The sequence below is a fragment of the Aegilops tauschii genome, chromosome 1 (genome assembly GCF_002575655.3).
Source record: "Aegilops tauschii subsp. strangulata cultivar AL8/78 chromosome 1, Aet v6.0, whole genome shotgun sequence".
In the NCBI taxonomy this organism is placed as follows: domain Eukaryota; kingdom Viridiplantae; phylum Streptophyta; class Magnoliopsida; order Poales; family Poaceae; genus Aegilops; species Aegilops tauschii.
Genome location: NC_053035.3, coordinates 286237366 through 286309454, shown reverse-complemented (window position 1 = coordinate 286309454; position 72089 = coordinate 286237366). Strand labels below are relative to the sequence as shown.

The 72089-nt window shown below is 45.0% G+C and overlaps 3 protein-coding genes across 3 annotated transcripts; 1 reads left to right on the top strand and 2 right to left on the bottom strand.

Annotated features, from left to right (window-relative positions):
• The first annotated feature begins 42067 nt into the window (after nt 1-42067).
• On the top strand, nt 42068-44222 carry LOC120976582 (uncharacterized). Its single transcript, XM_040403715.3, has 3 exons — nt 42068-42514; nt 43862-43948; nt 44038-44222. The coding sequence occupies exons 1-3, from the start codon at nt 42131-42133 to the stop codon at nt 44119-44121; spliced, it is 555 nt and encodes a 184-aa protein (XP_040259649.1). The 5' UTR covers nt 42068-42130; the 3' UTR covers nt 44122-44222.
• Nucleotides 44223-44283: 61 nt separating this feature from the next.
• On the bottom strand, nt 44284-46729 carry LOC109781147 (uncharacterized protein At2g38710). Its single transcript, XM_020339752.3, has 5 exons — nt 46489-46729; nt 45765-45884; nt 45513-45627; nt 45324-45417; nt 44284-44753 (listed from the first exon to the last, which is right to left on the bottom strand). Exons 1-5 carry the CDS (start codon nt 46590-46592, stop codon nt 44542-44544), a joined length of 645 nt encoding a protein of 214 aa, XP_020195341.1. The 5' UTR covers nt 46593-46729; the 3' UTR covers nt 44284-44541.
• A 1056-nt stretch (nt 46730-47785) lies between these two features.
• On the bottom strand, nt 47786-51111 carry LOC109781145 (uncharacterized). Its single transcript, XM_020339751.4, has 5 exons — nt 50627-51111; nt 49781-50046; nt 49547-49664; nt 49002-49210; nt 47786-48565 (listed from the first exon to the last, which is right to left on the bottom strand). The coding sequence occupies exons 1-5, from the start codon at nt 50966-50968 to the stop codon at nt 48112-48114; spliced, it is 1389 nt and encodes a 462-aa protein (XP_020195340.1). The 5' UTR covers nt 50969-51111; the 3' UTR covers nt 47786-48111.
• Nucleotides 51112-72089: the final 20978 nt, after the last annotated feature.

The window sequence follows — 72089 nt, the reverse complement described above, 5'->3', positions numbered from 1 at the left end:
AAATGTTAGATGAATTAATTAGATAGAAATATATGTTAGATATTAATGTCAAATGTTAGATGAATTAGATGAATTAGCTAGATATTAATGTTAGATGAGTTAGTTTTTTATACTTTTAGTGTTATAGATGAATTAGATATATTAATGTTAGATGAATTAGATATATTAAATTTGGGTATATGAGATTTGACCATCTAATTAAAAGTTTACTATGTAGAACTAGCTACTTTATTTTTAGTAAAAAACTAATAGAACTAGTTTATTTTTAGTAAGTGCTTAGTTGAATTAATAGAACTAGTTGAATTAATAGAACTAGTTGAATTAATAGAACTAGTTGAATTAGTTGAATTAATAGAACTAGTAAGTGTTTATCAATTAATGTTTCACCTATGAACATAGGAAATGTCGTCTGACGACGAAAACGATTTCATTATCTGTGAATACTGCGAAGACGAGTGCGGCCTGTGCGACAGAAATTTCCTAGTTGATGATAGGCGCTTCAGCATCAAGCTGGATGAGACCTTCGAAGTGAATACAGTAAGTCACAACGACAAGTCTTTTTTCGTAATTAAGCATGACTTATGCTTCGTTTGCTTCAACTTATAATTTTAATTTTTCACTATTCTACTAGCGTATCCCCTGCCATGCAAGAATTTTTGTCTTGGTGTAACACCCCCAGTGTCATGCTACAGTAATCCCCTATTAATGGTTCCAGGTCACCATGCTTACTGAGCTAATTATTACTAGATGTAAAATCAAAGTCAAATTCAAATTCAAATTCAAATTATGAGTGAGATTCAAAATTTCTCAAACATGAAAACTAAAATGTTCTTCAGGTGCCTCATAATCCATAACTAACATTGGTAGTGAACCAACATTTTTGCAAATGTCTAAGTGCCCTAAACCACTTTAAAACAGTGGCTAAAACTATAGTTTAAATGCCATTTTAAGTTATGAAAATTGCAAACTATTTCAAAAGTCTCACAATCTTTTTGAGGCAGTGCACAATAATTCTTTGAAATTGTTTTGGCCAGTGGCATAATTTTGCAAAGTCATTAGTGGCTAACAGAAAATGCAAAAGCTGCTAAAAACAAAAGAAAAAGGAAAGGAGAAGTAGAGGGGAGAGAGAGAGGCCCTCTGCCTCACTCGGGCTTCGGCCCACCCGAGCCAGCTAGCCCAGCTAGGCCGGCCCAGCCCCCCTCCCCTGTCATCTCCCACCTTCCACTGTTCGACCGATCGGGCGCCGCGGGCGCCACCCGACCACCTCGCCGGCCTCACCTAGGGGATAAGGTCTCGCGCCTTCCCGCCTCCTCGATCCCCACCTCCACTCCCCCTGGCGTCCTCATCCGTTTCTCCCCCTCTCCCCGCTCGCTCCGTCGCCTCGCCTCCTTCTCAGATCCACCGCCTGAACGCATCTGCCGCCGTGCGCCGTCGTCCTCGCGGTCCCCGTCATCTCCAAGCCGAGCCATCACGCCGTAGCGCTCCGCCGCGAAGAGCCGCATCGTCTGGTGCCCCTCGTTAGAACCGGAGAGCTCCACAACGAGCGGAGCCAGCCGTCCCCTTCCGCCAGTGCCGCCGGCGAACTTCGTCATCTCCAGCGACTGCTGCTGCTACTACTAAGCTGACACCGGGCCACCTTGTGCCTCCCCGGTGAGCTCCTCTTCCTTCCCCACTCCCTGCTGGCCCTAGCGCGTATCCTAACTACCTTTTCCACGCGCTCCCGAACACAGCGCCGTGGGGCTCGTCGTCGGCGAGTCTCCGGTGACCTTATGGTAACGGGCGAGTGCTCGTTAGATTCGCTGCACTGCGTAGCACCCGCCTAGCTCTTTCTTCCATTCGTTCGCGCGCCGAAATGGTCTCCCCGTAGAGCTCCCGAACCAGTTCGTCGCCGGCGAGGTCGTGCCGCTCGTTCCCAGTCGTTTCAGCCACTTCGACCACCGCCAGTCGACGTGCCGTCGACTCACCATTCCAATCCACCCAACCGCGACCAAAACGGTGGTCTGTGCGCGGTTTCCGACCGGTGCCCGTACTCGCGCCGCCGCGAGTCGCCGGCCACCGCTGACCTGGACTGACTACTGGGGCCCGCCGTGCCACTGACCAGTGGGTCCAGATGACCTGTTGACCGGGTCAACTGCTGACTGGGCTGGCCCCGTGTCACTGACATGTGGGTCCCGTCCATTTAACGTTTTTAAATAAATACAAGCCAGCTAATTATTAAATTAATTAATCAAAACACTAATCACTCGCTAACAGAAGGGCCCCAACCAGTTAATTAACCCAGCTAGATTAGTTTAAAACCCTATTAGACTAACAGAGGCTGACATGTGGGTCCCATTGGACCCACAGGTCAGGTTTAACCCTGGTCACCGAGTCTGTTGACTGCTGACATCATCCCCACACAATGCTGACGTCAGAATGAATTTCTGTTAATTTAAATAATTCCAGAAAATACTTTAATCTTTAGAAATTCATAGTAAATAAACCGTAACTCGGATGAAAATGTTTTCTACATGAAAGTTGCTCAGAAAAATCCAACGAATCTGGATACGCGGTCCGTTCATCTGTCACATGCTCCTAGCATGCTGAACATGGAACCTTCCCCTCTCTTTTCATCTATCCACAAAATACCAGACGTCGAAAAAACCCCTCCGGATGTTTCCTTCTCCGTCTGCAATGTCTAGCATTGCGTTAGTTCATACCCGGCACATCATATTGCCATGTTATGCTTTGTGATGCTATGTTTGCTTTATATTTATTGTTTCTTCCCCCTCTTCTCTCCGGTAGACCCCGAGACCGATGCCGCCCCTGCGATCGACTACGTCGACGACGACCCCTCCTTGCTAGAGCAACCAGGCAAGCCCCCCCTTTGATCATCCCGATATCGCCCATTCCATTCTCTCATGCTTGCATTAGATTTTGCTACTGTTATTGTGTGCTCCTATTCTGATGCATAGCCTACTTTTGTAACCTGCTCATTGTACCTTACCTGCTTATCCTAAACTGCTTAGTATAGGTTGGTTAGTGAACCATCAGTGACCCCCACCTTGTCCCGGTTGCCCCGCTTTATGTTCGAAGACCCGATCAATGGGATCGAAGACCAGAGCCCGACACCTCACATCACATCACGCCCCTTTCGTTGCTCGAGTGCCAAGGGTGAGACCTCATCAGCACTTCTGATGTTAACCTTGTAGTGTAGCTATTCGGTCGTGGTCATCGAGGGTGATTCCGCCTTAACCACTTCCGATACGACTCTGTCGTGCAACCCCTAAAGTGTGAACCTCGAGGGTGGATCATCTTATGTTCTCCTTGATGATTACATCGCGTGGAATCCGTTGAGGGTGAGTCCTCAGGTTTTCCCCTTGGTGTTAGACACACAGTTACTATGGTTACCATGACTTTACACTGAACCATGTTACTAAAGATGGGTCGGCCCTGAGGGGTACCCGTGCGAGCTTAATTGCGAGTGATGTGGAGTCGGGTTGACCTGGAGGGTGCCCGCGAGATAATTATGAGGCGTGGTCGGGCATTCCTAGCCCTTGCCGCAAGCCCTCGAGACGCGGCAATGGGGTCACATCTTTCGTGAGTCTCTGCTTGTTACCGCACGTTCCTAATCCACTACGATTTGGATATTTGATCCGAGGGGCCTCTGGCCTGATAGCACTAACCATGACGTGGGCATAGTATGGGCGTTCTGCGTCGTATGCATCAGCCAAAGCTTAATAGACGTCAGCGACTAAGCGGCGCGCGCCGGGTTGGACTGGTAAGCACCTGCCTTTTTGAAGGAGGTTGCTAGGTCTGCTCATCGGCCGCCCACGCAACGTGCAAGAGTTTCCGGGGCGATGGCCCATGAACCCTGGGGGCATAGGTTTAGTCCGGCGTGCTTGACCTCTCTATTAAGCCTAGGTCAGGTTGCGGCGTATTGTTTGGCCGAGGCCGGGCATGACCCAGGAAAGTGTGTCCGGCCGTAGTTAATCGAGCGTGGTGGGTAAGTTGGTGCACCCCTGCAGGGAAGAAAACATCTATCGATAGCCTGTCCTACGGTAATGGACACTTGGAGTTGTATCCCGATCGATACAACTAGAACTGGATACTTGAGATGAGACATGGATATGAGAAATGGAGTACAGCTCTGGGATTGCTTTCTCGCAGGGAGTCGAGAAAGGATCTCTGGCCGAGGTTGATAACACTTCTACTACTTTACTTTATGCTACTCTACTCCCTCCTATTCTGCAAGATGGTGGTTTCCAGAAGATGCTAGTCTTCGATAGGCTAGGCTTTCCCCTTCTCTTCTATCATGTTGCAGTTCAGTCCACAGATACAACCCATTTTCATTGATACCGTTGCATATGTAGTGTAGATCCTTGCTTGCGAGTACTTTGGATGAGTACTCACGGTTGCTTTGCTCCCCCTTTTCCCCCTTTCTTCTTCTTTCCTGTTGATGAAACTAGATGTCGGAGCCCAGGAGCCAGATGCCACCGTCGATGCCTACTACCACGTGGAGACCGCCGACGCCTAGGAGTAGTTAGGAGGATCCCAGGCAGGAGGCCTTGCCTTTTCGATCGATGTTGCTTTTGTGCTAGCCTTCTTAAGGCAAACTTGTCTAACTCATGTCTGTACTCAGATATTGTTGCTTCCGCTGACTCTTGTGTATTCGAGCTTATGTATGCGAGCCCTCGAGGCCTCTGGCTTGTAATATAAAGCTTGTATTTTTTTAATTTGTGTCTAGAGTTGTGTTGTGATATTTTCCCATGAGTCCTTGATCTTGATCGTACACATTTGCGTGTATGATTAGTGTACGATTGAATCAAGGGCGTCACACTTGGATAAGATAGGTTTTAGTCCTAACAAAACTATGGAGGTAAAGAGAGTTTACTTGAAGACCGAGCATGGTTATACCTTCGACGTAAAATTATACAATGCAGACACCTGCACCTATTTTGAATGCAAAACTTGGCAAGCACTATGCAAGGCTTATGCATTTGAGCCTGATATGTTTATCACCTTTGATATTCGTCCGGAAGATGATATTCAAGGTAATAGAGACATTTGGGTCGATGTGCAGACGCCTCCAGTTCTACCATTATGTGAGTTTCTCAACCATATTTATGTCTTCGATATTGTTTATTCAAAAATAGTTGACAACTAATTTCTATTGACAGCTTATTTCCATTCAAGCAAACATGTCCAGCGCTTGGTAGACAGGACCGTCCACTGTCCCGGGGCTGAACTAAACTACGAGGAGATAAGTCATTATGTTTCATGGCTTGAGGATCTTAATGCTGTCAAGAGAAATTATTTTCCTGAATTTGAAAACCTTAGTACTCAAAACGTGCGACCAATAGTGATTGTATTGAACTACGGTCACATCTATCAAGGAAAGATGGTAAGATTTTTACTATTTGTCCTCAGTGCATCTTTTGCATACATTATTTTTCAAGCTAAACTTCATTGCTAATTAAGTATGTTACTATACAATGTTCTTCAACTGGGACTCCCGATGACAGTTGTGCCTCAGTGAATCGGTACTAAAGGTCGCATGTCAATGGTTAGCTTACGGCCAAGACATCCTACATTGCACATGAGTGCATTCAGGATTTCTACAACCGAGGAATGCTTAATAGTGAAAGCCTGGAGCAAAATTGTGAACGATCGCAGAGAAGTACTTGGGGGCAGCAATCAGAAGCGCAGCCCATGATTAGGAGACAGGTTCATCTGCATGCTCCAGTATGATGAATCGGAGAGCTATACATCTTCTATGCTATTTTACCTGAGAGAGAGCAGGAGGAGTGATTAGCTAGTTCATGCTCTTAGTACTTGTCCTCTCATGTCCGTGTTCTTCGTCCAGAACTTAATCTCAAAGTTATTTGCTTTTGTGGTCTTATGAACGCTTATAATCTCATGACCATGTTGAACTCGATGATATCTTTGCTTCTGGTACAAGTGAATGTTTCTTCTTTAAGCTAGTGTTGGTGGTGATTAGATAGCGGTAATGACTATGATGATTAAATAGTGGTAATGACGACTATGATGATTATTAGATAGCTAGTACTGTTGTTGGTTATGATATGATGCAAGAGTTTTTATATTAGGCTGGTCATAGTGGGGAGTAACTTAGACTAGTAACATGCATATGTTACTAGTCTATGTTACTACCTCTATAGTGCATAGTATCATAGATTAGTATCATGGGTGGTCTTATTTATTGCCATGCATGACACATAGTAGAATCACATTTATTATGTTACGGTATCTACCTATGTTACTATAATCATCTCTCTCTTCTTTAATTACCTGCCACATAAGCATGTTTGCGAGTCCCAAGTGCATGATACTACTTATGTTACCCCCACTATGGCCAGCCTTAATATGATGATGATGATGATGAGTTATTATATCATTTATGAAAGAAACCGCAGATTATAATGAGTTGTTAAATCACTAGGTGAAACTACCGCGGATTAGTTTGTAGTGGATATAGATCGTCCTAAGTGATCAAGTAATATGGATATCGCATATACTTGATCACTTCACCTAGTGATTTAATAGCTCATTATAATGTAAAAACAATCTCTAAATTAAATTGAAAACACAAAATTAAAGGAAAAATAAAAAATAAAACCAAAACCCCCCAAACCTTTAGTATACCGGTTGGTGTTACCAACCGGTACTATAGGTCTCCCCGCCCCCCGCCCTGGCTCGTGCCACATGGTGGCGCTTTAGTGGCGGTTCGTGCTGAACTGGTACTAAAGGGGGGACCTATAGTCCCCACCATTTAGTGCCGGTTACAGAACCGACACTAAAGGCCCTTATGAACCGGTGCTAAAGCCCCGTTCTGTACTAGTGAACAGTGCCTCCACTTTACGAAGAGAAATAAGGCATAGTAGTGGTAGTTGTGAACGAGCATTGGGCATTGCTAGGGATGCTTGGGGCACTATGGAAATCATCTTCCAAGAGTTAGAATTGTGGGTATTGGCAGGAGGCTCGGGAGTGTCTACGTTTTGTGAGTAATCGACTTAGAGAGTGAGAGTGGAGTGGGCGTGGTGCATCGATGTGTGGTGCCGACCCCTTGTAATCTCTTGTACATATATTTCAACCTTATGTAAAGCTAAGGTCTGCCATTGGCGTACTCTCAAAAAAAAGTTGTGCACGGGCACTATGGTGCCCATTAAAAAAACATTTTCTACAACCCTTCAAAAATAAGTTTTTTTATAAACACACACATGTATGCAATGTATGTGCAAAATTTCACAACATTTTACTTTCACATGTGGACTACGAAGAAAATACAAATAAGTATCAGTTTTGCTAAAGCACATCTAGATGTGTCATAAGTTCACCTTGATCATTACATCGCGTGGAATCCGTCGAGGGTGAGTCCTCAGGTTTTCCCCTTGGTGTTAGACACACAGTTACTATGGTTACCATGACTTTACACTGAACCATGTTACTAAAGACGGGTCGGCCCTGAGGGGTACCCATGCGAGCTTAATTGCGAGTGATGTGGAGTCGGGTTGACTTGGAGGGTGCCCGCGAGATAATTACGAGGCGTGGCCGGGCATTCCTAGCCCTTGCCGCAAGCCCTCGAGACGCGGCAATGGGGTCACATCTTTCGTGAGTCTCTGCTTGTTACCGCGCGTTCCTAATCCACTACGATTTGGATATTTGATCCGAGGGGCCTCTGGCCTGATAGCACTAACCATCACGTGGGCATAGTATGGGCGTTCTGCGTCGTATGCATCAACCAAAGCTTAATAGACGTCAGCGACAAAGCGGCGCGCGCCGGGTTGGACTGGTAAGCACCTGCCTTTTTGAAGGAGGTAGCTAGGTCTGCTCATCGGCCGCCCACACAACGTGCAGGAGTTTCCGGGGCGATGGCCCATGACCCCTGGGGGCATAGGTTTAGTCCGGCGTGCTTGACCTCTCTATTAAGCCTAGGTCAGGTTGCGGCGTATTGTTTGGCCGAGGCCGGGCATGACCCAGGAAAGTGTGTCCGGCCGGAGTTAATCGAGCGTGGTGGGTAAGTTGGTGCACCCCTGCAGGGAAGAAAACATCTATCGATAGCCTGTCCTATGGTAACGGACACTTGGAGTTGTATCCCGATCGATACAACTAGAACTGGATCCTTGAGATGAGACATGGATATGAGAAATGGATAGTATGGCTCTGGGATTGCTTTCTCGCAGGGAGTCGAGAAAGGATCTCTGGCCGAGTTTGATAACACTTCTACTACTTTACTTTATGCTACTCTACTACCTCCTATTGCTGCAAGATGGTGGTTTCCAGAAGATGCTAGTCTTCGATAGGCTAGGCTTTCCCCTTCTCTTCTGTCATTCTACAGTTCAGTCCATAGATACATCCCATTTTCATTGATACCGATGCATATGTAGTGTAGATCCTTGCTTGCGAGTACTTTGGATGAGTACTCACGGTTGCTTTGCTCCCCCTTTTCCCCCTTTCTTCTTCTTTCCGGTTGATGAAACCAGATGTCGGAGCCCCAGAGCCAGATGCCACCGTCAATGCGTACTACCACGTGGAGACCGCCGACGCCTAGGAGTAGTTAGGAGGCTCCCAGGCAGGTGGCCTTGCCTTTTCGATCGATGTTGCTTTTGTGCTAGCCTTCTTAAGGAAAACTTGTGTAACTCATGTCTGTACTCAGATATTGTTGCTTCCGCTGACTCTTGTGTATTCGAGCCCTCGAGGCCCCTGGCTTGTAATATAAAGCTTGTATTTTTTTAATTTGTGTCTAGAGTTGTGTTGTGATATCTTCCCGTGAGTCCTTGATCTTCATCGTACACATTTGCGTGTATGATTAGTGTACGATTGAATCGAGGGCGTCACAAGTTGGTATCAGAGCCGACTGCCTGTAGGTAGCCCCCTTTCCAACTCCTTGGCCGAAGTTGAGTCTAGTCACTGAAAAACTTTTACTAACATTGGCTGTCTGTCTTACGGGCCACGTCGCCATTGGGTGGTATTAGGATCTTTTATTCCTCGTCTATACTCTGGGACTCTGATCTCTTGTCTATTTAGGTTAAACATTTTACTAACTCTGACATTAGGTTCTCGTACCCACTTTCTCCCGGAGAGCCCCAACATTACCGATGATCGCTTGCTTCGCCAGATGATTCTACGGATACTCCTCGATGTTTCCCGAGACTCCGTGCCCACTGCTTTGCAGTTCCTGACCACCGATAAGTCCCCATGGATAACATCGTTGCCATTTGTACCTTCATCCCCAGTTGCTCTTCTTGTTAGAAGTTACCCCTAGTACTCTCCATTGTTCCGAGAATCCTTTGTGCCTTCTGCTTTGCAGCTTCTTTTCGCACTGCGGATAATTCACTTAACCGGGGTTCGTTCGTCCCCAATTATTCATATGCTTTCCAAAATACCTGAAAATGCTATCTGATCTTTCAAAATCCTTTGCAGCCTATTGCTCTTGATTCTCCTTGCCTGCTTGCATTAGGATTAATTCCATATGTCTAGCAATATTCTTTAAAATTCTTTGTGATTGTCATTCTGTTCCTATGGATTCAACGTGTGTGCGAATACTCGCTATCATCAATTAATCCTTGGAAATTTTCTTTCCGGCTCAGACATCCTTCCAGATATGAGCTGGTTCTTGCCCAATCCATATTTGATCAGGTGCACCTCTAAGTCTATTCAACTTACTCATCTTTTGATCAGAGCCTCTGCTTCTGATCTTCTGATTCAAAAATTGTAATCCCTTTGTATTTAAGCTTTGAAGTTATCCAGATATATCTATAATCCGATGCCTTTGCATTCTTTCTTCCTCTGGTTGAGTACCTATAATCACATCAGATCCTTTGTGGACCGCCAAATCCTTTGTTGGATTATTATCCGACAGTGTCTTTCACATTCTAAATTCTCGTGAGTTTTCCCCTGACACATAATGCCTATGGCAAACAATATCCTCTCTTTTTGTGAAGCATGCTCTACTTTCAAGCTGGTGTTAAGTAGTACTGAAGTTCGTGGTATATGTTCCTAAGATGCCCCGATGGGTTGAACCTATGCCTTTTCTAATCTGTGTGAACCCAGAGACTTCTGCAGGTCATACTCTACTGGTGTTATGCCAAATAAAATTTCAACACTAAAACTTCATCGAAAGTGATAAGTGAATGAAAGGTTTTCATTGGAGAAGTGGGAGTCGACCTTGAACTTTGTGTTCATGCCCATGGACCTAATGTGGAACTTATCATGGAAGCTTCTTGTGATATAATAATCCCCTTATTATAAGTTCATATGGTATCTATGTTTGGTCCTTTGCAACCGTGGTTCTGACCATGATCGTTCCCCTTTAATTCCATTTCTCGGACAAGTTAAAGCGCTTGTCTTCTGCGGATCAATGCATCTCCGCAACCTCTATTTTGATCTTCCTTTGAGTATTACCCTCCGGTACCTCGAGAATATCAAAGAACTGTGTTGCTTCCTATGAGTCTTCATCTAGTATTGCTTCTCACTGATTTCAGATTCCCCCCGAGATCTGAGTTATTAATCACTCAAGGACACCGATAAGTGAATCAGTTGAATCGATTCCACACTCCGATTCTATAACTCTAAGTAATTTTCATTGCTTACGAGTTTAATAGTCCTTCTAGTCATTCCTAGCCTGGTCGCCTATGTCATTATCGTGCTAAATTTTAACTGTGCTACCTGGTCCTTCTTCCCGGAACAGAATTATCGACGATGAGCTAAGCTTATGTCGATCTTCCTCGTCATACCATTTCTCCTTGAACAGCAAGCTTCCTTTCGAGTTTGTGTCGTACCCGTGGTTCCAATAACTTTTTGCTTCATCATTCCTTTGACTTGATGTCATCGCCGATCGTTTACATCTTCCTGAAATCTCTCGACAATTGTGTCGTGCTCGTCAACATTCTGAGCTCTTCCAACATATCCATCAAATTCATGATGAGAAATACCATCCTTGACCTTCGATGATTTGAGTTATCATCGACAACCCGCTTGTCTTCTTTCCAACACATATTTGATCATGTCTTGGTTATACCTTGGACTCCTTGCTATTCCTGCAATTGTTCCTCGAGTATTTCATGTGATCTTCAACTCCAACCCCTACTTGTAACACCATGTTAATGCTACCTCAAAGCATGACCGAGGTATTCCGAATATCAACAAGAACATGGGAAGCACATTGTCGAATGTTTCTTGATCTATTATTCAAACCCCGTTGTATGGGTAATATCATGATTGTTCCCTCGCCCCCTTTATCTAAATGCTTTTAAACTTGTTGTCTTATCATGTTTATCCTGCTTTGCTTCCCCTTGGGAAGGATATACTCCCAATTCTTGTGTGTAAACACATTTTCCTTTCCAATGTTCTGATTAATCTAATGATCACCTTTTCTTTTCCATTGTTTTGTTTAACCTTTCTTGTGATTTATGAAATCTAAGTAGTAATAGTTCCCTGCTTATGAAAACACCTCGGTGTACAATTTGTCAGTAAGACATTGTTATTATTGTTGTTGACATTCCGGTAACCACCGATGGATGAGAACGTTGCCTATTGGTCCGCCTCGTTCAATGAGCAGGAAAATAGTTCTCTCCGTCCCTCGCCCTTGGTACGAATGTTGTTGACAACATAACTGACAGTCTATCATCTGACATGTCTTGCTATCGGCTCCCTTTCCACTTTTAACCCACATGGTGGGCTCATAACCCACAGTTCCACAGGATCGGAACCTGACTCTCATGTATATCCTTTATTCCGAAGTATCATTTGCTCTTGGCTTTGTGTGTTGTCACGAGCCACCGTCCGAGAGATGATCTATTCCCATGCTCTGAACCCCCTTCTCACACTCTGTTCAGGTATCGATCATTTGTCCATTCGCTTGAAACTTCCTATTGTACCTTCATATTTTGCTCTCGATGTTTTCTTAAGTTTCAACTCGAGAGATACTTCTACCACATTCCCAGAATTGTTCACCAGATAATTAATCCTATAAGGGTCAGTTCTCCCGAAGTTACTCTTTACTTCACCACTTAAATCTCGGGGCGAGATTTCTTGTAGTGGAGGAGACTTGTAACACCCCCAGTGTCATGCTACAGTAATCCCCTATTAATGGTTCCAGGTCACCATGCTTACTGAGCTAATTATCACTTGATGTAAAATCAAAGTCAAATTCAAATTCAAATTATGAGTGAGATTTAAAATTTCTCAAACATGAAAACTAAAATGTTCTTCAGGTGCCTCATAATCCATAACTAACATTGGTAGTGAACCAACATTTTTGCAAATGTCTAAGTGCCCTAAACCACTTTAAAACAGTGGCTAAAAGTATAGTTTAAATGCCATTTAAGTTATGAAAATTGCAAACTATTTCAAAAGTCTCACAATCTTTTTGAGGCAGTGCACAATAATTCTTTGAAATTGTTTTGGCCAGTGGCATAATTTTGCAAAGTCATTAGTGGCTAAAAGAAAATGCAAAAGCTGCTAAAAAACAAAAGAAAAAGAAAAGGAGAAGTAGAGGGGAGAGAGAGAGGCCCTCTGCCTCACTCGGACTTCGGCCCAACCGAGCCAGCTAGCCCAGCTAGGCCGGCCCAGCCCCCCTCCCCTGTCATCTCCCACCTTCCACTGTTTGACCGGCCGGGCGCCGCGGGCGCCACCCGACCACCTCGCCGGCTTCACCGAGGGAATAAGGTCTCGCGCCTCCCCGCCTCCTCGATCCCCGCCTCCACTCACCCCCACTCCCCCTGGCGTCCTCATCCGTTTCTCGCCCTCTCCCCGCTCGCTCCGTTGCCTCGCCTCCTTCTCAGATCCACCGCCCGAACGCATCTGCCGCTGCGCGCCGTCGTCCTCGCGGTCCCCGTCGTCTCCAAGCCGAGCCATCATGCCGTAGCGCTCCGCCGCGAAGAGCCGCATCGTCTGGTGCCCCTCGTTGGAGACAGAGAGCTCCACAACAAGCGGAGCCAGCCGTCTCCTTCCGCCACTGTCGCTGGCGAACTTCGTCATCTCTGGCGACTGTTGCTGCTACTAAGCTGACGCCGGGCCACCTTGTGCCTCCCCGGTGAGCTCCTCTTCCTTCCTCACTCCCTGTTGGCCCTAGCGCGTATCCTAAATACCTTTTCCACACGCTCCTGAACACAGCGCCGCGGGGCTCATCGGCGGCGAGTCTTCGGTGACCTTATAGTCACGGGCGAGTGCCCATTAGATTCGCCGCACTGCGTAGCACCCGCCTAGCTCTTTCTTCCGTTCGTTCGCGTGCCGAAATGGTCTCCCTGTAGAGCTCCCGAACCAGCTCGTCGCCGGCGAGGTCATGCTGCTCGTTCCCGGTCGTTTCAGCCACTCCGACCTCCTCCAGTCGACGCGTCGTCGACTCACCGTTCCAATCCACCCAACCGCGACCAAAACGGTGGTCTGTGCGCGGTTTCCGACCGGTGCCCGTACTCGCGCCGCCGCGAACACGCTCGCCGGCGTGATTCCGGCGAGTCGCCGGCCACCGCTGACCTGGACTGACTACTGGGCCCCCCCGTGCCACTGACTAGTGGGTCCAGTTGACCTGTTGACCGGGTCAACTACTGACTGGGCTGGCCCCATGTCACTGACATGTGGGTCCCGTCCATTTAACGTTTTTAAATAAATACAAGCCGGTTAATTAGTTAAATTAATTAATCAAATCACTAATCACTCGCTGAGAGAAGGGCCCCACCCAGTTAATTAACCCAGCTAGATTAGTTTAAAACCATGTTAGACTAACAGAGGCTGACATGTGGGTCCCACTGGACCCATAGGTCAGGTTTGACCCTGGTCGGCGCGTCTGTTTACTGTTGACGTCATCCCCACGCAATGCTGACGTCATAATGAATTTCTGTTAATTTAAATAATTCCAGAAAATACTTTAATCTTTAGAAATTCGTAGTAAATAAACCGTAACTCGGATGAAAATGTTTTCTACATGAAAGTTGCTCAGAAAAATCCAACGAATCCGGATACGCGGTCCGTTCATCTGTCACATGCCCCTAGCATGCTGAACATGGAACCGTCCCCTCTCTTTTCATCTGTCCGGAAAACGCTAGACGTCGGAAAAACCCCTCCGGATGTTTCCTTCTCCGTCTGCAACGTCTAGCATTGCGTTAGTTCATACCCGACACATCATATTGCCATGTTATGCTTTGTGATGCTATGTTTGCTTTATATTTATTGTTTCTTCCCCCTCTTCTCTCCGGTAGACCCCGAGACCGATGCCGCCCCTGTGATCGACTACGTCGACGACGACCCCTCCTTGCCAGAGCAACCAGGCAAGCCCCCCCTTTGATCATCCCGATATCACCCATTCCATTCTCTCATGCTTGCATTTGATTTTGCTACTGTTATTGTTTGCTCCTATTCTGATGCATAGCCTGCTTTTGTAACCTGCTCATTGTACCTTACCTGCTTATCCTAAACTGCTTAGTATAGGTTGGTTAGTGATCCATCAGTGACCCCCACCTTGTCCTGGTTGCCCCGCTTTATGTTCGAAGACCCGATCAACGGGATCGAAGACCAGAGCCCGACACCTCACATCACATCACGCCCCTTTTGTTGCTCGACTCTGCAGAGTTACCGTCGAGTGCCGAGGGTGAGACCTCATCAGCACTTCTGATGTTAACCCTATAGTGTAGCTATTCGGTCGTGGTCATCAAGGGTGATTCCACCTTAACCACTTCCGATACGACTCTATCATGCAACCCCTCAAGTGTCAACCTCGAGGGTGGATCCTCTTATGTTCACCTTGATGATTACATCGAGTGGAATCCGTCGAGGGTGAGTCCTCAGGTTTTCCCCTTGGTGTTAGACACACAGTTACTATGGTTACCATGACTTTACACTGAACCATGTTACTAAAGACGGGTCGACCCTGAGGGGTACCCGCGCGAGCTTAATTGCGAGTGATTTGGAGTCGGGTTGACCTGCAGAGTGCCCGTGAGATAATTACGAGGCGTGACCGGGCATTCCTAGCCCTTGCCGCAAGCCCTCAAGACGGGGCAACGGGGTCACATCTTTCGTGAGTCTCTGCTTGTTACCGCGCGTTCCTAATCCACTACGATTTGGATATTTGATCCGAGGGGCCTCTGGCCTGATAGCACTAACCATCACGTGGGCATAGTATGGGCGTTCTGCGTCGTATGCATCAGCCGAAGCTTAATAGACGTCAGCGACTGAGCGGCGCGCGCCGGGTTGGACTGGTAAGCACCTGCCTTTTTGAAGGAGGTAGCTAGGTCTGCTCACCGGCCGCCCACGCAACGTGCAGGAGTTTCCGGAGCGATGGCCCATGACCCTTGGGGGCATAGGTTTAGTCCGGCATGCTTGACCTCTCTATTAAGCCTAGGTCGGGTTGCGGCGTATTGTGTGGCCGAGGCCGGGCATGACCCAGGAAAGTGTGTCCATCCAGAGTTAATCGTGCGTAGTGGGTAAGTTGGTGCACCCCTGCAGGGAAGAAAACATCTATCGATAGCCTGTCCAACGGTAACGGACACTTGGAGTTGTATCCCAATCAATACAACTAGAACTGGATACTTGAGATGAGAAATGGATATGAGAAATGGATAGTATGACTCTAGCATTGCTTTCTCACAGGGAGTCGAGAAAGGATCTCTGGCCGAGGTTGATAACACTTCTACTACTTTACTTTATGCTACTCTACTCCCTCATGTTGCTGCAAGATGGTGGTTTCCAGAAGATGCTAGTCTTCGATAGGCTAGGCTTTCCCCTTCTCTTCTGTCATTCTGCAGTTCAGTCCACAGATACAACCCATTTTCATTGATACCAATGCATATGTATTGTAGATCCTTGCTTGCGAGTACTTTGGATGAGTACTCACGGTTGCTTTGCTCCCCCTTTTCCCCCTTTCTTCTTCTTTCCGGTTGATGAAACCAGATGTCGGAGCCCAGGGGCCGTATGCCACCGTCGATGCCTACTACCACGTGGAGACCGCCGACGTCTAGGAGTAGTTAGGAGGCTCCCAGGCAGTAGGCCTTGCCTTTTCGATCGATGTTGCTTTTGTGCTAGCCTTCTTAAGGCAAACTTGTCTAACTCATGTCTGTACTCAGATATTGTTGCTTCCGCTGACTCTTGTGTATTCGAGCTTATGTATGCGAGCCCTCGAGGCCCCTGGCTTGTAATATAAAGCTTGTATTTTTTTAATTTGTGTCTAGAGTTGTGTTGTGATATCTTCCCCTGAGTCCTTGATCTTGATCGTACACATTTGCGTGTATGATTAGTGTACGATTGAATCGAGGGCGTCACACTTGGATAAGATAGGTTTTAGTCCTAACAAAACTATGGAGGTATAGAGAGTTAACTTGAAGACCGAGCATGGTTATACCTTCGACGTCAAATTATACAATGCAGACACCTGTGATACGTCTCCAACGTATCTATAATTTATGAAGTATTCATGCCATTATATTATCTGTTTTGGATGTTTATGGGCTTTATTAAACACTTTTATATTATTTTTGGGACTAACCTATTAACCCAGAGCCCAGTGCCAGTTTCTGTTTTTTTTCCTTGTTTCAGTGTTTCGCAGAAAAGGAATATCAAACGGAGTCCAAACGGAATGAAACCTTCGAGAAAGTTATTTTTGGATCGGAAGCAATCCAGAAGACTTGGAGTATACGTAAGGGAAGCAACGAGGAAGGCACGAGGCGGGGGGCGCGCCCCCCACCCTCGTGGCTCCCCTGACCGACTTCTTTCGCCTATATATATCCATATACCCAAACATCGAGGAACAGAATAGATCGGGAGTTCCGCTGCCGCAAGCCTCTGTAGCCACCAAAAACCAATCGAGACCCTGTTCGGGCACCCTGCCGGAGGGGGGGGAACCGTCACCGGTGGCCATCTTCATCATCCCGGCGCTCTCCATGATGAGGAGGGAGTAGTTCACCCTCGGGGCTGAGGGTATGTACCAGTAGCTATGCGTTTGATCTCTCTCTCTCGTGTTCTTGAGGTGATACGATCTTGATGTATCACGAGCTTTGCTATTGTAGTTGGATCTTATGATGTTTCTCCCCCTCTACTCTCTTGTAATGGATTGAGTTTTCCCTTTGAAGTAATCTTATCGGATTGAGTCTTTAAGGATTTGAGAACACTTGATGTATGTCTTGCCGTGCTTATCTGTGGTGACAATGGGATATCACGTGATCCACTTGATGTATGTTTTGGTGATCAACTTGCGGGTTCCGCCCATGAACCTATGCATAGGGGTTAGCACACGTTTTCGTCTTGACTCTCCGGTAGAAACTTTGGGGCACTCTTTGAAGTACTTTGTGTTGGTTGAATAGATGAATCTGAGATTGTGTGATGCATATCGTATAATCATACCCACGGATACTTGAGGTGACATTGGAGTATCTAGGTGACATTAGGGTTTTGGTTGATATCTGTCTTAAGGTGTTATTCTAGTATGAACTCTTGAGTAGATCGATCCGAAAGAATAACTTTGAGGTGGTTTCGTACCCTACCATAATCTCTTCGTTTGTTCTCCGCTATTAGTGACTTTGGAGTGAATCTTTGTTGCATGTTGAGGGATAGTTATATGATCCAATTATGTTAGTATTGTTGAGAGAACTTGCACTAGTGAAAGTATGAACCCTAGGCCTTGTTTCCTAGCATTGCAATACCGTTTGTGCTCACTTTTATCATAAGTTACCTTGCTGTTTTTATATTCTCAGATTACAAAAACCTTTATCTACCATCCATATTGCACTTGTATCACCATCTCTTCGCCGAACTAGTGCACCTATACAATTTACCATTGTATTGGGTGTGTTGGGGACACAAGGGACTCTTTGTTATTTGGTTGCAGGGTTGTTTGAGAGAGACCATCTTCATCCTACGCCTCCCACGGATTGATAAACCTTAGGTCATCCACTTGAGGAAAATTTGCTACTGTCCTACAAACCTCTGCACTTGGAGGCCCAACAACGTCTACAAGAAGAAGGTTGTGTAGTAGACATCAAGCTCTTTTCTGGCGCCGTTGCTGGGGAGGTTAGTGCTTGAAGGTACATCTTTAGATCTTGCAATCGAATCTTTTAGTTTCTTGTTTTATCACTAGTTTAGTTTATAAAATAAAACTACAAAAAAATGGAATTGAGTTTGCCTCATACGCTTCATCTTTTTAATATCTTTCGTGAGTATGATGGAAAGGAAAATTGTGCCAAAGTGTTAGAAGAAGAATGCATTAAAATGTTTGGCACTAAATCTTTGAATGATGAGCATGATTGCAATGTTGTCAGTATGAACTCCTTGAATATCCATGGTACTAATGATGGTTGCACTAGTCCTGATGAAAATATCTCTTATAAGCATGTCGATTTTGTGGAGTGCATAGAGTTTGCAAGTACATACCAAACAGGGAAAATAGATTTTGCAAGAGGCATAAGTATTTGGAAACTAAATGGTTGCAAGAAAGGCTAGATGTTTGTGCTGAAAATTTAAAATTTCTTCGCCATACTTGTGAACTTTGCAATGAACATGGTCATTTAAATATCAAATGCAAATTGTTTCATGATCGAATCGTGTCCAAAAATTGTGATGACTTGATTTCCCTTGCACGTCATAATGAACTTAATTTGCTTTTGGGTTATGAAGAAATGAAACGTCAAACTAAGCATATTCCAGAATATAACCTTGAGAAATTCCTCGATATTGATCTAGAAGAAATTTATATGTATTGTGCGGTGAATTGCATTGAAAATCCTTATATTGCCAATTACATAAAGAAGAGGAAACAAATAAAAGATGAAGAGAATACTAACGAAAGTGAAGAGACTTCCCAATATTCTCCTATTATTTCTTATGATGAATCAGGTAACGAGGAGGAGCCTTCTATCCAACCAATCTCATCAATAAGGAGCTCAAAAAAGAGGGTTAAACCCACATATGATGTGAAGAAGAAAAAGAAAAGACGAAGAAGTAAAGGTAGAAAGGTATCTCTCCCAGATGATGTTGCTCCTATTTCTAATTGTGATGATGATAATTGCTATACTATTGGTGCTATCCATACTATTAATGATGAGAGTGATTATGCTTATGATATGAAAAGGCCCAAGCTTGGGGATGCTATGTTTGATGAAGATGACATGTTTGAGAATATATTTGCTGCAATTAATGTTTGTCCCAAGCTTGGGGATGCTATGTTTAATGAAGATGATATTTCTAGCCCCCCAAGTTTTGATATGCAAGTTTGTTATGATGATAGCATGCCTCCTACTTATGATGACTATATTGATGAAAGTGGGTTTGGAAGAGTGTCAACTTTAGAAAGTAATGATCCCACTATTTTGGAGGGTGTTGAATCTTATTGTGATAATCATGAAAGTGGATTTGGAGAGGTCATGACTTTATTTAGTGATGAATCCACTATTTCGGAAGAGGTTTTAATTGATTATGATGAGAACAAAGTTGCTACTTATGATGATTATTGTGATGATACTTATGCTATAAAAAGTAGTGATGATTATATTTATAAAACTTGTCATGATTATGATTACCCTTTTTCTGAACATTACTCTTTTAATGTGGAAATAATTTATAGTATTCGAGTTTCTTATGATACTCCCACTATTCCGAATGAGAAGAATTTTGCTTATGTGGAGAGTAGTAAATTTTCTATGCTTGTAGATCATGAAAAGAATACTTTATGTGCTTATTATATGGTTGAATTAATTCATGATGCTACTGAAAATTATTATGAGAGAGGATCATATGCTTCTACATATTGCAATAATATCAAGTTTCCTCTCTATGTGCTTAAAATCTTGAAGTTATGCTTGTTTTACCTTCCTATGCAAGTTGATTCTTGTTCCCATAAGTTGTTTGCTCAAAAAATCCCTATGCATAGGAAGTGGGTTAGACTTAAATGTGCTAGTCATATTCTTCATGATGCTCTCTTTATGTTTAAATTCTTATCCTTTATGCGAGCATCATTAAAATCATCATGCCTAGCTAGGGGCGTTAAACGTTAGCGCTTGTTGGGAGGCAACCCAATTTTTATTTTTGTTCTTTATTTTTGGTTCTGTTTAGTAATAAATATCTGATCTAGCCTCTGGTTAGATGTGGTTTTATGTTTTAATTAGTGTTTGTGCCAAGTAAGACCTATAGGATCTTCTTGGATGATAGTTATTTGATATTGCTGAAAATTCCAGAAACTTTCTGTTCACGAAAACAATTGTTTAAAATCACCAGAACGTGATAAAATACCGATTCCAATTGCAGAAGATCAATAATCAAATTATCTAGGTCGTCCTATTTTGGTAGAATTGTTTGAGTTCCAGAAGTTTGCGTTTGATACAGATTACTACAGACTGTTCTGTTTTTGACAGATTCTGTTTTCTATGTGTTGTTTGCTTATTTTGATGAATCTATGAGTAGTATCGGAGGGTATGAACCATAGACAAGTTGTAATACAGTAGATATTACACCAATATGAATTTATAATGAGTTCACAACAGTACCTAAGTGGTGATTTATTTTCTTATACTAACGGAGCTTACGAGTTTCCTGTTAAGTTTTGTGTTGTGAAGTTTTCAAGTTTTGGGTGAAGATTCGATGGACTATGGAATAAGGAGTGGCAAGAGCCTAAGCTTGGGGATGCCCAAGGCACCCCAAGGTAATATTCAAGGACAAACAAGAGCCTAAGCTTGGGGATTCCCCGGATGGCATCCCCTCTTTCGTCTTTGTTCATCGGTAACTTTACTTGGAGCTATATTTTTATTCACCACATGATATGTGTTTTGCTTGGAGCGTCATTTTATTTTATTTTGTTTTGCTTTCTGTTTGAATAAAGTATCAAGATATGAAATTCTTAAATGAGAGAGAGTCTTCACATAGCTACATAATTATTTAACTACTCATTGATCTTCACTTATATCTTTTTGGAGTAGTTTGTCATTTACTCATGTGCTTCACTTATATCCTATGAGTAAATGGTTGAATGATTTGAATGTCATAAATCTGAAATTATATATGTTTCATATGCTTATCCCATGGGGAGTAATGACTTCACATATAAGAAGTAGATGTGGTAAATTTATTGAAGGTTAGCAAGCATTGTATTGGTCACTCAAACAATTCATGAAAGAATATTGACGGAAGAGAGATTTCACATATAAATATACTATCTTGGACATCTTCTATGATTGTGAGCCCCATTAATCATTTTCGAACCTGAGCAAATTAGTTGAAGTTGGACAAGGAAGACAACATAATGAGTTATGTTTGGGTATATTTGTATAGAAGTTATATTGTTATGGATCCTCTAACATGTGGTGCTTGCTATTTAGAATCCTTTGCTAACCAAAATATCTATACTAAGTGGGAATACTGCTTGTGCATCCAAATTCCTTGAACCGAGTTTCTTCCATGAGTGTCCACCATATCTACCTATATGCGGTATTTACCTGCCGTTCCAAGTAAATTTGCATGTGCCAAACTCTAAACCTTCAAATAATAATCTGTTTTGTATGCCCGAATCGCTCATGTAGCGACTAGGGGCTGTCAGTATCTTCCATGCTAGGTGGGTTATTCTCACGATGAGTGGACTCCGCTCATCATTCACGAGAAAATGGCTGGTAACTGGGATGCCCAGTCCTATGATCAAAAGACCAAAAACAAATTCGCAAATAATTTAAACAAAACTCCCCCAGGAATGTTGATAGTTGGATGGCACCCGTTGTTTCAGACAAGCCGTGGAGTGTGAATGTTGGTGGAGGGGGAGTAAAAACTTTACCTTTCTGCGTGGGAACCGCCTATAATGTATCTAGTATGAAAGATATTGGGAACTCTTGGTCGTTATGTTGACAATGAAAGCATACCTCTCAAAATTATTTTCATCTCTGTTTTAGCTTCGAGCTCTAGCACCTCTGCAAATCCCTGCTTCCCTCTGCGAAGGGCCTATCTTTTACTTTTATGCAAGAGTCAGTAGTATTCCTTCTCATTCCAACCTACTCTTTAGTTTGCAAGCATCATGTGATGGAAAGATCTGAGCATATATGGCCATTCAAATATATTTGAGCATGAATTATTATTGTTGACATTACCCTTGAGGTAAAAGGTTGGGAGGCGAAACATTAAGCCTCTCTCTTTCTCTGTGTTCGATGAATACTATTTGTTCTAAAAATATGCTTTGAGGGGTAGCAATCATGGAAGACTAAATGATAGTTGAGTATGTGAAGTTTGCTGAATCAAAGCTCTGGCATAGACTCTTCCTGAAAATAAGATGAATTGTAATTGTTTGATGACTAATAACACGGTTTGTCAGTTTTCAAGAAAGTTTATGATCTATACTTTAACATGTGAATAGTTTGTTACTTGATCATGAAAAGTTCTATGAGTTGAGCTACTGTTATGACATATGATGATGCTAGAAAAGGTGATTGAAAAATTATCATTGATCAAACTTGTGCACCTGCTAGCATTCACACTTCATAAATTCTTTCTTTTATCATTTACCTACGCGAGGATGAGCAGGAATTAAGCTTGGGGATGCTGATACGTCTCCAACGTATCTATAATTTATGAAGTATTCATGCCATTATATTATCTGTTTTGGACGTTTATGAGCTTTATTAAACACTTTTATATTATTTTTGGGACTAACGTATTAACCCAGAGCCTAGTGCCAGTTTTTGTTTTTTTTCCTTGTTTCAGTGTTTCGCAGAAAAGGAATATCAAACCGAGTCCAAACGGAATGAAACCTTCGGGAAAGTTATTTTTGGAACGGAAGCAATCCAGAAGACTTGGAGTATACGTAAGGGAAGCAACAAGGAAGGCACGAGGCAGGGGGGGCCCTCGTGGGCCCCTCATGGCTCCCCTGACCGACTTCTTTCGCCTATATATATCCATATACCCTAAAAACATCGAGGAACAGAATAGATCGGGAGTTCCGCCGCCGCAAGCCTCTGTAGCCACCAAAAACCAATCGGGACCCTATTTCGGCACCCTGCCAGAGGGGGGAACTGTTGGGGAACATAGCAGAAATTCAAAATTTTCTACGCATCACCAAGATCAATCTATGGAGTAATCTAGCAACGAGGGGAAGGGGAGTGCATCTACATACCATTGTAGATCGCGATGCGGAAGCGTTGTAAGAACGCGGATGAAGGAGTCGTACTCGTAGCGATTCAGATCGCGGTTGATTCCGATCTAAGCGCCGAACCACGACGCCTCCGCGTTCAACACACGTGCAGCCCGGTGACGTCTCCCACGCCTTGATCCAGCAAGGAGAGAGGGAGAGGTTGGGGAAGACTCCATCCAGCAGCAGCACGACGGCGTGGTGGTGGTGGAGGAGCGTGGCAATCCTGCAGGGCTTCGCCAAGCACCGTAGGAGAGGAGAAGGGAGAGGGGAAGGGCTACGCCAAGAGAGAGGTGTTCTCACGTGTCTGGCAGCCCCAAATACCTCCAGTATATATAGAGGAAGGGGAGGGGCTGTGCCCCATCTAGGTTTCCCTCTCCAGGGGTGGCGGCAGCCCCCAAACCCATCTAGGGTGCGGCCAAGGGGAGGAGAGGGGGGGCGCCACTAGGGTGGGCCTTAAGGCCCATCTGGACCTAGGGTTTGCCCCCTCCCACTCTCCCATACGCCTTGGGCCTTGGTGGGGGGCGCACCAGCCCACCTGGGGCTGGTCCCCTCCCACACTTGGCCCACGCAGCCTTCTGGGGCTGGTGGCCCCCTTGGTGGATCCCCGGGACCCTCCCGGTGGTCCCGGTACATTACCGATAACACCCGAAACCTTTCCGGTAACCAAAACAGGACTTCCCATATATAAATCTTTACCTCCGGACCATTCCGGAACTCCTCGTGACATCCGGGATCTCATCCGGGACTCCGAACAACATTCGGTAACCACGTACATACTTTCCCTATAACCCTAGCGTCATCGAACCTTAAGTGTGTAGACCCTACGGGTTCGGGAACCATGCAGACATGACCGAGACGTTCTCCGGTCAATAACCAACAGCGGGATCTGGATACCCATGTTGGCTCCCACATGTTCCACGATGATCTCATCGGATGAACCACGATGTCGGGGATTCAATCAATCTCGTATACAATTCCCTTTGTCTATCGGTATGTTACTTGCCCGAGATTCGATCGTCGGTATCCCTATACCTTGTTCAATCTCGTTACTGGCAAGTCTCTTTACTCGTTCCGTAACTCACATCATCCCGTGATCAACTCCTTGGTCACATTGTGCACATTATGATGATGTCCTACCGAGTGGGCCCAGAGATACCTCTCCGTTTACACGGAGTGACAAATCCCAGTCTCGATTCGTGCCAACCCAACAGACACTTTCGGAGATACATGTAATGCACCTTTATAGCCACCCAGTTACGTTGTGACGTTTGGTACACCCAAAGCATTCCTACGGTATCCGGGAGTTGCACAATCTCATGGTCTAAGGAACTGATACTTGACATTAGAAAAGCTCTAAGCAAACGAACTACACGATCTTGTGCTAGGCTTAGGATTGGTTCTCGTCCATCACATCATTCTCCTAATGATGTGATCCCGTTATCAACGACATCCAATGTCCATGGTCAGGAAACCGTAACCATCCATTGATCAACGAGCTAGTCAACTAGAGGCTTACTAGGGACACGGTGTTGTCTATGTATCCACACATGTATCTGAGTTTCCTATCAATACAATTCTAGCATGGATAATAAACGATTATCGTGAACAAGGAAATATAATAATAACCAGTTTATTATTGCCTCTAGGGAATATTTCCAACAGTCTCCCACTTGCACTAGAGTCAATAATCTAGTCCACATCACCATGTGATTAACACTCACAGGTCACATCACCATGTGACCAACATCCAAAGAGTTTACTAGAGTCAACAATCTAGTTCACATCTCTATGTGATTAACACTCAATGAGTTCTGGTTTGATCATGTTATGCTTGTGAGAGAGGTTATTTAGTCAACGGGTCTGAACCTTTCAGATCCGTGTGTGCTTTACAAATATCTATGTCATCTTGTGGATGCTACCACGCGCTACTTGGAGCCATTTCAAATAACTGCTCTACTATACGAATCCGGTTTACTACTCAGAGTCATCCGGATTAGTGTCAAAGTTCGCATCGATGTAACCCTTTACGACGAACTCCTTTTCACCTCCATAATCGAGAAAATTCCTTAGTCCACTAGATACTAAGGATAAGTTTGACCGCTGTCATGTGATCCATTCCCGGATCACTATTGTACCCCTTGACCAACTCATGGCAACGCACACTACATGTGCGGTACACAGCATAGCATACTATAGAGCCTACGTCTAAAGCATAGGGGACGACCTTCGTCCTTTCTCTCTCTTCTGCTGTGGTCAGGTCTTGAGTCTTACTCAATACTCACACCTTGTAACACAGCCAAGAACTCCTTCTTTGCTGATCTATTTTGAACTCTTTCAAAATCATGTTAAGATGTGCGTTCTTTGAAAGTATCATCGGGCGTCTTGATCTATCTCTATAGATCTTGATGCCCAATATGTAAGCAGCTTTATCCAGGTCTTCCTTTGAAAAACTCCTTTCAAACAACCCTTTATGCTTTCCAGAAATTTTACATCATTTCGGATCAACAATATGTCATTCACATATACTTATCAGAAATGTTGTAGCGCTCCCACTCACTTTATTGTAAATAAAAGTTTCTAACAAACTTTGTATAAACCCAAAAACTTTGATCACTCCATCAAAACGTATATTCTGACTCCGAGATGCTTGCTCTAATCCATGGAAGGATCGCTGGAGCTAGCATACCTTTTAGCATCCTTAGGATCGACAAAACCTTTCTGATTGTATCACATACAACCTTTCCTTACGAAAACTGGTAAGGAAACTTGTTTTGACATCCATCTGCTAGATTTCATAAATGCAGCTAATGCTAACATGATTCTGACGGACTTAAGCATCGCTACGGATGAGAAAATCTCATCGTAGTCAACTCCTTGAACTTGTTGAAATACTCTTTGCCACAAGTCGAGCTTCATAGACGGTAACATTACCGTCCACGTCTGTCTTCTTCTCAAAGATCCATTTATCTCGAATTTCATGGCTTCTAACCATTTGTCGGAATATGGGCCCACCATCGCTTCTCCATAGCTCGTAGGTTCAGTATTGTCCAACAACATGATATCTCAGACAGGATCACGTACCACTCTGAAGTAGCACGCATCCTCGTCGTCCTACGAGGTTTGGTGGTGACTTGATCCGAAGTTTCATGATCACTATCATAAGCTTCCACTTCAATTGGTATAGGTGCCACAGGAACAACTTCCTGTGCCCTGCTACACACTAGTTGAAGTGACGGTTCAATAACCTTATCAAGTCTCCACCATCCTCCCACTCAATTCTTTCGAGAGAAACTTTTCCTCGAGAAAGGACTCGTTTCTAGAAGCAATTACTTTTGCTTCCAGATCTGAAATATGAGGTATACCCAACTGTTTTGGGTATTCTTATGAAGATGTATTTATCCGCTTTGGGTTCAAGCTTATCAGCCTGAAACTTTTTCACATAAGCTTCGCAGCCCCAAACTTTTAAGAAACGACAACTTAGGTTTCTCTAAACGGTGTCGTCTCAACGGAATTGCGTGGTGCCCCTTTAAAGTGAATGCGGTTGTCTCTAATGCCTAACCCATAAACGATAGTGGTAATTCGATAAGAAACATCATGGTATGCACCATATCCAATAGGGTGCAGCTATGATGTCCGGACACACCATCACACTATGGTGTTCCAGGCGGTATTAATTGTGAAACACTTTCCACAATGTCTTAATTGTGTGCCAAACTCGTAACTAAGATATCTTTATGATCATAGACATTTTATCCTCTTGTCACGACGATCTTCAACTTCACTCTGAAATTACTTGAACCTTTCAATAATTCAGACTTGTGTTTCATCAAGTAAATACACTCAACATCTACTCAAATCATCTGTGAAGTAAGAACATAACGATATCCACTGCATGCCTCAGCACTCATTGGACTGCACACATCAAATGTATTACTTCCAACAAGTTGCTCTCTTGTTCATCTTACTGAAAACGAGGCCTTTCAGTCATCTTGCCCATGTGGTATGATTTGCATGTCTCAAGTGATTCAAAATCAAGTGAGTCCAAACGATCCATCTGCATGGAGTTTCTTCATGCATATATACCAACAGACATGGTTCGCATGTCTCAATCTTTTCAAAAACGACTGAGTCCAAAGATCCATCTACATGGAGCTTCTTCATGCGTTCTATACCAATATGACTCAAATGGCAGTGCCACAAGTATGTGGTACTATCATTACTATTTTATATCTTTTGGCATGAACATGTGTATCACTGCGATCGAGATTCATTTTAGGTGCAAGACCATTGAAGGTATTATTCAAATAAACAGAGTAACCATTATTCTCCTTAAATGAATAACCGTATTGCGATAAACATAATCCAATCATGCTCAACACAAACACCAAATCTCGATGGTAGAGGGAGCATGCGATGCTTGATCACATCAACCTTGGAAACACTTCCAACACATATCGTCATCTCACCTTTAGCTAGTCTCCGTCTATTCCGCAGCTTTTATTTCGAGTTACTAACACTTAGCAACCGAATCGGTATCTAATACCCTGGTGCTGCTAGGAGTACTAGTAAAGTACACATTCATATAATGTATATCCAATATACTTCTGTCAACCTTGCCTGCCTTCTCATCTACCAAGTATCTAGGGTAGTTCTGCTTCAGTGACCGTTCCCCTCATTACAGGAGCACTTATCTCGGGTTTGGGTTTAACTTTGGGATTCTTCGCTAGAGCAGCAAATGATTTGCTGTTTCATGAAGTATCCCTTCTTGCCCTTGCCCTTCTAGAAACTAGTGGTTTTACTAACCATCAACAATTGATGCTCCTTCTTGATTTTTACTTTCACGGTGTCAAACATCGCGAGTTGCTCAAGGATCATCATATCTATCCCTGATATGTTATAGTTCATCACGAAGCTCTAATAGCTTGGTGGCACTGACTATGGAGAACCATCACTATCTCATCTGGGAGACTAACTCCCACTCGATTCAAGCGATTGTGGTACTCAGACAATCTGAGCACATGCTCAACGATTGAGCTTTTCTCCCTCAGTTTGCAGGCTTAAGAAACTTGTCAGAGGTCTCATACCTCTTGACGTGGGCACTAGTCCGAAATCCCAATTCCAGTCTTCGGAAAATCTCATATGTTCTGCGACGTTTCAAAAACCGTCTTTGGTGCCACAATTCTAAACCGTTAGCATTACGCACTGAACTATCACGTAGTCATCAAGACGTGTATGTCAGATGTTTCGCAACATCTACAGACGACGCTGAGGTTCAGCACACCGAGCGGTGCATTAAGGACATAAGCCTTCTGTGCAGCAATGAGGACAATCCTCAGTTTACGGACCCAGTCCGCATAATTGCTACTACCAACTTTCAACTAAATTTTCTCTAGGAACATATCTTAAACAGTAGAACTAAAGCGCAAGCTATGACATAATTTGCAAAGACCTTTTGACTATGTTCATGATAATTGAGTTCATCTGATTAATGAACTCCCACTCAGATAGACATCCCTCTAGTCATCTAAGTGATACATGATCCGAGTCAAACTAGGTCGTGTCCGATCATCACGTGAGACGGACTAGTCATCATCGGTGAACATCTCCATGTTGATCATATCTACTATACGACTCATGTTCGACCTTTCGGTCTCTTGTGTTCCGAGGCCATGTGTGTACATGCTAGGCTCGTCAAGTCAACCTAAGTGTTTCGCATGTGTTCCGAGGCCATGTCTGTACATGCTAGGCTCGTCAACACCCGTTGTATTCGAACGTTAGAATCTATCACACCCGATCATCACGTGGTGCTTCGAAACAACGAACCTTCGCAACGGTGCACAGTTAGGGGGAACACTTTCTTGAAATTATTATAAGGGATCATCTTACTTACTACCGTCGTTCTAAGCAAATAAGATGCATAACATGATAAACATCACATGCAATCAAATAGTGACATGATATGGCCCATATCATTTTGCTCCTTTGATCTCCATCTTCGGGGCACCATGATCATCTTTGTCACCGGCATGACACCATGATCTCCATCATCATGATCTCCATCATTGTGTCTTCATGAAGTTGTCACGCCAACGATTACTTCTACTTCTATGGCTAACGCGCTTAGCAATAAAGTAAAGTAATTTACATGGCGTTATTCAATGACACGCAGGTCATACAAAAAATAAAGACAACTCCTATGGCTCCTGCCGGTTGTCATACTCATCGACATGCAAGTCGTGATTCCTATTACAAGAATATGATCAATCTCATACATCACATATATCATTCATCACATCTTCTGGCCATATCACATCACATAGCACATGCTGCAAAAACAAGTTAGACGTCCTCTAATTGTTGTTGCAAGTTTTTACGTGGCTTGTATAGGTTTCTAGCAAGAACGTTTCTTACCTACGTAAAACCACAACGTGATATGCCAATTTCTATTTACCCTTCATAAGGACCCTTTTCATTGAATCCGTTCCGACTAAAGTGGGAGAGACAGACATCCGCTAGCCACCTTATGCAACTAGTGCATGTCAGTCGGTGGAACCTGTCTCACGTACGCGTACATGTAAGGTCGGTCCGGGCCGCTTCATCCCACAATGCCACCGAAACAAGATAAGACTAGTAGCGGCAAGAAAAATTGGCAACATCTACGCCCACAACTGCTTTGTGTTCTACTCGTGCATAGAAACTACGCATAAACCTGGCTCTGATACCACTGTTGGGGAACGTAGCAGAAATTCAAAATTTTTTACGCATCACCAAGATCAATCTATGGAGTAATCTAGCAACGAGGGGAAGGGGAGTGCATCTACATACCATTGTAGATCGCGATGCAGAAGCATTGCAAGAACGCGGATGAAGGAGTCGTACTCGTAGTGATTCAGATCACGGCGCCTCCGCGTTCAACACACGTGCAGCCCGGTGACATCTCCCACGCCTTGATCTAGCAAGGAGAGAGGGAGAGGTTGGGGAAGACTCCATCCAGCAGCAGCACGATGGCGTGGTGGTGGTGGAGGAGCGTGGCAATCCTGCAGGGCTTCGCCAAGCACCGTAGGAGAGGAGAAGGGAGAGGGGAAGGGCTGCGCCAAGAGAGAGGTGTTCTCACGTGTCTGGCAGCCCCAAATACCTCCAGTATATATAGGGGAAGGGGAGGGGTTGTGCCCCCATCTAGGGTTCCCTCCCCAGGGGTGGCGGCAGCCCCCAAACCCATCTAGGGTGCGGCCAAGGGGAGGAGTGTTGGAAATATGCCCTAGAGGCAATAATAAATGGTTATTATTATATTTCTTTGTTCATGATAATTGTCTATTATTCATGCTATAATTGTATTGTCCGGAAATCGTAATACATGTGTGAATACATAGACCACAACGTGTCCCTAGTAAGCCTCTAGTTGACTAGCTCGTTGATCAACAGATAGTCATGGTTTCCTGACTATGGACATTGGATGTCATTGATAACGGGATCACATCATTAGGAGAATGATGTGATGGACAAGACCCAATCCTAAGCATAGCATAAAAGATCGTGTAGTTTCGTTTGCTAGAGCTTTTCCAATGTCAAGTATCTTTTCCTTAGACCATGAGATCGTGCAACTCCCGGATACCGTAGGAGTGCTTTGGGTGTGCCAAACGTCACAACGTAACTGGGTGACTATAAAGGTGCATTACGGGTATCTCCGAAAGTGTCTGTTGGGTTGGCACGGATCGAGACTGGGATTTGTCACTCCGTGTGACGGAGAGGTATCTCTGGGCCCACTCGGTAATGCATCATCATAATGAGCTCAATGTGACTAAGGCGTTAGTCACGGGATCATGCATTGCGGTACGAGTAAAGAGACTTGCCGGTAATGAGATTGAACAAGGTATTGGGATACCGACGATCGAATCTCGGGCAAGTAACATACCGATTGACAAAGGGAATTGCATACGGATTGATTGAATCCTCGACACCGTGGTTCATCCGATGAGATCATCGTGGAGCATGTGGGAGCCAACATGGGTATCCAGATCCCGCTGTTGGTTATTGACCGGAGAGGCGTCTCGGTCATGTCTGCATGTCTCCCGAACCCGTAGGGTCTACACACTTAAGGTCCGGTGACGCTAGGGTTGTAGAGATATATGTATGCGGAAACCCGAAAGTTGTTCGGAGTCCCGGATGAGATCCCAGACGTCACGGGAGGTTCCGGAATGGTCCGGAGGTGAAGAATTATATATAGGAAGTCCAGTTTCGGCCACCGGGAAAGTTTCGGGGGTTACTGGTATTGTACCGGGACCACCGGAAGGGTCCCGGGGGTCCACCGGGTGGGGCCACCTATCCTGGAGGGCCCCGTGGGCTGAAAGTGGAAGGGAACCAGCCCTTAGTGGGCTGGGGCGCCCCCCTTGGGCCTCCCCCCATGCGCCTAGGGTTGGGAACCCTGGGGGGAGTTCCCCTTGCCTTGGGGGGCAAGGCACCCCTTCCCCCCCACTTGGCCGCCGCCCCCCCCTTTGGATCTGATCTCCAGGGCCGGCGCCCCCCCCAGGGGGCCTATATAAAGGGGGGGAGGGAGGGCAGCATACACAGCCTTGGGCGCCTCCCTCTTCCCCTGCAACACCTCTCTCTCTCTCGCAGAAGCTTAGCGAAGCCCTGCCGAGACCCGCTACATCCACCACCACGCCGTCGTGCTGCTGGATCTCCATCAACCTCTCCTTCCCCCTTGCTGGATCAAGAAGGAGGAGACGTCGCTGCACCGTACGTGTGTTGAACGCGGAGGTGCCGTCCGTTCGGCACTCGGTCATCGGTGATTTGGATCACGGCGAGTACGACTCCGTCATCCACGTTCATTGGAACGCTTTCGCTCGCGATCTACAAGGGTATGTAGATGCACTCCTTTCCCCTCGTTGCTAGTAGACTCCATAGATGCATCTTGGTGAGCGTAGGAAAATTTTAAATTATGCTACGATTCCCAACAGTGGTATCAGAGCCAGGCCTATGCGTAGTTACTATGCACGAGTAGAACACAAAGCAGTTGTGGGCGTTGAGTTTGCCAATTCTTCTTGCCGCTACTAGTCGTTTCTTGTTTCGGCGGCATTGTAGGATGAAGCGGCCCGGACTGACCTTACACGTACGCTTACGTGAGACTGGTTCCACCGACTGACATGCACTAGTTGCATAAGGTGGCTAGCGGGTGTCTGTCTCTCCTACTTTAGTCGGAACGGATTCGATGAAAAGGGTCCTTATGAAGGGTAAATAGAAATTGGCAAATCACGTTGTGGTCATACGTAGGTAAGAAATCGTTCTTGCTAGAAACCTACAAACCATGTAAAACTTGCAACAACAATTAGAGGACGTCTAACTTGTTTTTGCAGCAAGTGCTATGTGATGTGATATGGCCAGAAGATGTGATGAATGATATATGTGATGTATGAGATTGATCATATTCTTGTAATAGGAATCACGACTTGCATGTCGATGAGTATGACAACCGGCAGGAGCCATAGGAGTTGTCTTTATTATTTTGCATGACCTGCGTGTCATTGAATAACGCCATGTAAATTACTTTACTTTGTTGCTAAACGGGTTAGCCATAGAAGTAGAAGTAATCGTTGGCGTGACGACTTCATGAAGACACAATGATGGAGATCATGATGATGGAGATCATGGTGTCATGCCGGTGACAAAGATGATCATGGTGCCCCGAAGATGGAGATCAAAGGAGCATGATGATATTGGCCATATCATGTCACTATTTGATTGCATGTGATGTTTATCATGTTTTTGCATCTTATTTGCTTAGAACGACGGTAGCAAGTAGGATGATCCCTTATAATAATTTCAAGAAAGTGTTCACCCTAACTGTGCACCGTTGTGAAGGTTCGTTGTTTCAAAGCACCACGTGATGATCGGGTGTGATAGATTCTAACGTTCGAATACAACGGGTGTTGACGAGCCTAGCATGTACAGACATGGCCTCGGAACACACGCAATACACTTAGGTTGACTTGACGAGCCTAGCATGTACAGACATGGCCTCGGAACACGGAGGACCGAAAGGTCGAGCATGAGTCGTATAGAAGATACGATCAACATGGAGATGTTCACCGATCTTGACTAGTCCGTCTCACGTGATGATCGGACACGGCCTAGTTGAATTCGGATCATGTTTCACTTAGATGACTAGAGGGATGTCTATCTGAGTGGGAGTTCATTAAATAATTTGATTAGATGAACTCAATTATCATGAACTTAGTCTAAAATCTTTACACTATGTCTTGTAGATCAAATGGCCAACGTTGTCCTCAATTTCAACGCGTTCCTAGAGAAAACCAAGCTGAAAGATGATGGCAGCAATTATACGGACTGGGTCCGGAACCTGAGGCTCATCCTCATAGTAGCCAAGAAAGATTATGTCTTAGAAGCACCGCTAGGTGAAGCACCAATCCCTGAGAACCAAGACGTTATGAACGCTTGGCAGCAGCGTGCTGATGATTACTCCCTCGTTCAGTGCGGCATGCTTTAGAGCTTAGAACCGGGTCTCCAAAAGCGTTTTGAGAAACATGGAGCATATGAGATGTTCGAGGAGCTGAAACTGGTTTTTCAAGCTCATGCCCGGGTCGAGAGATATGAAGTCTCCGACAAGTTCTTCAGCTGTAAAATGGAGGAGAACAGTTCTGTTAGTGAGCACATACTCAGAATGTCTGGGTTGCACAACCGCTTGTCTCAGCTGGGAGTTAATCTCCCGGATGACGCGGTCATTGACAGAATCCTCCAGTCGCTTCCACCAAGCTACAAGAGCTTTGTGATGAACTACAATATGCAGGGGATGGAAAAGACCATTCCCGAGGTATATTCAATGCTGAAATCAGCGGAAGGGGAGATCAGAAAAGAACATCAAGTGTTGATGGTGAATAAAACCACTAAGTTCAAGAAGGGCAAGGGTAAGAAGAACTTCAAGAAGGACGGCAAGGAAGTTGCCGCGCCCGGTAAACCAGTTACCGGGAAGAAGTCAAAGAATGGACCCAAGCCCGAGACTGAGTGCTTTTATTGCAAGGGAAGTGGTCACTGGAAGCGGAACTGCCCCAAATATTTAGCGGACAAGAAGAAGGCCGGCAATTCCCAAGGTATATGTGATATACAAGTAATTGATGTGTACCTTACCAGTACTCGTAGTAGCTCCTGGGTATTTGATACCGGTGCGGTTGCTCATATTTGTAACTCAAAGCAGGAACTACGGAATAAACGGAGACTGGCAAAGGACGAGGTGACGATGCGCGTCGGGAATGGTTCCAAGGTCGATGTGATCGCCGTTGGCACGCTACCTCTGCATCTACCCACGGGATTAGTTTTAAACCTCAATAATTGTTATTTAGTGCCAGCTTTGAGCATGAACATTGTATCTGGATCTCGTTTAATTCGAGATGGCTACTCATTTAAATCTGAGAATAATGGTTGTTCTATTTATTTGAGAGATATGTTTTATGGTCATGCCCCACTGGTCAATGGTTTATTTTTGATGAATCTCGAACGTGATGTTACACATGTTCATAGTGTGAATACCAAAAGATGTAAAGTTGATAACGATAGTCCCACATACTTGTGGCACTGCCGCCTTGGTCACATTGGTGTCAAGCGCATGAAGAAGCTCCATGCAGATGGACTTTTGGAGTCTCTTGATTACGAATCATTTGACATGTGCGAACCATGCCTCATGGGTAAGATGACCAAGACTCCGTTCTCCGGAACAATGGAACGAGCAACCAACTTATTGGAAATCATACATACCGATGTGTGCGGTCCAATGAGTGTTGAGGCTCGCGGAGGATATCGTTATGTTCTCACTCTCACTGATGATTTAAGTAGATATGGGTATGTCTACCTAATGAAACACAAGTCTGAAACCTTTGAAAAGTTCAAGGAATTTCAGAGTGAAGTTGAGAATCAACGTGACAGGAAAATAAAATTCTTACGATCAGATCGTGGTGGAGAATATTTAAGTCACGAATTTGGTACACACTTAAGGAAATGTGGAATAGTTTCACAACTCATGCCGCCTGGAACACCTCAGAGAAATGGTGTGTCCGAACGTCGTAATGGCACTCTATTGGATATGGTGCGATCTATGATGTCTCTTACCGATTTACCGCTCTCATTTTGGGGTTATGCTTTAGAGACTGCCGCATTCACTTTAAATAGGGCACGTCTAAATCCGTTGAGACGACACCGTATGAATTATGGTTTGGGAAGAAACCTAAGCTGTCGTTTCTAAAAGTTTGGGGATGCGATGCTTATGTCAAGAAACTTCAACCTGAAAAGCTCGAACCCAAATCGGAAAAATGCGTCTTCATAGGATACCCTAAGGAAACTATTGGGTATACCTTCTACCTCAAATCCGAAGGCAAGATCTTCGTTGCCAAGAACGGGTCCTTTCTAGAGAAGGAGTTTCTCTCGAAAGAATTGAGTGGGAGGAAAGTGGAACTTGATGAGGTGATAGTCACCCCTTCCGAACCGGAAAGTAGCGCAGCACGGGAAAATGTTCCTGTGGTGCCTACACCGACTGGGGAGGAAGTTAATGATGATGATCATGAAACTTCAGATCAAGTTACTGAACTTCATAGGTCCACAAGGACACGTTCCGCACCAGAGTGGTACGGCAACCCTGTCCTGGAAATCATGTTGTTAGACAACGGTGAACCTTCGAACTATGAAGAAGCGATGGCGGGCCCGGATTCCGACAAATGGCTAGAAGCCATGAAATCCGAGATAGAATCCATGTATGAAAACAAAGTATGGACTTTGACTGACTTGCCCGATGAGCGGCGAGCCATAGAAAACAAATGGATCTTTAAGAAGAAGACGGACGCAGATGGTAATGTGACCATCTACAAAGCTCGACTTGTCGCTAAGGGTTATCGACAAGTTCAAGGGGTTGACTACGATGAGACTTTCTCACCCTTAGCGAAGCTGAAGTCCGTCCGAATCATGTTAGCAATTGCCGCATACTATGATTATGAGATATGGCAGATGGACGTCAAAACGGCATTCCTTAACGGCTTCCTTAAGGAAGAGTTGTATATGATGCAGCCGGATGGTTTTGTCGATCCTAAGAATGCTAACAAAGTGTGCAAGCTCCAGCGCTCAATCTATGGGCTGGTGCAAGCATCTCGGAGTTGGAACATTCGCTTTGATGAGATGATCAAAGCGTTTGGGTTTACACAGACTTATGGAGAAGCCTGTGTTTACAAGAAAGTGAGTGGGAGCTCTGTAGCATTTCTCATATTATATGTGGATGACATACTATTGATGGGAAATGATATAGAATTCTTGGAAAGTATAAAGGCCTATTTGAATAAGTGTTTTTCAATGAAGGACCTTGGAGAAGCTGCTTATATATTAGGCATCAAGATCTATAGAGATAGATCAAGACGCCTCATTGGTCTTTCACAAAGTACATACCTTGACAAGATATTGAAGAAGTTCAATATGGATCAGTCCAAGAAGGGGTTCTTCCCTGTATTGCAAGGTGTGCAATTGAGCACGGCTCAATGCCCGACCACGGCAGAAGATATAGAAGAGATGAGTGTCATCCCCTATGCCTCGGCCATAGGGTCTATTATGTATGCCATGTTGTGTACCAGACCTGATGTAAACCTTGCCGTAAGTTTGGTAGGAAGGTACCAAAGTAATCCCGGCAAGGAACACTGGACAGCGGTCAAGAATATCCTGAAGTACCTGAAGAGGACTAAGGATATGTTTCTCGTTTATGGAGGTGACGAAGAGCTCGTCGTAAAGGGTTACGTCGACGCTAGCTTCGACACAGATCTGGATGACTCGAAGTCACAGACCGGATACGTGTATATTTTGAATAGAGGAGCAGTAAGCTGGTGCAGTTGCAAGCAAAGCGTCGTGGCGGGATCTACATGTGAAGCGGAGTACATGGCAGCCTCGGAGGCAGCACAGGAAGCAGTCTGGATGAAGGAGTTCATTACCGACCTAGGGGGTGATTCCCAATGCGTCGGGCCCGATGACTCTCTTCTGTGACAACACTGGAGCTATTGCCCTTGCGAAGGAGCCCAGGTTTCACAGGAAGACCAGGCATATCAAGCGTCGCTTCAACTCCATTCGTGAAAGTGTTCAAAATGGAGACATAGATATTTGTAAAGTACACACAGACCTGAATGTAGCAGATCCGTTGACTAAACCTCTCCCTAGGGCAAAACATGATCAACACCAGGACGCAATGGGTGTTCGATTCATCACAATGTAACTAGATTATTGACTCTAGTGCAAGTGGGAGACTGTTGGAAATATGCCCTAGAGGCAATAATAAATGGTTATTATTATATTTCTTTGTTCATGATAATTGTCTATTATTCATGCTATAATTGTATTGTCCGGAAATCGTAATACATGTGTGAATACATAGACCACAACGTGTCCCTAGTAAGCCTCTAGTTGACTAGCTCGTTGATCAACAGATAGTCATGGTTTCCTGACTATGGACATTGGATGTCATTGATAACGGGATCACATCATTAGGAGAATGATGTGATGGACAAGACCCAATCCTAAGCATAGCATAAAAGATCGTGTAGTTTCGTTTGCTAGAGCTTTTCCAATGTCAAGTATCTTTTCCTTAGACCATGAGATCGTGCAACTCCCGGATACCGTAGGAGTGCTTTGGGTGTGCCAAACGTCACAACGTAACTGGGTGACTATAAAGGTGCATTACGGGTATCTCCGAAAGTGTCTGTTGGGTTGGCACGGATCGAGACTGGGATTTGTCACTCCGTGTGACGGAGAGGTATCTCTGGGCCCACTCGGTAATGCATCATCATAATGAGCTCAATGTGACTAAGGCGTTAGTCACGGGATCATGCATTGCGGTACGAGTAAAGAGACTTGCCGGTAACGAGATTGAACAAGGTATTGGGATACCGACGATCGAATCTCGGGCAAGTAACATACCGATTGACAAAGGGAATTGCATACGGATTGATTGAATCCTCGACACCGTGGTTCATCCGATGAGATCATCGTGGAGCATGTGGGAGCCAACATGGGTATCCAGATCCCGCTGTTGGTTATTGACCGGAGAGGCGTCTCGGTCATGTCTGCATGTCTCCCGAACCCGTAGGGTCTACACACTTAAGGTCCGGTGACGCTAGGGTTGTAGAGATATATGTATGCGAAAACCCGAAAGTTGTTCGGAGTCCCGGATGAGATCCTGGACGACACGAGAGGTTCCGGAATGGTCCGGAGGTGAAGAATTATATATAGGAAGTCCAGTTTCGGCCACCGGGAAAGTTTCGGGGGTTACTGGTATTGTACCGGGACCACCGGAAGGGTCCCGGGGGTCCACCGGGTGGGGCCACCTATCCCGGAGGGCCCCGTGGGCTGAAAGTGGAAGGGAACCAGCCCTTAGTGGGCTGGGGCGCCCCCCTTGGGCCTCCCCCCATCCGCCTAGGGTTGGGAACCCTAGGGGGGAGTTCCCCCTTGCCTTGGGGGGCAAGGCACCCCTTCCCCCCACTTGGCCGCCGCCCCCCTTTGGATCTGATCTCCAGGGCCGGCCCCCCCCAGGGGGCCTATATAAAGGGGGGAGGGAGGGCAGCATACACAGCCTTGGGCGCCTCCCTCTTCCCCTGCAACACCTCTCTCTCTCTCTCTCGCAGAAGCTTAGCGAAGCCCTGCCGAGACCCGCTACATCCACCACCACGCCGTCGTGCTGCTGGATCTCCATCAACCTCTCCTTCCCCCTTGCTGGATCAAGAAGGAGGAGACGTCGCTGCACCGAACGTGTGTTGAACGCGGAGGTGCCGTCCGTTCGGCACTCGGTCATCGGTGATTTGGATCACGGCGAGTACGACTCCGTCATCCACGTTCATTGGAACGCTTCCGCTCGCGATCTACAAGGGTATGTAGATGCACTCCTTTCCCCTCGTTGCTAGTAGACTCCATAGATGCATCTTGGTGAGCGTAGGAAAATTTTAAATTATGCTACGATTCCCAACAAGGAGAGGGGGGGCGCCACTAGGGTGGGCCTTAAGGCCCATCTGGACCTAGGGTTTGCCCCCTCCCACTCTCCCATGCGCCTTGGGCCTTGGTGGGGGGGCGCACCAGCCCACCTGGGGCTGGTCCCCTCCCACACTTGGCCCACGCAGCCTTCTGGGGCTGGTGGCCCCACTTGGTGGACCCCTGGGACCCTCCCGGTGGTCCCGATACATTACCGATAACACCCGAAACCTTTCCGGTGACCAAAACAGGACTTCCCATATATAAATCTTTACCTCCGGACCATTCCGGAACTCCTCGTGACGTCCGGAATCTCATCCGGGACTCCGAACAACATTCGGTAACCACGTACATACTTTCCCTATAAGCCTAGCGTCATCGAACCTTAAGTGTGTAGACCCTACGGGTTCGGGAACCATGCAGACATGACCGAGACGTTCTCCGGTCAATAACCAACAGCGGGATCTGGATACCCATGTTGGCTCCCACATGTTCCACGATGATCTCATCGGATGAACCACGATGTCGGGGATTCAATCAATCCCGTATACAATTCCCTTTGTCTATCGGTATGTTACTTGCCCGAGATTCGATCGTCGGTATCCCTATACCTTGTTCAATCTCGTTACCGGCAAGTCTCTTTACTCGTTCCGTAACTCACATCATCCCGTGATCAACTCCTTGGTCACATTGTGCACATTATGATGATGTCCTACCGAGTGGGCCCAGAGATACCTCTCCGTTTACACGGAGTGACAAATCCCAGTCTTGATTCGTGCCAACCCAACAGACACTTTCGGAGATACCTGTAGTGCACCTTTATAGCCACCCAGTTACGTTGTGACGTTTGGTACACCCAAAGCATTCCTACGGTATCCGGGAGTTGCACAATCTCATGGTCTAAGGAACTGATACTTGACATTAGAAAATCTCTGAGCAAACGAACTACACGATCTTGTGCTAGGCTTAGGATTGGGTCTCGTCCATCACATCATTCTCCTAATGATGTGATCCCGTTATCAACGACATCCAATGTCCATGGTCAGGAAACCGTAACCATCCATTGATCAACGAGCTAGTCAACTAGAGGCTTACTAGGGACACGGTGTTGTCTATGTATCCACACATGTATCTGAGTTTCCTATCAATACAATTCTAGCATGGATAATAAACGATTATCGTGAACAAGGAAATATAATAATAACCAGTTTATTATTGTCTCTAGGGCATATTTCCAACAGTCTCCCACTTGCACTAGAGTCAATAATCTAGTCCACATCACCATGTGATTAACACTCACAGGTCACATCACCATGTGACCAACATCCAAAGAGTTTACTAGAGTCAACAATCTAGTTCACATCTCTATGTGATTAACACTCAATGAGTGTTGGTGGTGATTAGATAGCGGTAATGACTATGATGATTAAATAGTGGTAATGACGACTATGATGATTATTAGCTAGCTAGTACTGTTGTTGGTTATGATATGATGCAAGAGTTTTTATATTAGGCTGGTCATAGTGGGGAGTAACTTAGACTAGTAACATGCATATGTTACTAGTCTATGTTACTACCTCTATAGTGCATAGTATCATAGATTAGTATCATGGGTGGTCTTATTTATTGCCATGCATGACACATAGTAGAATCACATTTATTATGTTACGGTATCTACCTATGTTACTATAATCATCTCTCTCTTCTTTAATTGCCTGCCACATAAGCATGTTTGCGAGTCCCAAGTGCATGATACTACTTATGTTACCCCCACTATGACCAGCCTTAATATGATGATGATGATGAGTTATTATATCATTTATGAAAGAAACCGCAGATTATAATGAGTTGTTAAATCACTAGGTGAAACTACCGCGGATTAGTTTGTAGTGGATATGGATCGTCCTAAGTGATCAAGTAATATGGATATCGCATATACTTGATCACTTCACCTAGTGATTTAACAACTCATTATAATGTAAAAACAATCTCTAAATTAAATTGAAAACACAAAATTAAAGGAAAAATAAAAAATAAAACCAAAACCCCCCAAACCTTTAGTACCGGTTGGCTCCCCGCCCCCCGCCCTGGCTCGTGCCACATGGTGGCGCTTTAGTGACGGTTCGTGCTGAACTGGTACTAAAGGGGGGACCTTTAGTCGCCACCATTTAGTGCCGGTTACAGAACCGGCACTAAAGGCCCTTACGAACCGGTGCTAAAGCCCCGTTCTGCACTAGTGAACAATGCCTCCACTTTATGAAGAGAAATAAGGCATAGTAGTGGTAACTGTGAACGAGCATTGGGCATTGCTAGGGATGCTTGGGGCACTATGGAAATCATCTTCCAAGAGTTAAAATTGTGGGTATTGGCAGGAGGCTCGGGAGTGTCTACGTTTTGTGAGTAATCGACTTAGAGAGTGAGAGTGGAGTGGGCGTGGTGCCGACCCCTTGTAATCTCTTGTACATATATTTCTACCTTCTATAAAGCTAAGGTACGCCATTGGCGTACTCTCGAAAAAAAATTGTGCACGGGTACTATGGTGCCCATTAAAAAAACATTTTCTACAACCCTTAAAAAATAAGTTTTTTTATAAACGCACACATGTGTGCTATGTATGTGCAAAATTTCACAACATTTTACTTTCACATGTGGCCTACGAGAAAAAGACAAATAAGTATCAGTTTTGCTAAAGCACATCTAGATGTGTCATAAGTATTGCACATCTAAATCCTATGTCATTGATCTTACGTGAAGATTCGTGTGATATTTTCTTTTTTTTCTTTTTCTTTGCATTTTATGCTTGATTGTGTCATTTAGATATGCAATAACTTGTGCACACCTACCTAGACGTGCCATAGACAAAAGTATTTTTAAATAGGCCTTTTTTTGGGGGGGAGGGGGTGGGGGCGGAACTTTGTGCTTTTCTACAGCTTACAATTATATCGTTGAAAACAAATTTTCATGGATCCGTAGTGAACACATAAATTTTTCACAGATTTTATTTAGAATTTTTTGAAACTTCTAAACGCGTGCACCATAACTTCACACTCCATGGGGAAGGGCCTAATGCGTGGTATATTGATGACTTGGTGCAGAGTCCCTTCGATTCCCACACGAGGCTCCTCGGTCACAAGCGTGCCATTTGGGATTCCGCAACCTGTTCTCAATGCGATCATAAATCAGGCATTGCTATCCGCTGTATATAAAGGCCTCCACCTTTCCCGTATGGCAATCGCCCATTCAACCGAGCAGAGCAAGGAGAAGCTCAAACAGCGAAGGGCAGCAATGGTGAAAATACTGGAGATCGGAGGGGGTCGTCTCGACGCCGAGGAGGACGACGACTGCTGCGAGATCGACCCCGCCGAGTTCGCCAAGAAGCTGAATCTCAAAGCATCAGACGACGACGATGTGGTCGTTGTTGCGGCCAAAGGCCCGGTAGGTTCTTTCTCACTCTCTCTTCCTCTCATTATCTTCTACCCCTCATACATGTCTGGCCGATTAATTTTCCTTTGGAGGTCAGATCAGTTATTGTTCTGTTAACTCGGTAGCTGCATATGAATCGAAAGGCACCAAGGAAATTGTTTGTTTTCTTAACCATATTCCCCGTGATGTAAAATTCATGAACCACGGGAACATCTTCTCTTTTTCCTGTCATGGCCTGTATATCAAAGTCAAGGTGGAAATAGATCGGTCGGAGCATTCCGCAGAAACTTTGGATGGACGCGCCAACGGTAATGGCGGCCTGCATGGACGCGTTGCTGGGGATCGCTTGGATAACCCTCTGAAGATTGAAGAAGATGAACCAACTATCCATCAGATGGGGCCTCTTGAGGCCAAGCCTGATGTCAAAAGCATCCCTGGCGAGCCACTGCTGGTGATGTCCGATTCCGAATTGCCCTTTGGGGGGCTCTTCGCTGACATGTGCCCTGTGAAGAGCGAACTTGAAGATGGCAACGGCGCAGATGAGCTCTCTGTTGCAGCCATCCCCGACGTGCCGTTGCCCAACAGCGTTCTTGACATGTCCCTGCTGAAATGCGAACCTGAAGATGGCACCAGTGGTGTCGATGAGCATGAACTCTCTGAGGAGGAAGTCATGCCTGAGATGTCGCTGCTGAAGTGTGACTCTGAATGCTTCGAGGAGGTCGTCAATCCTGGCATGTCGCAGGCAAAGCGTGAGACTGAAGGTGATGCCGGTGCTGTGGATGAACCCATCGAGGAGGAAATCATCCCTGACATGTCGCCGCTGAAATGTGGGTCTGAATGCTTTGAGGAGGTCGTCATTCCTGACTTGTCGCCGATAACGCACAACAGTGGCACGGATGAACTCTTCAAGGAGAAAACCATCCCTGACAAGCCGCTGCTGAAGTCTGAATCTGAATACTTTGAGGATGTTGCTGTTGCTGTTCCTGTCATTTCGCCAATAAAGCATGACGATCATGGTGCCGATGAGCGTGTTGGAGAAGATGGGTATGACCATCTCCCAGAGATGGATAGACTCAGCCCTGAAGGAAGTGATTTTGATGAAGACGGTGACTACGTTGTCGTAGTAGCGAAAGAGGCTCTCTGAACTGGCTTTCCAACTTCTTGCTATATTACATCTATGTATTAGTAATCTGAGCATGCTTGCACTGAGAAATGATGTATTAAGCTCCACAAATAACAGTACTGCCAAGTACAAATGGTTCAGATTTTGTGTTTCAAGAACTGTTCAATCTTTTATGATGTTGAATCCATATAAATGTGGCAAAATCTCTGATATGCTCCATGATGATAAATATCTAGGTGGCCCTTAGGGATTATCCGCATCCAAGGAACTTGTGTGGAAATTACCCGTTTGATACAACTCCGAATGAGAGCCGTTGCTGCAAGGTAACCTGACTGACTACCCATCCAAGGTTGCTTGCAAGTATAACAAATTCCTTTCCAGTACAAATAATTTGCTGTTCTACACAATGCAGTGTTATTGCTCTTTGTGTGAGGTGCCTGCCTCCAGTTGTCTAGAGTGGAAAGGAACAGAAGGGCACTGCCATAGTACCAAGTAATTTCAGAATTGTTCTACATGCTTCAGTTGGTCACAACAAACATCAGATTGTGAGTTCATCCTGTATTTTTCTTGTCAATAATGTTATGTTTGAGCTTTTGACTAAGATTCCAGATCAAATCTCAAGCAACAAGACAAGATTACTGGTATCATAACCAGTGAATGAACAATTTAAATCAATTAATTTCACACAATTATTTGTAATCAAAGTGCATATGCTTACAGATACATAACCATCACCATTTAATTTGTGTCCCAGAATGACACGAGGGCTGTTGACATGGCACCCCACATTCTTTGGAATGAAATGGCATGATGGCAGATCAATGACTAGAATTGATTTGTTTTAAACTAATTCTCACGCCAATTCCTTCCAAGCCAAATTATAAATAGTTGTAGTACCTGCTACAGTACAGATAAATCACTGGCCTGGTTTGAATCCATTAACTATGGGTTCCCCGTTAATTTCACCTCTGTTCTTCTTGACATATGCAGTATATTCACCATAGTGCATGGTGTACAGGGTACTCTGGTAGCGGGTGACGCGGATTTTCTTCCTCAAAGACTCAGTGATGGTGCCATTGTAGCCAGCCTTCCTCATGAGCGAGTCAATGGTCTCTAGTTGTGTCCATCCTGCCAGGTATCTCAGGACTATGTTATATATATCGAGAGAGAGGCAACTAAAATGGGAATGTATTGATTAAAAGCTTTTTATTTGTTCTCCCGTGCTCTTCAATTTTATTTATTTCATCCATATGGACATGTGATATTGTGAAATCCCATGAAGTTAACATATCCGGCACTTTGAGGCTCTCTTGCATCGAGGTTCTTTATACATTCAAGCAAGTGAGTAAACTGTGATGAGTACTCCCTCCGTCTGAAAAAGCTTGTCCCTCAAATGAATGTATTTAGCACCAAGTTAGTGCTAGATACATCCATTTGAGGTACAAGCTTTTTCGGACGGAGGTAGTACTTGATATCTAAACAGGGTACAGACTGGAGGGTTGATTTTGCTAGATAAATGGCAGACTCTAAATAGAGATACACAAAGCCAAAATGTGGAGACAAATTTCTCAACAACACAATGGCATTGTAACTCAATAGAAATTTTCAACAGGTTTTGGGCTGATTATGTAACTGTGTATAGCAGTTTTAAGAACTGAGGGATATTAATGGAGGGATATGTAGCTGATAAGTGCTCACCTTCATGGGCAGCAACCTCAGGTAAATAAGTTCCACTCCGTCTTACATTATAGTCAGGATCGGTGAACTCAATAATTAAACCATGCTTTCCAACCTGCAGTCTCATAAGAAAATAGCGTTGATGCGAATTTTTGGCTGTAAGACCATAGACACCAATGGAATTAGAGTTAATAGCATGTAGGAGCAAACCTCCCAATCAAGGTGGTTGAGTGCAGTTTCGTATTCAGTCAATATAGAAACTGTGCATTCCAAATATGGCAGCTCTTTGGACTGTATCGGAGAAAAGCGCCGATCCCTCAGGGCACTACAAGTGAGATCTTGCGTAGTTAATATAATCCAATCAATAGATAGTGTGTGACACTTCCTGGTAGTGCACTAGAAAATCTTCTGGGAAATATTGATACTAAGCACATGGAAATCCTATGTCCTTGGAACAGTTACCTTGTCAGCGCATAATCCTTGAAGCCACTTACAATCTGACGGGGCTCCAAAGTTCCAATGCATCCCCTTAGGCGTGGCTCGGAACCATTGGTAGCCTTCTTCCAGGTGACAAACAGTGGGCTGAAGTTACAAGATTTAACCCACTGAGCTCAGGCATGGTATGTATATATATGTTTTGCCAGATAACACTAAAACGTTTTTTCAGAAACTACCGTATTAGCTAAACGGCCTTAATAAACCTACAATACTGTGATGGAACTCTGACGACATTTTACGAATGGCAGGATATGAACCAGTACCAAAAGCTGGAAGGCCAAAAAATATTACTCCCTCCATTCACAAATATAAGATGTTTTGAATATTTCGATATGGACTACATGTGGACTGAAATGAGTGAACAAACACACTAAAAACGTGTCTATATACATCCGATTCAAAAAAAAGTTGCAACATCTTTACATTTGTGAAGGGAAGGAGTGTTTCTTAAAATATTTCCTCCTATCTACTTAAGATAATCTCTGCATCTGAAATTAGCGAATACACTCGACGAATCCAAGCCAATAAACGCCCAAATCCACTCTCGCCGCCGTAAAAAGGCACGCCCTTCCCCCAAATCCGCGGCGAAATTGACCGGAAACCACGCCAGACCGCCGTGATAGCCCATCCTTTACGGCGTGGAGGGGAGAGGCCGATCGCGACCCGGGAGGATGAGGAGGAGGCTTACTGGACGCCCTCCTCGAAGGCGGGCGGCGGCGGCTGCTCGCCGCTGTAGTGGGCGACGAGGGTGTCGAAGCAGTAGACCGCCATTTCCTCCGTGGCCACCACCATCGTCGATCGCCGCCGCCGAGAGGGCCCGGCCGTCGTTCAGCCGAGGCGGGCGGCGCGGCGGTGGGGGGAGGGTACGCAGGTTGGGGAGGGGCGGAAGCGAGCGGTGCGTTCGTTTCGTGCTGTTGGATTCCGAGTCAAGTAGAGGAGGGCTGCGTGCGTCTCCGTGGGGGTTTTCCTTTCCTTTCCGGAATTGTCACGCCTGCCCCTGGCTGCCGCTGTATTTACGGCCTATGCTAGCAGGCGGTGGGGGGTAGGCAGGGGCGTAACGGGTATTTGCTTGCGCATCATGAATCCCAGGAGAATTAAAACTGCTGCCCATGAAATTTCTGCCACGTTACTCCGGATCCGCACTAACTCGCCACATTAAGACGATGGATCACACTACTTCAGACTTTGAATTTTGGCGCACACTAACTCGCCACTTTAGCCTTCAATGTTCCTGATTTTGTTACAAATTCTAGCTGGTACTCCCTCTGTCCGAAAATACTTGTCAGGAAAATGGATATAGATCACTGGATCTTATATTAGTTTTCAAAAGGAGTATATATGTAAAACTTTTTCTTTATCATGGGGTGGAGCTGCTCAAATGGTGCTATCTACTCTACTCTCTACAGTCTACAGCTCTCGCCAACTGTTGAGCCAATGGCTCAGCAGGTCGACACGTATTTCTAGGAAAACATGTTACAGTCAGGTGGCGTTCCTAAATCAAACAAAAAAAGTTTGCAAACAAGCAAGCATAAGTGTGCTCCACGCCACGCAGCATCCAAAAAATTAACAAGCTAGAAACAAAGCTAGCAGAACAAGTAGCATATATATAGGCTAGCAGAAAGAAGAGAATCTGGGTCGCTGAACTGCACTTGGTTGCAGTGCAGCTCTGACTAGTAGCTCAAGATATTATACCTTTCGCTGCAGAAGGCGACGTCCCACCCAACCACAATCGAATCCCAATCCCATCCAACAAAGTCGGACGATCGCATTACAGTTTTGATGATAAGCATATCCCCTTTGACGCGAATTCGGTCAGTGGACACACAGGTTCCGCCGAAAGAAGTTTATTCACATTCTAGACCAAGATGGCATTTGTCTTTCGACTGCATTACATTACAGCCAAACATATGATATCATGTTCCTTTTTTGAAATAAAAATACCCGTGTATCAATGTATGTAGCATCCTTCCCGTGCAAAAATGTAAGCAATGGAATGGTGACAGAGGCCGAGAGAGCTGACAATGAGCTAGGACTAAAGGAATGAGATGCTATATACAAGTGAATGTGCCTACGACCTGTCGCGGTGGGGCTTGAAGTTGAAGGGCCGGCAATCTGATGGAATTTACCTGCTAGTATGCTCTTCCAAGGAAGGAGGTGCTGGTTTACCATTTTATATAGAACCTGAGTCTGAGTGGTAAAACTAAACAATTGCTCAAGAGATCTTCTAGAGAAGGGGGCACAGCCCACTTCGGCCCTCGGTAGTTCCCATCGTCGCCGCCTGTTGAGGACTTGACTTGAGGGGGAGGAAAAATCATAAGTTGGGAACCTGGTCCGTTCCAGCATCTGAACAGAACTCCAAGTTGTCAAGGTGGAACTCGAACGATTCAGCCAATCTGTCAGCATCCTTAACCCTCAAGCGCGTGCCTTGCTGCCCGACGACAACAGCGGCTACCTGCGCAGCCAGAAGGCCGATGCCCTTCAAGTCCGATGCGCCCCGGAGGATACCGTACAGGATTCCTGATGCGTATGCATCACCAGCTCCGCAGGTGTCCACAGGTATACATGCCGGCGGGGGGATGTATATTGCTTCACCTTTCACACCGATGTAGGAACCGTGCATACCATCTGTAACAGACACTAGAGGGATAGAATGGCTCAAGTATCTCGCCGCTGACACGGTACTCTCTTCCGAGGTTAGCTCGCAGAACGCCCTTGCTTCATTGGCATTGGCGAACAATATGTCTGCATAGTTTCCTACGATATCCCTGAAATGTTTAGGATCGGAGTCAGTACTGCTGGGAATACATATCACTATACTACCATAAAATAGAGAATGTGGGGGCAAAAATGCACTTGCAATCACAAACAAGCATAATTTTTAGTTAATCCACTGAACAATAATGCTAACAACAAATCTATATGGCTCTATTGGTAATTTCGGTGCATGGTCAACACATAGAACTAGATGTCGTTCATTATGCCATATGTAGCCCACTAATGTAGCACTTTTCAGAGCAGACGCACGTCATCACCGCCATAGGAAGCAAGTGGAAAGCCACCTCTTTTTCCTGATTTATAACTTGGATCTCTTGTTAGTTCAAAGGAAATGGACGATGACTTATGACTGTAGTGTGTGCAACTGAACGAGATAATTGCAAGTGCCATAGAAACAGGAATCGTCTGCACGGAGGCTAGTCTCACCAAAAATCACTGTGGCAACGCTTGATGCATGACACATCTGATGCTGAAACAGCAATAAGTGCACCATTCTTCTTAGCATCTTCACATGCCTGTTTGATGGCTTCAATTGTATGACTAAACTCGAATAGGTACCCTTCCACTATCAGTAGATTTGACTTGGATACTATCTCAGCCAAGTCTGAATCGTAAGCCAAAGTTGAAGATGTACCCTGCAAGACAAGTTACAGGGCATCGTTAGAGAATAAGGTAGTGCCGGGAGAATTTCTACATAAATGACCAACAAAGTAAACTATACTTGTCCAAGAAAAAATTGATATAAGATGGATTTTCTCAATGTTATCCATACTTCAAATAAACAGTGTGTATAATATACGCTCTTAAGAAGCCAAACAATGAATTGCTACATTTCCAGGAAGGCATTACCACAACTCTGAAGTACCCAAAGAGTAAAGATCATATAAACTTATGTCTAAGGATACAGCATAATCCAGACAAGTTTACCAACTATTGTAAAAAGCAGGAAAGCCATTAGTGAAGAAACTAACCTGGTATGCAAGCATAGTTCGTTGTGCATCTGGAGTTGTTAGAACAATCACAGTCCCAGTAGTCCCATCTTTAACCGGCTTGGACAAGAATTGCACATTAGCACGATGCAACTTTTGCCTAACAGCGTGATCCAAACAGCAGTTTGATGTCAGATAATGTCCAAAAACCTTATTGGCAGCAATAGTACAGCAAGATCAGGGCAAGTGAAAATATTGTCAGAGTAGTGAATTTACCTGTAGAAACTACCTAGTGGGTCACTGCCCACACTGCCAGCCATTGCTATTCTAAGCTCAGGGTAGCTGCTGGCCTGACTGCTACCAAGCCTTGCTAGAGCCACAAGCGAGTTGGACAGTGAGCCTCCGGCAGCGGCCTTGTAGGTGCAACCATCCATGGCACGCAAGACCCGTCCCCTCTCCTCATGGTTAACGACCTTCCTGGTACCCTTCTCTATGCCCAATCTCTCGAGGAATTCATCGTCCACCATGCCTGAGAAGTCAACCTATTTGAGCAAGAAGCCATTCATAAGTTACCACTGATCCAAAGAGCTAATCTTATTATGGCATACCGATGCCCATTACATATTTGGCACCAAACAACAATTGTCAAATAAGTTGTATTTTCACAGAGGAACAAGCAGCAAATAATCATGAACATACAACCACCAGATGGATCGGTGACACTAGTAACAGCCACCACAGCTTACTGGCACCATTTGGCATCAGGACAACAACTTCAGTTCGACTTTTTACTTAACCAATTACAGGGAACAATATAGTACAAATACAGTGTAGTGATGGTCAGTTGCACGTTTGGAACCGCCAAAAACATAGGCAGAAACACTCACGCGTTGAGCACACACAGGTCAGTAGTAACTAGTGAGCATCTTCAAACTTGCGCAAGTTGAAATGTTGAATCACTTACAATAACAACAGCACCAAAATGTTCTCAGAGTCCTAACCTAGTCAATGCCCTACGTTTCTATTGTGGAAGTTTCCAGTTTCTTATGTTCAAGCTACTGTTCGTTTGCAAATTGGTATCAAAGTGAGAAAGAAAGGCGAGGGACACAGGAGTGTGCGCACCATGGCCTGGCCGAGTCCGAGCACGTCCCAGCGCTCGGGCCCGGAGAAGGCAGCGGCGGCGAGCTCGATGACGTCCTCGCACCCCTGCTCCTGCCTCGGCGGCCCACCGCTGAGCGCGCCGGGGCCATCCTCCTCGTCCTCGTCGTCGCTGGCATCTTCGTCGGCGTCCGAGAATCCTCCCAACAGCGCTCTCGGCCTGCCCTCCCAGCGCACCGCGAACCGGCGCGGCCCTGGCCTGGCCCCTCCTCGCGGCGCGGCGCAGGAAGAGGAAGGAGGAGGCGGGAGGGGAGCGGCGAGGCGGCGGCTGATGAGGCGGGAGGCGGTGGTGGAGGCGAGCGCCATTGGAGAGGGGGATGGGAGTGGGAGAGGAGCCGTGCCGTGTTCGGAGCAGGGAAATGGAGTGGATTAGGGTGTGGGGGAGGGAGAAGAGGACGTGGAGCTCGTGCGGCCGGCCACGGCCAGGCTGAGAAAGAGAAAACGGAAGCAAGTTTATGTTGCCGGTCCGACCGGATAAGAATTTACCACATGCTCCTAGCTTTTCTGGGAAATCTTCGCTAAACGCATGAGAAAAATGCATCACACTATTATAAGAACAATATGTACTCCGAATCTTAGTTCAAAGCTGTGACATTTATTTTGGATCTTAGTTCAAAGCTGCAACTCTTTTTTTAACTCAGAGGGGTACAATTTATGGATGGATCCAATGAAAAGTCCTACAGACCCTTCTCCTTCATTCCGAATTTCGTGTGTGTGTGTGTGGGGGGATGTAAAACGTAACTCCGTAAAAGTCAGTCGTCGATGTCACGCTGCTCCTGACTAGGACATAAATCATAAAACCTAACTACAGCATTTGCTCATGCCTTGAGTTATGGCAGTTGGTAAGAGTATCTCTGGTAGGTTACCCAAAAATTGTGACTAAAAAGCAGTTTTATGTATAGTAGGGATAAGTCTTAGGAATCATTTCTCTACTCCAACATCAAGTCTAAAATTGCTTGCCTATTGGCTATATATCTCTTCTTCACATTCAAACTATCATTGGGATTTATCACAAGTGAATTTCGTATGGCCCGTTGGCACAAGATTTCAATTACTTTTCATGTTTCCCATTTAGGAGATCCGATAATGGAATGCTAAATCGGTATGTTAGGGTGTCCTCCATCTATAAATCATTGACTAATAAAAGACCAAAGCGGTGATAAAGAAATGGGCGGACAAGAATTCAAACAAATATGATCATATGCTCGCAATTTCAATACATATCAAAGGTAGAAGTTCAAATTTTCATGAAACAACCATAGTTCATCTAAAAGAGGTCATCGTCACGAGACCTGTACGAACCAAATCAATAATGATAGTTCAACCATCATGCCCTCTCACCGCCACACATGCCACCCAAGCTACCATCATTGGCACGCCATTGCCACCAAAACCCCCATGAACCTGGACTGAAACTTCTCATGTATCTGCACATTGCATTGGGCGGCAAAACTGATCATGCATGTCGACGATCAATGCACTACCAATCTTACGATCTACCAGAGATCGTGGAAGACAATAGAGGGAGCAGTGGTGCCCGAAGGGATCTCGATAGCAACGAAGGTGGCACGGTGTTTTTACCCAACTTTAGCCTCCCAGGTGGGTAATACCCCTACGCCCTGCCTAATTTTTTATGGATCAATATGAGGATTACAATGGAGTAGATCTATTTTAATTAGCTTGATATGGGCTTATTGCTCCTGGAATGACTTGATCCTTGATAGAGGTGTGTCTATCCTTTTTATAGGTAGATGAAATGTTAGTAGTTTAGGAACTATCTTCGAGTATGATCATCCCATTATTACAGGGACATATCTTGAAGGAAATATGCCCTAGAGGCAATAATAAAGTTGTTATTTATATTTCCTTATATCATGATAAATGTTTATTATTCATGCTAGAATTGTATTAACCGGAAACTTAGTACATGTGTGAATACATAGACAAACAGAGTGTCACTAGTATGCCTCTACTTGACTAGCTCGTTGAATCAAAGATGGTTAAGTTTCCTAGCCAAAGACACGAGTTGTCATTTGATTAACGGGATCACATCATTAGAGAATGATGTGATCGACTTGACCCATTCCGTTAGCTTAGCACTTGATCGTTTAATATGTTGCTATTGCTTTCTTCATGACTTATACATGTTCCTATGACTATGAGATTATGCAACTCCCGAATACCGGAGGAACACTTTGTGTGCTACCAAACGTCACAATGTAACTGGGTGATTATAAAGGTGCTCTACAGGTGTCTCCGATGGGACCTCATTGGTACAGTGACGTCCTAAACAAACGGTTTAAAACCCCTTTCCGCGACGGCATTTGGAACCGTCGCCAAGTGAGTGTGGGCGATAGGGGGGTCCTTCCCACACGACCCAGAAATCGTCGGGGATAGGCCCTCGTGGGACCCAGGCTGGGGCCGTGTGCGATCGGGCGAGGCATGGAACCCAATCCTTTCCGTAGGTATGTACATCCCACACGGTGAATCCCAGAAATCATTTCCGTAGGTATGTACATCCCACACGGTGAATCCCAGAAATCATTTCCTAGGTATGTGCATCCCACACGGTGAATCCCAGAAATCATTTCCGTAGGTATGTTCATCCCACACGGTGAATCCCATAAATCATTTCCGTAGGTATGTACATCCCACACGGTGAATCCCAGAAAATCATTTCCGTAGGTATGTACATCCCACATAGTTCTTTGTGTGGAAACGTGTGTGCAAGGTGGCCTAACGCAAACAGTTCGCTGCCGGAAGCCGTGTGTGATTGTTAGTTGATCGAACACGCCTACTTTCTAGAAACCGTGCGGGTTGTTTGAGTTCATCGCCCACGGTGCTGTCTGAGTAACTGTTTGCAATAGAAAACCCCAATAAGCAGGGTAATTAGCCTATTATTGATAATCCATGTACTAATCAAACTGATATTTTTTATAAAACACGCCAGATATTTCATATCCGTATGAAAGCAACCAGGATTTCATAATCGAATTACATCAGATAGCTTCGGCACTCAGTTACGCCATTACACAACAGCACCAAGTTTCACATGTAGCATCAAAAACCTTTGGAAAGTAGCATCATACACGGTAAATAGACAGATGAATCTCATCTGGGAAACTGCAGAAGCGGAAGGCAAATATTGAGCCTTCAGTGATGTTGAATGTCCTTGCAACTTTAGGCCAGTGGCCCAACCTTCATCCTCTTCAGCAAGACTTCAATATTGTACCGTGGGTGTTGAATGAATACCTTCCTCGCCTCTTGACCATGCAGGTGGTTTGAGAGGTAATCCGGTGAACTGCTTTGAAAAGTACTGAAAACAAAGCTATGCATAAATCGCTGTTGTAAATTTTGAAATGGCGCAAGGGGTAAAAACAAGGTAAAAGAGTTGGTACCATCCTATAGTTGACTGATGTCTTCTTCATTATGCAAACAAAGATCTTGCTATTATTCGTCGCAGGTTTCTTCATCCTAACAATCTTTCTGAGTTTCTTGACTTGACTGATATTCATGGACATCTCATTTCCCCATATGCAAAATGGGTCGAACAGTGTGTCTAAGCCTCTGACAGCAGGGCCTACATGTGCAAGACCAAATTGTAAGAAACCTAAATATTAGAATGATTCCTGCAACTGCACAATAATGTGCTATTAGCAAAAGGACCCTGCTTGAACAAACCTCGATGGTAAACCGCAGTGTCTCCCATTGTTTCCCTGCAACACACATAAGGAAGATCTTGATCAGGTTAACTGAGAGTTGCCATACTATCAGTAGAATATGTATTGCGTACAGCCAAATTCGATTGGTGTCACATGCATAACAATACAAAATTGTACCCACAGCAAATGAAAATCAAATTGCAGAACTGAACCAAACAGTTAAATGGATAGCAGACCAAATGAACCAAAATAGTTAACTCAGCACGACATTGCAGAATAGAAACATGTACTAGAAGATAAGACAGTTAACAAATCAAAGAATGCTTGAGAACAGTACTACGAAATGTAGCAATTGTTGGACCAAAGTGTTAACTGAACATTACATTTCAGAGGACCAAACTGTTAATTGAACATCAGATTGCATATTAACATTACAGAGGACAAATCACTCGAAGGCACTGGCGGTGGCCTCGAGAAAACATCACAAACTGTATTTTAAAGTAGACAACCGCGCGGCGGTGTCGACGGTGGCCTCGAAGACGAGGTGCTCCTCCAAGATCTAGCGGTCGACACGCATGTCAGCCATAGTGATCTCGTTCGCGCGTGCGGCCGCATGCTACTCAGCTCCACGTTATACTGCGTGTAAAATGGTTGTGGGCGGCGCTTAATCGGAGGAGGGGGCAGTGATTTCGGTGGAAGGTGTTGCTCCGTCAGTCGGGGCATGTGGGACGGGAAAGGAGGAGGATGGTGTGGGTGGGGTGTGGATTACCTGACCATATCGACGAGGCCGCACAGCAAGAAGAATGGTCGGCAGCGAGGAGGCCGCGCAGCGAGAAGAAGGATCGCCGACGAGGAGGCGGCGCTGCAAGAAGAAGGGTCGCCGGAGAGGAGGCGGCGCTGCAAGAAGAAGGGTAGCCGGCGAGGAGGCAGCGCTGCAAGAAGAAGGGTCGCCGGCAAGGAGGCTAAGCTGCTAGTAAGCAGCAGTGAAGGTTTGAACTTGGAAAGCAAGGAGGAACAGTGGAAGTGTGGCTTTTGGTAGGAGGGAGGGGGCGGGGATAGATATTTCCGCGATGGCAAAAAAATTTCGCTCAGTGCCGCGAGAAACTGGCGCGCAAGTGTGGTTCAAGCGGGGGCGGTGGACTGTAGACGACGAAGCTTCCTACATAAGCCAGACAAGATGGTGCGCCAAGATATTTTATATCGCATCCCACACAATTCTTCCTAGTAAACTGTTTGTGGTATACCTGATTTTTTCATTATGTTATGCAAGACAAAATGGTGTTACGGAGGGAAAGGATGGTGTTTGAATTGCTAGAACATTTATGTACAGTGAACGTGCAACTAGTACATGAGTGTCGTGTATAAATTTGGAATTATTCCGGGTTCGTTTGACATTTTTATGCATTAATTGAGTTTCTGGGCATTTAATGTGCATAATTCAAATTTGAACTACAAGCACATGCTCCAATGCACCAAAGTTTCCTGAAAAATCACATGTGTGTCTTTGGGTGAATTTATAGGTCCCATGCAAGAAATGGGAATAAAATTCAAACATCTAGGTGTCGTGGCTCAGCCGGAATGATTGAGAAACTTGATTTTTTTAATTCCCGTAAATCTAAAACACGACTGAAAATCATGAAACTTGGCATGGTGTCATGACATGGCACGAACATGCTGCAGTAAACTTTTTTGGCCGAATTGGGACAAGCTTTGGTGTAAGCTTCTTGCAAACCGGAGCTTCCCTCAAGAAGGCTCCTGGTTCCGAGAGGGAACGTGTCACCTTTGTGTGCGAAACGACATACGTACACTGCTTTCTCCCGCCTTATTTTTTTACACAGCCAGATTAGACCAAATAGAAGTACCGTGCTAAATTTTGGAATTATTCCGTGTTCGTTTGGCCTTTTTTATACATTATTGAGTTTTTGGGCATTTAATGTGCATAATTCAAATTTGAACTACAATCACGTGCTCCAGTGCACCAACGTTGTTTGAAAAATCACATGTGTATCCTTGGGTGAATTTCTAGGTCCCATGCAAGAGATGGGAGTGAAATTCAAACATCTCGGTGTCGTGGCTCGGCCGGAAAGATTGAGAAACTTGATTTTTTAATTCCTGTAATTCCAAAACATGCCTGAAAATCATGAAACTTGGCATGGTGTCATGACATGGCACCAACATGCTGCGGTAATATTTTTGGCCGAATTGGGACAAGCTTTGGTGTAAGCTTCTTGCGAACCGGAGCTTCCCTCAAGAAGGCTCGTGGTTCCGAGAGGGAACGTGTCACCTCCGTGTGCGAAACGACATACGTACACTGCCCTCTCCCGCCTTATTTTTTTTACACAGCCACATTAGACCAAATAGAAGTACCGTGCTAAATTTTGGAATTATTCCGGGCTCGTTTCGCCTTTTTTATACATTAATTGAGTTTCTGGGCATTTAATGTGCATAATTCAAATTTGAACTACAAGCATATGCTCCAGTGCACCAAAGTTGTTTGAAAAATCACATGTGTGTCCTTGGGTGAATTTCTAGGTCCCATGCAAGAGATGGGAGTGAAATTCAAACATCTGGGCGTCGTGGCTCGGCCGGAAATATTGAGAAACTTGGTTTTTTAATTCCTGTAATTCCAAAACACGCCTGAAAATCATGAATCTTGGCATGGTGTCATGACATGGCATCAACATGCTGCGGTAATATTTTTGGCCATATTGGGACAAGCTTTGGTGTAAGCTTCTTGCGAACCGGAGCTTCCCTCAAGAAGGTTCGTGGTTCCGAGAGGGAACGTGTCACCTCCGTGTGCGAAATGACATACGTACACTCCCTTCTCTCGCTTTATTTTTTTTACACAGTCAGATTAGACCAAATAGAAGTATCGTGCTAAATTTTGGAATTATTCCGGACTCGTTTGGCCTTTTTTATACATTAATTGAGTTTCTGGGCATTTAATGTGCATACTTCAAATTTGAACTACAAGCACATGCTCCAGTGCACCAAAGTTGTTTGAAAAATCACATGTGTGTCCTTGGGTGAATTTCTAGGTCCCATGCAAGAGATGGGAGTGAAATTCAAACATCTGGGCGTCGTGGCTCGGCCGGAAATATTGAGAAATTTGGTTTTTTAATTCCTGTAATTCCAAAACACGCCTGAAAATCATGAAACTTGGCATGGTGTCATGACATGGCACCAACATGTTGCGGTAATATTTTTGGCCGAATTGGGACAAGCTTTGGTGTAAGCTTCTTGCAAACCGGAACTTCCCTCAAGAAGGCTCGTGGTTCCGAGAGGGAACGTGTCACCTCCGTGTGCGAAACGACATATGTACACTGCCTTCTCCCGCCTTGTTTTTTTACACATCCAGATTAGACGAAATAGAAGTACCGTGCTAAAATTTGAAATTATTCCGGGTTCGTTTGGCCTTTTTATACATTAATTGAGTTTCTGGGCATTTAATGTGCATAATTCAAATTTGAACTACAAGCACATGCTCAAGTGCACCAAAGTTGTTTGAAAAATCACATGTGTGTCCTTGGGTGAATTTCTAGGTCCCATGCAAGAGATGGGAGTGAAATTCAAACATCTGGGCGTCGTGGCTCGGCCGGAAAGATTGAGAAACTTGGTTTTTTAATTCCTGTAATTCCAAAACACGCCTAAAAATCATGAATCTTGGCATGGTCTCATGACATGGCACCAACATGAAATGGTAAATTTTCTGTCCGATTTGCGAAGGCCCACACATTAGCAATCAATAAAGTCATTTTGGAACAAGTGCTGTCATGTTACAAATCGGAAACACAAGTATTATTGAAACCGTGGGTGTTCGACTTACCAATTACGTGCGGCCATGCGTCCCCTTTTTTTTATTGGCAAGGAGGTGCCGTGCGGGGTAGCTATTTGAGGATGGGAGGCATGCGATCAGACCCCTGCGCGTGCTCATCGGGAGGAGAGCCCTTTGACCGCTACCCGCCGCGCAGCTCCCTCCCAACGTCTCCATTAATGGCGCCCGAGCACCTGTTCTACGGCGTGGCTATATGTCTCACTGGACTGAGATTTAAGAGAGAAAAATGAAAATCTGAAAAGAAAGTTTTGCATGGATCTTGATGTAAGATCCGACGGACCTATATAGCATCGACTACGACTTATAGCAAGCATGATGAATATAAGGACGATGACAGTGGATAATAATTGTCTTACATATTTAGAAACATAATTAAAAAAAGCCACATGCGGCAACGCCCGGAATACACAAGGGCAAAAGAAGAAGGAAGACAACGATCTGGCTCGCTGATCTCTACTTTTTTGATGCATTGCTGCAGGCCGCGGGAACTAGTCTCCGCGGCGAGCGGCGACGAGCTCTTTCTTGTCCTCAAGATGCTGCTTGAGAGCATCCACGGATTCCTCCACCAGCCTTCTGCGCTCGATGCGCAACTTGTTATTCTCGTCCATAAGTTTCTCGATGATGACGCCGGTCCTCTTCAACAAGGCAGTGGTCTGCACCTGCTACTCCGCACTTCCGACGATCTTCGCCCTCAGCAGGTTGCGCTCGGCCCGGAGCTTCGCATTGCTCTCATTTACTTGCCGGATGACGTCAGTAGACTGTTCAAACGAGGCTTGCAGGTCATCCTGCAACCTTGCCCACCTGGAGATCTGATCCATCCGCCTACGGACGAGGGCACGCATGCACCTGTAAGAGTCCTCGCCTGCCCGCGAGGCATTTTCCCAGGCCGCCGCGGCAAGGGAGGACATCTCTGCTGCATTCGCGGTGCGGCGGGACATCTCTTCTGCTTCCGCGGCACGACCGGACCAGTCTGCTGCATCGACAGCACGTCGGGTTCTCCATGCTGCTTCGACGGCGCGGCGGGACTTCTTTGCTGCTACGGCCATGCGGCAGGACATGTTGGCTGCTATCGCGGCGAGGCGGGACATCTCTCATGCTCCTGCTTCAAGGCTCACCTCTCCCTGGTCGCAATCTCTCGACCCAGAACTCACGCTGGCCATGGCGAACGCAAGGGAACGATGATGAATGACTTGTTTGTTTTTGACTTTTTGTGGATGAGGAGTTGAGGAGGAATGTGCAGTCATATTGGAGTAGTAGTATTTATAACCGCGTAGTAATACACGCCTAAGTGGGAAACCGTTTAGGTTTTGATCGGTGTGAACAGGTTTGCAATTTGGAATGTGACGGGACGCATGCTATAAATTTACTGACGGTTAGTGTGGCACTATTCCCGGAAGGCGTAACGTGGGCACGTACGCCTTCTCGGCCGCGTACGTGGCGTTTGCACCATAGGGTGCACCGCAATAGGCAATGTCAGCACACGTCTTTTAACTAGAATGGGTGTGCCCATCTAGCGCACACACGTTGATCTATCTAACTGTTTCAGTTTGTTGTGGCTAATCGCAAACAGTTCATCCATATGAAGTGTATGCCATCAATCGCAGACACTTTGATCTGGCTTACCCGTTTCTGTTCTGTTTCCTAATCGCAAATAGTTAATCCTTCTGAAGAGTATGCCCTCAATCACACACACCTTGATCTGGCTGACCGTTTCTTTTGTGTTGCCTAATCACAAACAGTTCATCAAGTGAACCGTATGATGTATATCGCACACACCTTCATCTGGTTGCCCGTTTCTTTTGTGTTGCCTAATCACAAACAGTTCATCTGAGTGAACCGTATGCTCTATATCGCACACGCCTTCATCAAGCTGCCCATTTCTTTTGTTCCGCCTCATCGCAAACAGTTCATTGGACTGAACCGTATGCCCTGGATCGCACACGCAACTAAAATCTGAACTGTGTTTGATGCATCCTCCATCGTAAAGGTTTTCACCTTTTTTGACGGTTTTCATACAGCACCGTTTGCGATTATGGCATCGCACATAGTTTCTCGAAGGGTCTCTGATCATAGTGTCGCGTTAGCAGCATCCTGCAGTAGTGCTTGTTGAGTTGGCATAGATCGAGATTAGGATTTGTCACTCCGATTGTCAGAGAGGTATCTCTGGGCCCTCTCGGTAATGCACATCACTCTAAGCCTTGCAAGCAATGTGACTAATGAGTTAGTTGCGGGATGATGCATTACAGAACGAGTAAAGAGACTTGCTGCTAACGAGATTGAACTAGGTATTGAGATACCAGCGATCGAATCTCGGGCAAGTAACATACCGATGACAAAGGGAACAATGTATGTTGTTATGCGGTTTGACCGATAAAGATCTTCATAGAATATGTGGGATCCAATATAAGCATCCAGGTTCCGCTATTGGTTATTGACCAGAGACGTGTCTCGGTCATGTCTACATAGTTCTCAAACTCGTATAGGGTCCGCACGCTTAACGTTCGGTGACGATCGGTATTATGAGTTTATGTGTTTTGATGTACCGAAGGTAGTTCGGAGGTCCCGGATATGATCACGGACATGACGAGGAGTCTCGAGATGGTCGAGACATAAATATCGATATATTGGATGGCTATGTTTGGACATCGGAATGGTTCCGGGTGAGTTCGGGCATTTACCGGAGTACCGGGAGGTTATCGGAACCCCCCGGGGAGTCAATGGGCCATCGTGGAAAGGAGGAGGAGGCGACCAAGGTGGGGGCGCCCCCAAGCCCAATCCGAATTGGGAAGGGGGTTGGCCCCCCTTTCCTTCTCTTCTTCTCCCCCTTCCTTCCCTCTTCTACTCCAACTAGGGAAGGGGGAATCCTACTCCCACCGGGAGTACAACTCCCCCCTTGGGCGCGCCTAGGAGGCCGACCCTCTCCCCCTCCTCCACTCCTTTATATACGGGGGAGGGGGGCACCCCATAGACACACAAGTTGATCATTGATCTCTTAGCCGTGTGCGGTTCCCCCATCCACCATAATCCACCTCGGTCATATCGGTGTAGTGCTTAGGCGAAGCCCTGCGTCGGTAACTTCATCAACACTGTCATCACGCCGTCGTGCTGACGAAGCTCTCCCTCGACACTCAGCTGGATCAAGAGTTCGTGGGACGTCATCGAGCTGAACATGTGCTGATCGCGGAGGTGCCGTGCTTTCGGTACTAGGATCAGTTGAATCGCGAAGACGTTCGACTACATCAACCGCGTCACTTGACGCTTCCGCTTACGGTCTACGAGGGTCTGTAGACAACACTCTCCCCTCTCGTTGCAATGCATCACCATTATCTTGCGTGTGCGTAGGAATTTTTTTGAAATTACTATGTTCCCCAACAGTGGCATCCGAGCCAGGTTTGTGCGTAGATGTTATATGCACGAGTAGAACACAAGTGAGTCGTGGGCGATAATAGTCATACTGCTTACCAGCATGTCATACTTTGATTCGGCGGTATTGTTGGATGAAGCGGCCCGGACCGACATTACGCGTACGCTTACGCGGGACTAGTTCTACCGACGTGCTTCGCACACAGGTGGCTGGCGGGTGTCAGTTTCTCCAATTTTTGTTGAATCGAGTGTGGCTACGCCCGTCCTTGTTGAAGGTTAAAACAACACATACTTGATGAAAAATTGTTGTGGTTTTGATGTGTAGGTAAGAATGGTTCTTGCTCAGCCCGTAGCAGCCACGTAAAACTTGCAACAACAAAGTAGAGGACGTCTAACTTGTTTTTGCAGGCATGTTGTGATGTGATATCCTCAAGACACGATGCTAAATTTTATTGTATGAGCTGATCATGTTTTGTAACGGAGTTATCAGCAACTGGCAGGAGCCATATGGTTGTCGCTTTATTGTATGAAATGCAATCGCCTTATAATTGCTTTACTTTATCACTAAGTGGTAGCGATAGTCGTAGAAGCAATAGTTGGCGAGACGACAACGATGCTACGATGGAGATCAAGGTGTCGCGCCGGTGACGATGCTGATCATGACGGTGCTTTGGAGATGGAGATCAAAGGCACAAGATGCTGATGGCCATATCATATCACTTATATTGATTGCATGTGATGTTTATCCTTTATGCATCTTATTTTGCTTAGTTCGGCAGTAGCATTATAAGATGACCTCTCACTAAATTTCAAGGTACAAGTGTTCTCCCTGAGTATGCACCGTTGCAAAAGTTCGTCGTGCCGAGACACCACATGATGATCGGGTGTGATAAGCTCTACGTTCACATACAACGGGTGCAAGCCAGTTTTGCACACCCAGAATACTCGGGTTAGACTTGACGAGCTTAGCATATGCAGATATGGCCTCGGAACACTGAGACCGGAAGGTCGAGCGTGAATCATATAGTAGATATGATCAACACAGTGATGTTCACCATTGAAAACTACTCTATCTCACGTGATGATCGGACATGGTTTAGTTGATATGGATCACGTGATCACTTAGATGATTAGAGGGATGTCTATCTAAGTGGTAGTTCTTTAGTAATATGATTAATTGAAGTTTAATTTATCTTGAACTTAGTAGCTGATAATATTTTGCATGTCTATGTTGTTGTAGATAGATGGCCCGTGATGTTGTTCCGTTGAATTTTAATGCGTTCCTAGAGAAAGCTAAGTTGAAAGATGATGGTAGCAACTACACGGACTGGGTCCGTAACTTGAGGATTATCCTCATTGCTGCACAGAAGAATTATGTCCTGGAAGCACCGCTAGGTGCCAAACCCACTGCAGGAGCAACGCCAGATGTTATGAACGCCTGGCAGAGCAAAGCTGATGACTACTCGATAGTTCAATGTGCCATGCTTTACGGCTTAGAACAGGGACTTCAACGACGTTTTGAGCGTCATGGAGCATATGAGATGTTCCAGGAGTTGAAGTTAATATTTCAAGCAAATGCCCGGATTGAGAGATATGATGTCTCCACTAAGTTCTACAGCCGCAAAATGGAGGAGAATAGTTCTGTCAGTGAGCATATACTCAGAATGTCTGGGTACCACAATCACTTGACTGAACTCAGAATTTCATTGACAGAGTTCTTCAATCACTGCCACCAAGCTACAAAAGCTTCGTGATGAACTATAATATGCAAGGGATGGATAAGACAATTCCCGAGCTCCTCGCGATGCTAAAGGCTGCGGAGGTAAAAATCAAGAAGGAGCATCAAGTGTTGATGGTCAACAAGACCACTAGTTTCAAGAAGAAGGGCAAAGGAAAGCAGGGGAACTTCAAGAAGAACGGTAAGCAAGTTGCTGCTCAAGTGAAGAAGCCCAAGTCTGGACCTAAGCCTGAGACTGAGTGCTTCTACTGCAAAGGGACTGGTCACTGGAAGCGGAACTGCCCCAAGTATTTGGCGGATAAGAAGGATGGCAAGGTGAACAAAGGTATATGTGATATACATGTTATTGATGTGTACCTTACTAATGCTCGCAGTAGCACCTGGGTATTTGATACTAGTTCTGTTACTAATATTTGCAACTCGAAACAGGGACTACGGATTAAGCGAAGATTGGCTAATGATGAGGTGACGATGCGCGTGGGAAATGGCTCCAAAGTCGATGTGATCGCCGTCGGCACGCTACCTCTACATCTACCTTCGGGATTAGTTTTAGACCTGAATAATTGTTACTTGGTGCCAGCGTTGAGCATGAACATTATATCTGGATCTTGTTTGATGTGAGATGGTTATTCATTTAAATTAGAGAATAATGGTTGTTCTATTTATATGAGTAATATCTTTTATGCTCATGCACCCTTGAAGAGTGGTCTATTTTTGTTGAATCTCGATAGTAGTGACACACATATTCATAATATTGAAGCCAAAAGATGCAGAGTTGATAATGATAGTGCAACATATTTGTGGCACTGCCGTTTGGGTCATATTGGTATAAAGTGCATGAAGAAACTCCATTATGATGGACTTTTGGAATCACTTGATTATGAATCACTTGGTACTTGCGAACCATGCCTCATGGGCAGGATGACTAAAACTCCGTTCTCCGGATCAATGGAGCGAGCAAGAGATTTGTTGGAAATCATACATACTGATGTATGTGGTCCGATGAATGTTGAGGCTCGCGGCGGGTATCGTTATTTTCTCACCTTCACAGATGATTTGAGCAGATATGGGTATATCTACTTGATGAAGCATAAGTCTGAAACATTTGAAAAGTTCAAAGAATTTCAGAGTGAAGTGGAAAATCATCGTAACAAGAAAATAAAGTTTCTACGATCTGATCTTGGAGGAGAATATTTGAGTTACGAGTTTGGTCTTCATTTGAAACAATGCAAAATAGTTTCGCAACTCACGCCACCACAGCGTAATGGTGTGTCCGAACGTCGTAATCGTACTTTACTAGATATGGTGCGATCTATGATGTCTCTTACTGATTTACCGCTATCGTTTTGGGGTTACGCTTTAGAGACGGCTGCATTCACGTTAAATAGGGCACCATCTAAATCCGTTGAGACGACACCTTATGAACTGTGGTTTGGGAGGAAAGCCAAGGTGTCGTTTCTTAAAGTTTGGGGCTGCGATGCTTATGTGAAAAAGCTTCAACCTGATAAGCTCAAACCCAAATCGGAGAAATGTGTCTTCATAGGATGCCCAAAGGAGACTGTTGGGTACACCTTCTATCACATATCCGAAGGCAAGACATTCGTTGCTAAGAATGGATCCTTTCTAGAGAAGGAGTTTCTCTCGAAAGAAGTGAGTGGGAGGAAAGTAGAACTTGATGAGGTAACTGTACCTGCTCCCTTATTGGAAAGTAGTTCATCACTGAAATCTGTTCCTGTGACTCCTACACCAATTAGTGAGGAAGCCAATGATGATGATCATGTAACTTCAGATCAAGTTACTACCGAACCTCGTAGGTCAACCAGAGTAAGATCCACACCAGAGTGGTACGGTAATCCTGTTCTGGACGTCATGTTACTTGACCATGACGAACGTACGAACTATGAGGAAGCGATGATGAGCCCAGATTTCGCAAAATGGCTTGAGGCCATGAAATCTGAGATGGGATCCATGTACGAGAACAAAGTGTGGACTTTGGTTGACTTGCCCAATGATTGGCAAGCCATCGAGAATAAATGGATCTTCAAGAAGAAGACTGACGCTGACGGTAATGTTACTGTCTACAAAGCTCGACTTGTTGCAAAAGGTTTTTGACAAGTTCAAGGAGTTGACTACGATGAGACTTTCTCACGTGTAGCGATGCTTAAGTCCGCCCGAATCATGTTAGCAATTGCTGCATTTTATGATTATGAAATTTGGCAAATGGATGTAAAGACTGCATTCCTGAATGAATTTCTGGAAGAAGAGTTGTATATGATGCAACATGAAGGTTTTATCAATCCAAAGGATGCTAACAAAGTGTGCAAGCTCCAGCGATCCATTTATGGACTGGTGCAAGCATCTCGGAGTTGGAATAAACGTTTTGATAGTGTGATCAAAGCATATAGTTTTATACAGACTTTTGGAGAAGCCTGTATTTACAAGAAAGTGAGTGGGAGCTCTGTAGAATTTCTCGTATTATATGTGGATGACATATTGTTGATTGGAAATGATATAGAATTTCTGGATAGCATAAAAGGATACTTGAACAAGAGTTTTACAATGACAGACCTCGGTGAAGCTGCTTATATATTAGGCATCAAGATCTATAGAGATAGATCAAGATGCTTAATTGGACTTTCACAAAGCACATACCTTGATAAAGTTTTGAAGAAGTTCAAAATGGATCAAGGAAAGAAAGGGTTCTTGCCTGTGTTACAAGGTGTGAAGTTGAGTCAGACTCAATGCTCGCAGAAGATAGAGTGAAAATGAAAGTTGTTCCCTATGCTTCAGCCATAGGCTCTATCATGTATGCAATGCTGTGTACCAGACCTGATGTGTGCCTTGCTATCAGTTTAGCAGGGAGGTACCAAAGTAATCCAGGAGTGGATCACTGGACATCGGTCAAGAACATCCTGAAATACCTGAAAAGGACTAAGGATATGTTTCTCGTTTATGGAGGTGACAAAGAGGTCGTCATAAACGGTTACGTCGATGCAAGCTTTGACACTTTTCCGGATGACTCTAAGTCACAAACCGGATACGTATTTATATTGAACGGTGGAGCTGTCAGTTGGTGCAGTTCTAAACAAAGCGTCGTGGCGGGATCTACGTGTGAAGCAGAGTACATAGCTGCTTCGGAAGCAGCAAATGAAGGAGTCTGGATGAAGGAGTTCATATCCGATCTAGGTGTCATACCTAGTGCATCGGGTCCAATGAAAATCTTTTGTGACAATACTGGTGCAATTGCCTTGGCAAAGGAATCCAGATTTCACAAGAGAACCAAGCACATCAAGAGACGCTTCAATTCCATCCGCGATCAAGTCAAGGAGGGAGACATAGAGATTTGCAAGATACATACCGATCTGAATGTTGCAGACCCATTGACTAAGCCTCTCTCACGAGCAAAACATGATCAACACCAAGACTCCATGGGTGTTATAATCATTACTGTGTAATCTAGATTATTGTCTCTAGTGCAAGTGGGAGACTGAAGGAAATATGCCCTAGAGGCAATAATGAAGTTGTTATTTATATTTCCTTATATCATGATAAATGTTTATTATTCATGCTAGAATTGTATTAACCGAAAACTTAGTACATGTGTGAATACATAGACAAAAAGAGTGTCACTAGTATGCCTCTACTTGACTAGCTCGTTGAATCAAAGATGGTTAAGTTTCCTAGCCATAGACATCAGATATCATTTGATTAACGGGATCACATCATTAGAGAATGATGTGATTGACTTGACCCATTCTGTTAGCTTAGCACTTGATCGTTTAGTATGTTGCTATTTCTTTCTTCATGACTTATACATGTTCCTATGACTATGAGATTGTGCAACTCCCGAATACCGGAGGAACACTTTGTGTGCTACCAAACATCACAACGTAACTGGGTGATTATAAAGGTGCTCTATAGGTGTCTCTGATGGTACTTGTTGAGTTGGCATAGATCGAGATTAGGATTTGTCACTCCGATTGTCGGAGAGGTATCTCTGGGCCCTCTCGGTAATGCACATGACTATAAGCCTTGCAAGCAATGTGACTAATGAGTTAGTTGCGGGATGATGCATTACGGAACGAGTAAAGAGACTTGCTGGTAATGAGATTGAACTAGGTATTGAGATACCGACGATCGAATCTTGGGCAAGTAACATACCGATGACAAAGGGAACAACATATGTTGTTATGCGGTTTGACCAATAAAGATCTTCGCAGAATATGTGGGAGCCAATATGAGCATCTAGGTTCCGCTATTGGTTATTGACCGAAGACGTGTCTCGGTCATGTCTACATAGTTCTCAAGCCCATAGGGTCCGCACGCTTAACATTCGGTGACGATCGGTATTATGAGTTTATGTGTTTTTATGTACCGAAGGTAGTTAGGAGTCCCGGATATGATCACGGACATGACGAGGAGTCTCGAAATGGTCGAGACATAAAGATCGATATATTGGATGGCTATGTTTGGACATCGGAATGGTTCCGGGTGAGTTCGGGCATTTACCGGAGTATCGGGAGGTTACCAGAACCCCCCGGGGAGTCAATGGGCCTTAATGGGCCATAGTGGAAAGGAGGAGGAGGCGGCCAAGGTGGGGGCGCCCCCCCAAGCCCAATCCTAATTGGGAAGGGGGCCGACCCCCCTTTCCTTCTCTTCTTCTCCCCCGTCCTTCCCTCTCCTACTCCAACTAGGGAAGGCGGAATCCTACTCCCACCGGGAGTAGGACTCCCCCCTTGGGCGCGCCTAGGAGGCCGGCCCTCTCCCCCTCCTCCACTCCTTTATATACGGGGGAGGGGGGCACCCCATAGACACACAAGTTGATCATTGATCTCTTAGCCGTGTGCGGTGCCCCCCTCCACCATAATCCACCTCGGTCATATCGGTGTAGTGCTTAGGCGAAGCCCTGCGTCGGTAACTTCGTCAACACCGTCATCACGCCGTCGTGGTGACGAAGCTCTCCCTCGACACTCAGCTGGATCAAGAGTTCATGGGACGTCACCGAGCTGAACGTGTGCTGATCGCGGAGGTGCCATGCTTTCGGTACTAGGATCGGTTGAATCGCGAAGACGTTTGACTACATCAACCACGTCACTTGACGCTTCCACTTATGGTCTACGAGGGTATGTAGACAACACTCTCCCCTCTCGTTACAATGCATCACCATGATCTTGCGTGTGCGTAGGAATTTTTTTGAAATTACTACGTTCCCCAACAGTGGCATCCGAGCGAGGTTTATGCATAGATGTTATATGCACGAGTAGAACACAAGTGAGTTGTGGGCGATAATAGTCATACTGCTTACCAGCATGTCATACTTTGATTCGGCGGTATTGTTGGATGAAGCGGCCCGGACCGACATTACGCGTACGCTTACACGAGACTGGTTCTATCGACGTGCTTCGCACACAGGTGGCTGCCGGGTGTCAGTTTCTCCAATTTTAGTTGAATCGAGTGTGGCTACGCCTGGTCCTTGTTGAAGGTTAAAACAACACATACTTGACGAAAAATTATTGTGGTTTTGATGCGTAGGTAAGAACGGTTTTTGCTCAGCCCATAGCTGCCACGTAAAACTTGCAACAACAAAGTAGAGGACGTCTAACTTGTTTTTGCAGGGCATGTTGTGATGTGATATGGTCAAGATATGATGCTAAATTATATTGTATGAGATGATCATGTTTTGTATCGGAGTTATCGGCAACTGGCAGGAGCCATATTGTTGTCGCTTTATTGTATGAAATGCAATCGCCATGTAATTGCTTTACTTTATCACTAAGCGGTAGCGATAGTCGTAGAAGCAATAGTTGGCGAGACGACAACGATGCTACGATGGAGATCAAGGTGTCGCACCGGTGACGATGGTGATCATGACGGTGCTTTGGAGATGGAGATCAAAGGCACAAGATGATGATGGCCATATCATATCACTTATATTGATTACATGTGATATTTATCCTTTATGCATCTTACTTTGCTTAGTTCGGCGGTAGCATTATAAGATGACCTCTCACTAAATTTCAAGGTACAAGTGTTCTCCCTGAGTATGCACCGTTGCGAAAGTTGTCGTGCCGAGACACCACGTGATGATCGGGTGTGATAAGCTCTACGTTCACATACAACGGGTGCAAGCCAGTTTTGCACACGCATAATACTCGGGTTAAATTTGACGAGCCTAGCATATGCAGATATGGCCTCGGAACACGGACCGAAAGGTCGAGCGTGAATCATATAGTAGATATGATCAACATAGTGATGTTCACCATTGAAAGCTACTCCATCTCACGTGATGATCGGACATGGTTTAGTTGATATGGATCACGTGATCACTTAGATGATTAGAGGGATGTCTATCTAAGTGGGAGTTCTTTAGTAATATGATTAATTGAACTTTAATTTATCATGAACTTAGTACCTGATAGTATTTTGCATGTCTATGTTGTTGTAGATAGATGGCCCATGGTGTTGTTCCGTTGAATTTTAATGCGTTCCTAGAGAAAGCTAAGTTGAAAGATGATGGTAGCAACTACACGGACCGTGTCCGTAACTTGAGGATTATCCTCATTGCTGCACAGAAGAATTACATCCTGGAAGCACCACTAGGTGCCAAACCCGCTGCAGGAGCAACGCCAGATGTTATGAATGTCTGGCAGAGCAAAGCTGATTACCACTCGATAGTTCATTGTGCCATGCTTTACGGCTTAGTACCGGGACTTCAACGACGTTTTGAACGTCGTGGAGCATATGAGATGTTCCAGGAGTTGAAGTTAATATTTCAAGCAAATGCCCGGATTGATAGATATGAAGTCTCCAATAAGTTCTACAGCTGCAAAATGGAGGAGAATAGTTCTGTCAGTGAACATATACTCAAAACGTCTGGGTATAACAATCACTTGATTCAACTGGGGGTTAATCTTCCTGATGATAGTGTCATTGACAGAATTCTTCAATCACTGTTACCAAGCTACAAGAGCTTCGTGATGAACTATAACATGCAAGGGATGGATAAGACAATTCCCGAGCTCTTTGCAATGCTAAAGGCTGCGGAGGTAGAAATCAAGAAGGAGCATCAAGTGTTGTTGGTCAACAAGACCACCAGTTTCAAGTAAAAGGGTGAAGGGAAGAAGGGGAACTTCAAGAAGAACGGCAAGCAAGTTGCTGCTCAAGTGAAGAAGCCCAAGTCTGGACCTAAGCCTGGGACTGAGTGCTTCTACTGCAAAGGGACTGGTCACTGGAAGCGGAACTGCCCCAAGTATTTGGCGGATAAGAAGGATGGCAAGGTGAACAAAGGTATATGTGATATACATGTTATTGATGTGTACCTTACTAATGCTCGAAGTAGCACCTGGGTATTTGATACTAGTTCTGTTGCTAATATTTGCAACTCGAAACAGAGACTACGGATTAAGCGAAGATTGGCTAAGGATGAGGTGACGATGTGCGTGGGAAATGGCTCCAAAGTCGATGTGATCGCCGTCGGCACGCTACCTCTACATCTACCTTCGGGAGTAGTTTTAGACCTGAATAATTGTTATTTGGTGCCAACGTTGAGCATGAACATTATATCTGGATCTTGTTTGATGCGAGACGGTTATTCATTTAAATTAGAGAATAATGGTTGTTCTATTTATATTAGTAATATCTTTTATGGTCATGCACCCTTGAAGAGTGGTCTATTTTTGTTGAATCTCGATAGTAGTGACACACATATTCATAATATTGAAGCCAAAAGATGCAGAGTTGATAATGATAGTGCAACATATTTGTGGCACTGCCGTTTGGGTCATATTGGTACAAAGCGCATGAAGAAACTCCATTCTGATGGACTTTTGGAATCACTTGATTATGAATCACATGGTACTTGCGAACCATTCCTCATGGGCAAGATGACTAAAACTCCGTTCTCCGGAACAACAACAGATTTGTTGGAAATCATACGTACTGATGTATGTGGTCCAATGAATGTTGAGGCTCGCGGCGGGTATCGTTATTTTCTCACCTTCACAAATGATTTGAGCAGATATGGGTATATCTACTTGATGAAGCATAAGTCTGAAACATTTAAAAAGTTCAAAGAATTTCAGAGTGAAGTGGAAAATCATCGTAACAAGAAAATAAAGTTTCGATGATCTGGTCGTGGAGGAGAATATTTGAGTTACGAGTTTGGTCTTCATTTGAAACAATGCGGAATAGTTTCGCAACTCACGCCACCCGGAACACCACAACGTAATGGTGTGTCCGAACGTCGTAATCGTACTTTACTAGATATGGTGCGATCTATGATGTCTCTTACTGATTTACCGCTATTGTTTTGGGGTTATGCTTTAGAGACGGCTGCATTCACGTTAAATAGGGCACCATCTAAATCCGTTGAGACGACAACATATGAACTGTGGTTTGGCAAGAAACCCAAGTTGTCATTTCTTAAAGTTTGGGGCTGCGATGCTTATGTGAAAAAGCTTCAACCTGATAAGCTCGAACCCAAATCGGTGAAATGTGTCTTCATAGGATACCCAAAGGAAACTGTTGGGTACACCTTCTATCACAGATCCGAAGGCAAGATTTTCGTTGGTAAGAATGGATCCTTTCTAGAGAAGGAGTTTCTCTCGAAAGAAGTGAGTGGGAGGAAAGTAGAACTTGATGAGGTAATTGTACCTACTCCCTCATTGGAAAGTAGTTCATCACAGAAATCAGTTCCAGTGATTCCTACACCAATTAGTGAGGAAGCTAATGATGATGATCATGAAGCTTCTGATCAAGTTTACTACCGAACCTCGTAGGTCAACCAGAGTAAGATCCGCACTAGAGTGGTACGGTAATCCTGTTCTGGAG

Coding starts and splice junctions, on each gene's coding strand:
- LOC120976582 (XM_040403715.3), top strand. CDS start 42,131: ATGGGGAAGGGCCTAATGCGTGGTATATTGATGACTTGGTGCAGAGTC. Junction 42,515..43,861: donor TTGTTGCGGCCAAAGGCCCG/GTAGGTTCTTTC, acceptor ATAAATATCTAG/GTGGCCCTTAGGGATTATCC. Junction 43,949..44,037: donor ATGAGAGCCGTTGCTGCAAG/GTAACCTGACTG, acceptor TACACAATGCAG/TGTTATTGCTCTTTGTGTGA.
- LOC109781147 (XM_020339752.3), bottom strand. CDS start 46,592: ATGGTGGTGGCCACGGAGGAAATGGCGGTCTACTGCTTCGACACCCTC. Junction 45,885..46,488: donor GCCTTCGAGGAGGGCGTCCA/GTAAGCCTCCTC, acceptor TTGTAACTTCAG/CCCACTGTTTGTCACCTGGA. Junction 45,418..45,512: donor TCAACCACCTTGATTGGGAG/GTTTGCTCCTAC, acceptor ATGAGACTGCAG/GTTGGAAAGCATGGTTTAAT.
- LOC109781145 (XM_020339751.4), bottom strand. CDS start 50,968: ATGGCGCTCGCCTCCACCACCGCCTCCCGCCTCATCAGCCGCCGCCTC. Junction 49,665..49,780: donor CCACTAGGTAGTTTCTACAG/GTAAATTCACTA, acceptor TCACGCTGTTAG/GCAAAAGTTGCATCGTGCTA. Junction 48,566..49,001: donor CGTTGCCACAGTGATTTTTG/GTGAGACTAGCC, acceptor TAAACATTTCAG/GGATATCGTAGGAAACTATG.